A 60948-nucleotide genomic window follows, 5' to 3' on the forward strand; every position below is an offset into this window, starting at 1 on the left:
CAATAGGCCTAGTGCTGGATTAATCTAAACCCTGTCGGGAAACTTCCCTATAATATAGTTCTATGATATATTTTTTATTTTAGGTTGTTTACTGTATGTGCACTCTCAGAAGATAATTTACACAAGCTGTCACTGGGGTGGTACCCTTTCAAATAGTACACCTTTGTAGCTATACAGTGCATATAATGAGTACAAATGTACCCATATCTGTACCTAAATGGTAAATATTAGGACCCATTTAAAGGGTACCACCCCAGTGACAGCTTTTGTACTTTTTATTCTTAGAGTGTAGGGCCCAAAATGTACTCAAGCCCAGGGGACCACACCCCGGTAAGTCCTGCCCTGGTTACAGCAAACAATATCGTTGAAATCACGTTCTGAGCGAGATCCCCCCAACTGATAAACCATTGATGCACTGATGCAGTACTGTGAAATTGACCATGTAATGCTTTTTACTTTACTACATTAACTACACCAAAATGTAAGATATTAGATTTAACTACCGGTAAATTCACTGTTTAGACGAGGTACGTAAAACGCAGCGTTGAGGACATCTGCTGGTTACCTATGTGTAAATGCAACAAGAACAGTACACATTCAATGACATGTAAACAATTGCAAAAGTTTTTATTACAGGAAATATGCAATATGCCTTTGAAGGTTAGTGATTTGCATAAAGTTGTAGTTATCGTCCGGTGGTGTGGACGCTAATATATGTATTGTTATAATTAACGTCTGTTACAATGTGAATATAATTAACGTTATCGGGTCATAGTATGTGAACGGCCCTTAAGAATTTTCCCCGTAAGACTGAAGCTAACTTGAAAAATGTATAAATTCCTAGTTTTCTTTTTCATTTTAAAAATTCAATTTTTCGTTTTTAATTTGACAACGGATGTGGACGGAAGATAGGTCCGTGTACCTTCGGATAATTCGTTTATTCGTTTCTGTCTTCAAAACGGAAAAACAAATAAACAGTTCATTTATTACATATTCCACTCTACTCGTGAACATAAAACACCAGTTTTGGGTTTGTTTTTGTCAGAATGTGATCTAATGCATCAAATAAATTTACAATAAAACCAAAACGAAAAATCAAGCATTTTATGATCAAAGTTCGTTTTTGTCCACCGGAAGTTCTCTTGTACTGAGCGCTTGTGAACAGGAGCATTATAAATATTAACATTAAATAGCAACTTAAGGGGAACACTATGTCGCAGTACATCACTTTAGGAAGCGACGGACACATAAAGCTGCCTGCTGTACTGGAGCGTGAGAGTGTAGCATACACGCGTGTACCAGCGAACAACATTATTATATAATAAAAATATACTATATAATAGGCATATATTATAATATGAATTTAATAAATTTGCAGACATATGCCAATGAAATCATTTTAATAAGGTTGTGCATATGACAGAGCAATCATGCTCTCCTGTAAGTTTTATTCAGCCACAGTCCCACTTTTAAACTTTTTTCTGCTATTATTGTTTATTCGGATATGGCATGCACCGTGATAAAAAAAAATGTGAAGGCTATTGCCTAAAAAATAAATGCTGCACAAACCTCTTCCACTACATGAGAAAAGATGTGGCTGCGTTGCGATTTCACTGTTTGCAGCATACCGTGTCAAATGCCTATAAAGATTCTTGTGGTGTGGGATTAAATGCGTATAAATACGTCAGGGCAGACCCGGCGCCAGACACAAATTCACGGACGGGCATTTCATTTTTCAGGGGGGGCACAAATGAGAGCAACGTCACTGCAATGCATAATATCATTAATTATGGACATTAATTGTGGACAAAAAAGCGAGGAAGAACTAACATACCTCTCCATTAACGCAAAACAACGGAGAAGTCGTAAAGATTGGACCTAGCTTACTGAAGCAATCTAAATGCAAATAAACACCACATTCTCACCCCATGTCGTCAATATTTGACGCACTTGACCATGCGTCAATATGTGACGCGGAGGGTATACCTTTCGCGTCATTTTTTGACGAACTGGGGACTTCAATACTATTACGTCCGTTGCATTCTCTTTCCTATTTTCTTACCATTTTCGCGTCGGTTTAGGGTTGGATTACGCGAAATTAAACAGTTGTCACCTGGCGTTGGGGTTAGAGTTAGGTATGACAGTTGCCACCTGGCGTTGGGGTTAGAGTTAGGTTTGGGTAGGGATGTCATTATGTAAATCTAACCCTAAACCGACGCGAAAATGGTAAGAAAATAGGAAAGAGAATGCAACGGACGTAATAGTATTGAAGTCCCCAGTTCGTCAAAAAATGACGCGAAAGGTATACCCTCCGCGTCACATATTGACGCATGGTCAAGTGCGTCAAATATTGACGCCATGGGGTGAGAATGGGTTGAAATAAAACACGTCGCAGGGCTTGACATCAACGCTTGTCCGGTTAATATCAGAGACAAGTGGATTTTTTAAAAGGCCAAGTGAAAGAAATTTACTTGCTCGACCGAACAAGTAGCCTAGTCTGATTAAAAACGCCAATAAACAATAACCAAAACAGGATAATGATTCTGCATCCTTTAATCAATGGCGACCGAAAGTGCATAATGTAAAAACGCAAAGTTAAACAAATAAGCACAGCAAACACAAAGTGTGTTAACAAAGTGGGTTAAACATACTGCGGTAAAAATGTGGATTTTGTAATAACATGATACAGTTAAGCAGCATCACATCACGGTTGAAAATGTGACAGATTTAATGACAGTTCACTACAAGTAATTAATATTAAGCCACTTACATTTTAGATGCAATGTTGACTGTTTTTGTTGTTTCAGCAGCGAAAATAGTGAAAGATAACAGCAGAACCATAACGTGTCAGTCTCACTGCAAGCAGCACTCAATCGTGTCTTATTAAGCGGTGGCGCGCTTAGCAACCCAGCAAACATTGGTCCGACCGCAACGTCGTGTCCCTGGCCAAAAATAGTCGCGGTATGACGGCACAAATCGGTGAAAATATGTAACACAGAACATTTCATAAAAATGCATTCAGATACATTTGTACATGTCTATAGTTCTATGGGGTTGCATGTATAATTGTTACTTTGACTTTTACTACGCGTGCTTCAATATTTATACCCTGTTGTGAATCGGTTGTAAGAGGACGTCACTAGGTGACGTCTTTTACACGTGCATTTATAGTCCATCATTATGGAAGGCCAACGGGGCAAAAACGTGTTAAAAATACGTGTTAACACGCACTACGTGTTAACGCGTAAATCACGTGTTAACACGCACTACGTGTTAACGCGTAAGTGCGTGTTAACACGTAAATCACGTGTTAACGCGTACCTACACTGTTTTCTTTACCACCACCTACTGGTGTGGAGTTTGAAAACACAGAAACAAACAAGGCTTGGATATCACAGGATGTAATCTAAAATATATTTTGAGCATTTTATAAAAGCATTAGTAGGCTACAACTACATGTATTTAAACAGTTAACTATAATCGTTCAACCCTTGAAATTCATGACCACTTTCACACATTTCTCCAAAGTATATTTTTAAATACACTTTAACTTTAGTATGTTTCTAAAGCCTAACTGGTAACTGACAAATGAAAACAGGACATTATGTTTTCACAGGTCAACCCATATGCATTATATTTGTTTGTTAGTCCCTTTGATAACCACCTTAAATCTTATGAAGCTGCTATTGGTTTAGATAGCTTTGTAGTAAATATAGTAGTTTTGCTTTATCCTTCAAAGTATAATTGATCAATTATATTTTTTTTATTATCATTAGACACACACAGGAAAAAAACGATAAATAACACTGGTGAGGATCATATACGTCCTCCAGATGCTGTGTTGTCTGTGTAAAATGTGTCGCGGTTGTAAAAAGAGGACTACTATGTGAATGAGTCCTTTTTCTTGGGATGTTTTTATCTTTGCTGGAGATGGAGCAAGCAGTACTGTAGACTCCAAATACTCATCATTTTCAATATTGTAATGAAAACAGAGATGTATACCATAGTTTAATGTTGCATGTGCAAATAAATAGTTGTTTTGATATGATGCTTTCCTTGGCTTTTTTCATAAGGGTTAAAGTGCCTGACACACTACTAGTAGAATACATTAGGAATGAAAAAAGATACATGATGCTTTTAAAATAATATAATATTTAACTTTTATTTATGCCATAAAACAGTAATTACTAAATTTAAGACTCAAATTCCACAGGAAGAAATATCTTTGCTTTTACATAGCATTTCTTCATTTAATAATTGATTAGTTCGTAAATTGTTGAGGAGACAGGAGCTTTGCAGTATCCAGATGTGATAAGGAACATGGCCCTTCCATTGTATGGCACATCGCATGGAGTATGAACTACCCTCTTATGTGATTTTGTTAAATGGTTCATGAAGCCTTTAATGGACAGTGGTCCCCTGCTTCAAAAACAGCAGATCTCCAACATCAAGGTTACCAGAGCTGGGGTGGTTGGTGAGAATCATTTTGGTTGGCTGAAGAAAGATGGTGATGACCTCAGAAGTGCAATGCCTGCAACACATAAATGGTAAAGTTTATTGTGCTGCCCTGGGAAATGGGTGACCTAGGAATGTTAGTATATGTAGGCCTAATGCACATCACAGCCTGTAAACTGTTAAGTCTTATAACTTCATACAATCAGAATGTACTGTAGTAAAAACATACATGACAAAGAAAACAGAACTTTATTACATGTACTCTAGTAAGAATTAGGCAAATTATACTGGAATATAAACTCCAAAATGATTTATTTTTTTGCTCAGTTATAAATGAATCTCATTTAATATTTGATTATTAATAAAACCCATAAACAACAAACATTGGCAACAAAGGCATATAATTGTTTTCAACCAAAAACATTGTAATAGGAAGTATTGACATAGGAAACAGAAATACAGACTCTCTAAAAAATGCTAGGCCCATCATAAAGACAACTGTGTAACTAGAAATCAATATTAAAAGGTATAAAGTTGAGACCTTACTTACATCACTTGGTCAAAAAAAGTCACAGACTCAACTGTAGGCACAAAACAGTTTATTGAATGGGCAATGAAAATCTCAATTCCAGAATGCAGAGACTCACCAAGCAGCAGGGTGGCACTAAATTGAGTCACTGCTGAGAATGGCACCTTGCAGAAAGAGTCAGAGTGCAAGGCATCAGTCAGGAAATGTTATCAGGGAGAGCAGCGAGGCAGGCAGACGGGATGAAGAGAGCCAAAGAAGAGCCAACCGATGTGAAGCTAGGCATAGAGAGGGAAGATGAGGCTGGGAGAACGGGGCAGATGGCATCAGGGCACAATCTGGAGAGAACAGAGAAGAGTCAGAAAGAAAAAGCACTGACAGCGCATCTCATAATTAATGAGATGATGACTAGACGGAGGGGAGGATATAGACTGGGATACACTGCATGATTTTTGGCGGTCGCAAACGAAAGATTACCATCGTGAAACATTTGTGGCAATTTCTGTGATTGTGGCTCTTTGGTGGTCCTATGTCGACGAGCGTACCAGTATTTGTTTAACACTAGCACATGCTGGTGACATTGCACTTAACTGGAGTCACAGTCGTCACAACCTATGAGTCAATAGGTTTCATTGTCGTACCCAAGTTTAAATTATCCATGTCGCACAGCGTGATAAGGTAATGATATTATAGATGGGTTGCAAGTTTACAAACATTACAGGGTGCGCGCGCAGCCAGGAGGCAGAAAGCCCGATTGGTGAGCTGATCCGCTACTGCAACAACCTTAATTATTGAAGTGTTCTTTATTGTTTGTATATAAATAAAACTTAATTTTAGTTGGATCTGTTTTTCTGTCTTTATTTTTGCAGTGTTACTGTGATACATGTATGAATTATAATGTTAGGCTAGTAATGTAATAGTCAAATCTACTGGTATGTTAACATCAGGCACCCAGCACTGACTCTGTTGGTACTATTTTCCACGCAACAACTCCTTGGCATTTTGACTTACAGACACGGCTACTAGCATACAACACAATGCATGTCTCTTCTTTCTGCCTCTCGGTTGCGCGCGCAACCAGTTAATGTCGTCGCCGTGCAACCCGTCTATAGGAGAGCAAAAATCTTGCAGTGTATCCTGGGCTTAAGACAATGACTGGTACGTGCATGGCCACCTGTCAAAACAAACCAATGACAAAACACACAGCGTACAAAACACATAAACAGAAACAACCGATCAGAACAAAGCTGTGACACACTTTTAGCTATAGTATTCAATCAGATACTGGTTGCCCAAATTCATTGATTGTTTCTATCTAATGAAACAGGTTTTGGAATGTTTGGTGTGATGGTTGCTGTATCGGTCAGGTTAACAAGTGAAAACTCTTCTGTAATCAAGTGCTATTTGGGGCTGAATATTTCATTTAGTATGAAAAGGAAAATTTACACTCTGATTTTGACCTAAAATGCTTAAAAATGTCTAAATTAAGTGCAGATAGATATATTCATTTGTGACAGTTCTACTGTTTGCACTTGAAATAAACACAGACATGACATGTAGATAATAAAAATCTTTAACAAAAATATAATCTGAAAAAGGATAAAGATGTTTTAACAATTTTAAACAAAACTGTTTACTAATAATAAAACAGACAATAGCAGAAAGAATAAGCATGCATGTTTAAGTTAAGAAGAATAATGAGCTTTTTAAAAAGTACTTGTATGTCCAGTTGTGCGGTCTGGAGTACATTGCTTTGCATGTAGTCCTATAAGGATCGCTTGGTCTTCTTGAATATATTAAGTCCTATAACTGCTTCAAGTACGCATTCTCTCATCAGGCACACTCTTACAGCCTCAGGGTGGGTCACAATGTTCATAATTTGGTCATCTAAATAAGCTTCGGTCAATCTTGTGAATAAACACTGGGTGAATAATCTGTGAAAGACAAGCATATAGAAAACCATAAAAAGTTGCTTGTATTAGTAATAACTAGAATCAGATTTGTTTTTATGATTTTTGAAACAATGGTTATTCAAATGTAAAATCATAGTATTAATGTAAAATCAACAAGGAAATTATATAGACCAACGTACACTAAAAATGCTACACAGTAGGCCTACAAAGGAATATAGTTTCCCTCATATTTGGACAGATCTGTGTTATTAACTCTCTTGCCAGTTTGTCATGAGTCATAACTTTATGTTCATATTTTTAAATGAATAACAAACACAACGCATTCATTTAAACAGCACTAAAGTTTTACCTCACTATATTGTCTCCATCTGGGAAAGCCTGACACTGTTATAAAGACTTTTGCCCAAGGCCATTTATCTAACAAAACTGTTTTCTGTTGTTGTTACTGCTGCTGCTTTTGCGTTTGTATTCCTCAATAGTACTTTTCGGCTCTTCCGTGTGGCCTTCCGTCAGCGTACCTGGCTTATGATGGCTATGAGGTAAGCTTACGGCAAACTCGACGTAATGCTTGGATCACTATATCATTAATTATTCACACAATGACAGTGCCTGTCGTAACGCATTCGCTGCAATATAATTATTCATAAGCTTGTGAGCGAGCACATACCTAATGCTTACGATGAGCTGACGTTACAATCTTCATCTTCTTCTTTTGGTTTAATGGCGGGTTACGAACCAACTTTAAAGGTGCATACCGCCACCTGCTGTGATGGAGTGTGAAAATAATGATCTGCCTCTTCTATATCCTGTTATATAACACACTATTCTTAATAAATCTCAAACTGCATTTGACTTCCTGATTTTGGATCTTCATTTAATAAGTTGGCTATAGTAAAATCATTGCATGCTATTGCTTGTAAATCTTCATTTAAAATACGACTCAAAATGATAGTGGCGAAGAAGTCATCTGCCATCTTGTGCTCATTAGTGGTAACGACATGCAATGCACAAATGACTAAAACGAGTTATTGTTTTTAAAGCCAGTTTCATTGAAAGCATGGTTTACCGACAATGCATTAATGATCTTATCATTTTAATAATATATTAATAAATCTAAAAAGTGGTGTTTTTCCGGACAGGGGTTTTCTTAAACCAAGAGCCTAATTAGGAAAAAATAAACAAACACACCTTACTAAAAACATTACTTGTGTGCATTTTAAGGCAAAACAAAGAGCACTGATGTATTTTAAGATATGTCAATGCATTTTTTTTTTAGTTTGTACAGCTCTTACATTTATTTTAGTCTAGGACTAGTCTAATCCCTGTCCGGGAAACCGCCCCTAAATTGCTCCCAATACAATTTTGCTGTGTTCTCTACTGTACATTGATTGTACTGATTATAATCCAAAGGTCAGATGGGCCAAGTAATCCCCACGTCATCCATTATAAAGGGAGTTTTATTGTGCAGTGTAGCCAATTTCTATACAATTTAGTCCAAGTTTGAAAAACCTTTTGTTTCCATGTCACTCAGAAAGTCAGTGTGATGTCTTAAATTAGTAAGCAAGCAAAAACCATTCAAATGTTTTAGCCTATAAAATGAATTACCTATAAAAATGCAATTAAGCATTTTAATGTAGTTTATTAATCAACATTAATTATCATGATTATCGAGGGCATAATCAAAAATAAATATTTTTGTTTTATTCTTGCAGCCCCCTGTAGTGAGTAGCCTATCTGTCTCATATCTGCTTGGAGTTTGAAAGACTCTTCTGATGCTTTTCTATTAAGTTTATTTACATATTTGACATTGAAGTAGTCTAAAGGTAAGTCTTGATTACTTTCATTTTGTGATACTTGAATTAGGTTACTGCATCTCTTTAAGGTTATTTGTATCTGTATTGGAAATTATGTTGAAGTAGTTCTCCCAACCCTGTTCATACTCACACACAAATATAATAACAAAATTACAGAAATCAAAGTATAATCAGTTCAATGTAAGAAGTTATTATGATTACTAATAGAAGTGTACTCTTTGTCCTGTTATTTTCCTTACCTTGCCACTCAGTCCTTTAGGTTAGGGTAGTTGAAACTATTTCTAATTTCAGCAAAAGCTCCAGAGTTAAATCAACACTGCTTAGATCCACACCCAAGGTGTTAAAAATTACCACAGAATTGTTTGTATTCTTCCTACGAACTATCACAATGCATCAACACAAACAATACAATTTTTGGGGTCAAGTGCTCAGCTAAGTAAAGGTAAAACTAATCACTGTTAGGATGACTTCTTGTTTTTATCTTTCTTGTTAACAGGAAGTGTTCATCATAAATATTCATTTCATTATTTAACTTATCCTAGGGGCTTATCCTAAAATTATTAGACTAAAATATATGTTTGAGCTCGCTTAATTTAAAAACAATTGCACTTACGCTTTTACTTTGTATCAATATGTGAAACAATGAATTGTTGATAAAAGGCTGTTAACAGTTACCAAAAAAGCTTAACTTCTTAAATATAACATAATATTTACATCATAAGATAATAGGCAGTCATGTTCTAATAGTTAGAGTCGACCTTATAACCTGAGAGTTTTGCTGGTTCGAGTCTCACGGCTGACAGGTTGCGACTGAGGTGCCTTGAGCCAGCCACCTGTCTCCTAGTGTTTCCCGGGCACTGCAGTACTGTTCTGGGTGTGTATGTTCACGACGTGCAGTGCGTGTTCACCACTCACTTGATAGGTTAAATACAGACGTCACATTTCAAGTATGGGTTACCATACATTGGTCATTATGTCACTTTTACTTTTCCTTAAAAAGGATCAGATGGAAATAAACTAAAGGTGAAAACAAGAAAGCACTTTTTTAAAATTCCAATCAAAGCTATAGACATGTGTCTTATTGCCATTCTTCTTTTTTTCCAGTCATCACATATGCATTTATTCATTTAGCATATACATTCATCCAAAGTGTCTTATAGATCAGAAAATACACAGAAAAAAAGCATCAAAAGTTTATTACATTTGCATAATTGTTCTAGTATCTGCTGCAGAGTAGTTCTAGTTACTATGACAAAGAAACAGTCTGAGCGTGACTAATCCATTGGAAGCCTCAGATTGATCTATGACACATACTTTCTGATATGGAAACTTTGTCTGAGGCAACGCGTGCCAAAAAGTAAAAAAAAAAGCTTAAAAGGTTTGTAGTAGAGAGCCTCCTTCAGACAAAATAAGATTATTAATTAAATTCAAAAAGCATGTTTTAAAGCCTAACTGCTCTATACAATGACATTGATGTTCTCCCATTAGGCCATACATATAGAGTTCCATCTGTTGTTCATATGCTAAATTGGTTGTAATTATATAGTGTGGTATTGCTATACTGTATTATTAAGGATATGTGTATGACACTAGTGAAAAACAAATTTTATAAGGCATTTATAAACTAGCTGAACTAGCTTTAAGTGCAAACCGATCATGATGGCAGGTAGTCCAAAGACTTCATACGTAGAACATCATAATGTGTGTGTGTGTTCACAAATGATGCAGATGTACCATCTGCTTGAGCATACATTCCATTTACGTTCATAATCTTGCTATTAACCAATTGTTATTAACATAAACTTAATTAGATTACCTGTGGTTAAGTAGTGTTTAAATAAATTTTTCTTGCAATATTAATCATCCTCTACTGTTTATAAGAATTGTGTGACACTACTGTGTCATCATTTAACACCTCTATTTTTAAGAATATAATTCTTTCCATAGGCAGGTACTATTGCCTAATTCACAAAGCTAACAAAATTATTTATAACAAAATTAAATTATACTATAATTGTTATATATAGTCCAAGCTGTAAACTATTTATGATCATTATTCACTGTTAATTACTTTTAAAAATATATATTTAGGATAAAATACTTCAATTTACAATCCTATCTATTTGTCCGTTCTGTGTATTTAGGTCAGATTCGCCACACCACTAGATGGTGGTAAAACTCCATGTCCATGATTTCTAACGCGTTAACACGTGATTTACGTGTTAACACGCACTTACGCGTTAACACGTAGTGCGTGTTAACACGTGATTTACGCGTTAACACGTAGTGCGTGTTAACACGTATTTTTAACACGTTTTTGCCCCGTTGGCCTTCCATACATCATGACCCTCTATAAAAAATCATAAACCTTCTATAAAGTCATTGTGAAATATGCAAATGCTGTGCTTACACCTTGGTTAATACTGCAATAATTAATTTAAGTGCAAAAAGTAGGTTTTTAAGAGGTTGTGAATAGACGTCCACTGACGTCTTTTACACGTCTAGACTAGACTAGTAGGAAAAAAACAGGATAATCTTTATGAAATACACGATTTGTATACAAAGTAAATATATTAACTTTATCTTGTTTAAATAAATTATAATCACAAAGTGCCCAGTGTCATTATTCCAACCTGTTTTTATTATGGAATGTATGCATATAAATGTAAAACAGATACATATCCGGTCACCATTTAGGTCTGAGTTGGATGTAATTTCAAAAACTGTGCTATTAATTTGAGAAATATAGTGATAAATCTGGGGATATTACAAAATCACGCGATAGGACAGATTATCTCGCGAGATAGTGGTGACGTCACGCGTTCTTCCGGAAGTTCACATTCAAACACGAGGAGCGATTACGAGGGAGTTTTGTCTATATATCATTCAAAATCTACTGTTGGGTAAGTACATTGTGTATTATTTGATTAACGTGCTTAAGTTTTACTTGTTTGACACGAAGGCTCCGAAATAAACGTTGCCAGAATTGTCAACACTGAGTATTGCAATAATTAGCTAGAAGGCTAAAAGCTAACGTACTTTGAACTTATACATGGTATAAAGTATGTTTAAGGATACAGTCAAAGTAACTTATTAATGTAGCCTCTTGAAAGTCTCTTTCAGAAAGTAAATTATCTGAAAAATAAAAGTTATTTGGCATTAATGGAATTACAATGATTTGATTTCATTGCACATGCAAAATATTAAATACTGTTTTGCATTAAAAGTTTAGCAGAAGTGTTTGTTTGATTAACTTCCTTTGCTTTTGTTTTGTACAAAGGAAAAGCAGAACCTCATCCAAATAAAAATAAACAAGCTGTTAAAGGCACTGTGTCCTACACAGACCCTCCAAAATATAACCACCCAAAACCCAAGTCAGGTAAATGTCTCAGTTTGAAAATACATTAACAAATTTGAGTTGTTATTGTGGAGTTAATATCATTAATTACAATTTCGTTTTATTTACAGTTGAAGGTCAACACAAACCAAATAAAGATGTGCATTCTACAAACAATAAAAAAAGGTATGGAAAACTGTAGATATGAATTTTTGTAGATATGACTTAAACAGTCTACACATTTGTTAATGTTCTAATGTGTCATATGTCCTTGTTTGTGCTAAAGATCAAGTTTTGTGTCCACCACACTTAGATGAGGCGTGCCCGACCCCTGACTTTGTCTACCCTACATTAAGATGTAAGTTTTTGACTGCTTTTGCTTAATACTACGAAAAAACATGATTCTTTCAAAAATGACTTTTATATATTTCGATATGAAACTCAAAAATGTATATAAATTGTTTTGGTGTATTTTGTTTACACAGGCACACTTCATGACAGTAAACATCGGTATCACAATGGTGTGATTGATCTATACCCTAGAATAAGCTGTGACACTATGAGACGTACGTGCTACTGATGCTTTTTTTTTGGTGCATTCCCACACTATACAAACACATTGCTTGGCTCCTAAGTGTATACACTTTTGCCTTTATAATGTCATTCTCATTTTTAGGTAAAAATGTATTCCATGAGTCAGGGTTTTGCCTGAATGTCAACATAATATCCAAAAACTTTGATATAAAAAGTGATTTATTTTAATATTTTACACTACTATGTATTTTTTAAAATACATTGTGCATGTGTATGTTTATTGTACTTAATGAAATTACATGCAAGGTGTCATGCAAGATTTTACATTAGTGACAACAAAGCTAAGAGTATAAACATATTTACATTTCTCTGAATCTGAGTTAATAGTTACAAATACAGAGCTTATAATATCTGTCATTGCTCAACCACAAAGACCTAAAAGTACAGCCAGCTAATTTCATAACTAATGCAGTATTACACTGTGAAGTGATTTACTGTTAATATTTTACACTACCATATAATTAACTCTATTTGTACAGGTGAGGTAACACAACGAAAAAATTACCGGATGGAGACTACCTGATTCTTCACCTATGGCCTCAGCTTCAAATGCAACATGTAAGAAATGCTATATGACTGTGTATTGTGCATTATGAATACATCAAATATGTTGATAACAAGGTGATCTGCGTAAGTTGTGACATAAAGAATATGTATATATATTTCCATCTATCTTTCTATTACATTATTTCAATTGTTTTCACATTTAGGTCCAGCAACTGTCTGAGTTGGTGGATATTCTGTCAGAGACTGCGTGAACAACGTTATAAACAGGTATGTATTTCTCTTGATTTGTGTAATCCTGCATAATATTTAAGGAATATATATTGATTACCACCATAATTAACCCAGCTATTTATATTACTTCAATTCAGGATTTAATCCGTCACACATCACTTGTTGAGAAGTTTTAATGTTCGTAATGACTTAAACAGTCAGCCATACTGAAAACAAGAAATTTCAGTGTAAGCCATTACTTGTCACCCAAAGTTAGGGATGAGGATATAGTTCATAGCACTTGTTACATGGTAGATGAAACAAGTGAAGTTGTGAAGTGTTAACACATAGTGTATGTTTAAACATTGTATGCAATTGCTCATTACTGTTAATTGTGATTTATTGACCTTTTAGGTTATTTGTCTAAGGTGAAGTAATCTTACATTTCTTTCACAGAATGATGTCAAATTGTCTTATGGCAAAGTTCAATATGAGGGGTGGTGGACATCTGGAAAAGAAGTCTTTTAAAGGCACACCTTTGTATTATGTTATTCAAGGTAATTTGGGGAATGTTGATCTAAAAAAACTTGTTCTTGTATATTGATTGTAATTTTATTGTTATGCTTGATCTATTCAGGGGACATCACAGCTCACCTGTCTTTATCAGAAATATCCTGTTCATTTTTTGACACACCTAGTTAAGGGTCTTTCTCAAGGGCACCACAGTGGTACTTTAGAGGGAGGGGACAAATGCTGTATCCCCCACAACTGATCTAACACTTATTTAAAGCAGAGCATATTTTGTACAATAATATTAATATATCATTTTAGCTGTAGACCATAAAGATTTTGAAAGTAAGTGCATGTCATTTACCTCAAATTTTAATTGTATTTATTTTAAAAAGAAACATATTCTTCTCTTCCTTCAGATGCTGTGAAGAGGTGGAGCCCAAATGCCACAGACTCGGAAATAGATGCAGCTATGGCAGACCACCTCAAGCACGCTCCAGGAAGAGCTGGGGGTGGTGGATACAAAAAAGCCAAACAGCTGTGATGTGTTAAAGAGAGAGTTCACCAGAAAAGGAAAATTGTTATAATTTTCTTATCCACATGTTTCAAACCTGTATACCTTTATATTTTCTGCTGAACACAAAGATTGAAGAATGTTTGTAACTTCACAACCAATTAACTGTCAATATTTTTTTTACAATTGTAGTAATGGGTTGTGGGATCTGCTTTGTTGAAAACATTCTTTCACATATCTTTGTGTTCAGCAGAACATAGAAGGGTATACAGGTTTGAAACATGAGAGGGAATAAATGACTAAATATTAATTTTTGGGTGAACTATCCCTTTATAGAAAGTGTTTTGAAGTTGTTATTATAGTTAAATGGTTAAAAAAATAAAAAGTGCTAAATCAGAACATGCTTCTTTTTTGGTTATGGCCACAAATAATGTATTCTTTAATGTGTTTGTGAAGTACACGTGGTTAAAACGTTTTATGGACGTTCAGGTCTGACTGGACCAATTTTGAACTGATTTTGAACCTTTGTGAATATGTGTTAAACCTCAATACAATTGATTGCCTTTCACGATGTTACACAATGGGTGTATATTCATTTTATATGCATACATTTAAACTATGCAGCAACACATTTAAACATCCAGAAGACGGCACATTTAGACGTCCAGGGACGGGCAGAAAAGACGTGTAATTCACGGCCAAATGACGTCAAAGACGTCCGCTCAACTTTAATTTAGGGTATTTTTCAACCGCGATGGGACGTGACGAAGGGTCGTCTTTTCAACGGTCATAAAACGTCCGCATGTTTGCTATATGAGGGCTTAAAACATATATTTAAACTATGCAGGAACACATTTAAACATCCAAAATACGGCGCATTTAGACGTCCAGGGACGTGCAGAAAAGACGTGTAATTCACGGCCAGATGACGTCAAAGACGTCGGCTCAACTTTCATTTTGGATATATTTTTCAACGCGGACGGGACGTGACGAACGGACGTCTTTTCAACGGTCATCACACGTCCAAATGTTTGTTGGGAAACAACCAAACATTTCCGCGCTCACTACTGACAAACCAATCAAATTAGTTTAAAATATATATATTTTTAAATCAGACCAAACACATTTTTATTTTTAGTCATGAGTTATATATGTACAAAACAATAACTTTTAATTAATAACAGTGGCCTATTGATAAAAACATGGAGCTGGTGAACAGGTGAAAACCGTCGTAGGGAAAAAAAGTTTGGAAAAAAGCATTCTAAGCGGTGAAACACAGAGTGAATTTAAGTCGGTGCACGGTGCGGGACGAAAAAAAAATGCCGCGTAGACCTCTATTTTAAACCCTAGGTGTGTATGTGTGTGTCTCGAATAAATAATAATAAAAAAAGAAATAACATTCAAAACTCCGACTGTAAGCGAATGAGACATGGGAGCACAGTGCAATTCACGCCCTTATTATGGCTGTAATCTGTTACCACAATAGTACTTGTTCTGTTAAAATTATTTATTAGATATTAATATAGTAATGATAGCAATAATAAGTAATAATATAAACTTTAAAAGGCAATGCACAATGGTATGAGTCCAAACTGAATATGGAAAAGAGGATTTCACATAACATAAAATATTAAAACGTGCAATTAGTCATTGAACAATATTAAACAATATTATTAACAATATTATTACATGCACATTGTGTGAAGATCATTAGGCTAAACTTTTAACAAGCTTGTGCTACAATTAAGAGTCATTCTATAGGCGACATTTCAGCTCTTGACAAACGGATAGCCAGTCATTGTGCGATTAAGTGCATTTTTGGGAAATGCACGTAAAAAATAATAACTAACGTTCATTAAAGCTCGTAGAAAGCGCTCTTAAGTGCTAAGTTCAATTTTATCGGGAAACACAGGCCAGACCGCCCGTTCCCGTCAGGGAAGACCAGAGTTCCGACCCCTGACGTATTTATACGCATTTTAATCCCACACCACAAGAATCCTTATAGGCATTTGACACGGTATGCTGCAAACAGTGAAATCGCAACGCAGCCACATCTTTTCTCATGTAGTGGAAGAGGTTTGTGCAGCATTTATTTTTTAGGCAATAGCCTTTACATTTTTTTTATCACGGTGCATGCCATATCCGAATAAATAATAATAGCAGAAAAAAGTTTAAAAGTGGGACTGTGGCTGAATAAAACTTACAGGAGAGCATGATTGCTCTGTCATATGCACAACCTTATTAAAATGATTTCATTGGCATATGTCTGCAAATTTATTAAATTCATATTATAATATATGCCTATTATATAGTATATTTTTATTATATAATAATGTTGTTCGCTGGTACACGCGTGTATGCTACACTCTCACGCTCCAGTACAGCAGGCAGCTTTATGTGTCCGTCGCTTCCTAAAGTGATGTACTGCGACATAGTGTTCCCCTTAAGTTGCTATTTAATGTTAATATTTATAATCCTGTTCACAAGCGCTCAGAACAAGAGAACTTCCGGTGGACAAAAACGAACCTCGATCATAAAATGCTTGATTTTTCGTTTTGGTTTTATTGTAAATTTATTTGATGCATTAGATCACATTCTGACAAAAACAAACCCAAAACTGGTGTTTTATGTTCACGAGTAGAGTGGAATATGTAATAAATGAACTGTTTATTTGTTTTTCCGTTTTGAAGACAGAAACGAATAAACGAATTATCCGAAGGTACACGGACCAAGATACCATGATTTCGGATGAAAAACGGACCGCGCACTCTTGGATACGCAAATTATTAAAGTACGTTTTTACAAGTTGTTGTTGCTTTTAGATGTGTTCGGATTATCCAGAGATCCCCTCTGACCGGGTTCATTGCAAAAATATGTTTCTGTCTGACCAATCAAATGTTCGGAATGAGGGAACGTAGGACTGTTTGATTGAGTGGACCAAGATCCAATCACAAAACAAGATTTCTTGTTCTCAGGGAATCATTTACAAGAAAATAGCCAATCACAGTTTTGCATGGGCGGCTCTTAGATTTCTCGCAATATTTGAGGTCGGTTGTACCATGGGTTGTACGCGCTGGGTTAGACAAGCGGTATGGCGGAAGAAGATAGTGAGTTGGAGTTACACACGTTTATGAAAGAATTGGATAGTTTGTTAAATAGTAGCGCAAGGGATGAACGCGGACTCCAGAGCAAGACCTACTGTGAAAGATTTTGTAAGGTAAGGTGACTGCGCGGACTAAAACAATTGTGAGATGTTGCAGAAAACAAACTGAGATGCTAGGTAGAGATAGCAAATTCCCCTCCCCCAGTAAACAGTCAGCTAAACATCACATTCCTTTAAATCACTGTAATCATGAGCCTTTTCCAAATACTGTTAGAATAGATCTCCAAAAGACAAAACCGCATTTCTGGTCAAGGTTTTAAGTAACGTTAATAGTTAGACAAGCTCCCACTTGGAAATGGCTCCATTAGCCTGCTAATCGGCTAACAATTAGCATTCCCAAAAAAAAAAACATTCCAAAACGAGCAGTCTGCAAAAGTTTAGTTTCTGTATACTTACTAATATTTCACGTTAAGATTAAACAATAAACCTCAAATTAAGTCTGAGAGTTCGTTGGTATAATAAAGTGTGCTAAATAGTGTGTTAAGTAAGTCAATGCAGCATACTTACAGTGTTGTCAGTGTTTGATTTCTTATTGACCGGTTTCTTCAAATGAGTTGAATCTCTGTTTAAAGTCTCAGTGCGTGCTCATTTTTGTTCATAAAATAATACTGATAATGAATACATCCTTGCAAATTGGAAATGGCTCCTTTAGCCTGCTAATCGGCTAACAATTAGCATTCCCAAAAAAAACATTCCAAAACAAGCAGTCTGCAAAAGTTTAGTTTCTGTATACTTACTAATATTTCACGTTAAGATTAAACAATAAACCTCAAATTAAGTCTGAGAGTTCGTTGGTATAATAAAGTGTGCTAAATAGTGTGTTAAGTAAGTCAATGCAGCATACTTACAGTGTTGTCAGTGTTTGATTTCTTATTGACCGGTTTCTTCAAATGAGTTGAATCTCTGTTTAAAGTCTCAGTGCGTGCTCAATTTTGTTCTTAAAATAATACTGATAATGAATACATCCTTGCAAATAAATAAGCTTTGGGTCGTTTCACGAAAGTTAAGTTGATGATATGTAAATTGATTCCGTGTTAAAGTTACTGTCATTGAATGACAGCTATAATTAGGGGCTTAAATATTTTGACAGACTTGTCTCTTTTAGTGAAGTTCTGTATATTTTATCTCTCCTATCTGTCCCTAATTTTGCCTTTATCTCTCTTTTATTATTATCATTATTATTATTAGTTGGTTTTGGAGCAAACAGGACGATGGCAGGTACCTCTTCCCCAGCTTCAGTTGTTGCGGAGTGCACTGTGCTCTTTTGTTCAGGGTGCAGCATTTTTCCCACCAGAATGTGAGCATGTACGGTACACGCTGAGTAGCCTGGCCCTGTGAGTATGCACTTTTAAAGTAACCCTTATGTCTTGGAGGCTGAAATAATTTTTTGAAAGTCCATCAATTGGCAGGTATGCCTAAAACAAGGCTCCTGATAAATTACACCTTCCTCTGTCTGTGACAGCTCTGTAAATGGCAACAGCTTTAGAGGTTTGGTTTGGTTATGTCTTATGTCATATGAGAGCCCTCTCTGCCATTAATGTGGTTGGTTTTGAATACATTGGTTTGGTTGGGGTTTATTTCAAGGAAAGGGTTTTGGAGAGAAGGCATTGGGTTTTAGTGGGAACATTAAAATTCCAACCTTATGACAACAAAGAGCTCCTGCCAGCTGTATGTCAAGTCCAATGTATATGGCACAAAATTTTGCAGCTAATTTTGAATGGTCTGAAATAAAAACACTAACTTCATTTTTGTTTATTTGCAGGAGTGTCTTTGAACTACTGTTGTTCTTTGGAAGAGATGAATTTATTGAGCATCCTTTAAAAGACATTCTAGACTCATTTCAGGTAATTGTGTTTCTTGACTTCTAATATTCTTGAGTTACTCAGGGCTCCAGACTTAACATTTTTACTAGAATCACTGTAGCCCCTGACTGAAAATTTTTAGGAGTACAAGCCGAAAATGTAGTGGGAACTAGGGATAGGCACGGATATTCGAATATTCGATCGGCAATAATAATTCGAATTTAAAAAATGCTATTTGAGTGTTTGTTTCTTTTTAATGTTCCACCAAAGGGTTACGACTCATTTAATGCTTTTTCACTTCATCTATATACTGTCTTTTACAGACTTAAATGTCAAATATACATGAACATTAATTTGTATGTATTTCTGATTGTTTGGCAATGCAGATTGCAGACGAATTTAAGTTTTTCCTTATATGTCCGGGTTTGTCCACGGCGCGCCGTATTTGGCCACTGGCTCAGTGAGGGCTCACGTGTCATTAAACGTGCTTCTCCGCCGCCCGCATCAACACATCATGAGAAATTTGTAAGCTTTCTGTTACATAGTCTACTTTATTTTGTTAATAACGAGACAGACACGGAGAACGAAATGAAACTGAGAACATTTATTATATGCGGTGCTCTTTCGAAAATTAACCGGATAACTGCAAATGGCAGTTTAAAAGCAAAGCTCCGTCTTTGTGAAATGTTGTAAAATTAAGCTAACGTTAGTAACTTTGCAGTCAACAATAAGGTATCGAGCCAGCTTACGTTATTTGTAAAATAATGTTAACTACAGATATTCAATCTTGTTCAATCCGTCTGTTGTTTTTATCGGATAACCATCATCACGAGGAATAGTTTTCTCCGCAGCACTAGCATTATTGTATCTAGTCACCGAAGCAGGTAGGATAAATATGGGTTTCTTTATTCACAAATACATGTCAAACTAAACTGAGAAGATATTTATATGGCGACAGAGCAGTCGGTTATGTAGATGTGTTTTTCGTTTGCTCCGGGCTCTTATTTGGTGTTTTGAGTCTGTTTAAATGATGATAGCCTACTTTGTCAAGTCCTCAAACTTTAAACTTCGCTTAGATTTGGGGTTAGTGTATAATATTTGGTATAATATAATGTATGTAAGATCAAACAGTAATGAATTCATACTAACGACCGACTTGAAACTAAGGATTTGACTTAGACTTCGCTCCGCATGGGGTTTTAACGCCTTTTTTTCTGTAGGATATTTTTAAAGAAGAATTAAAAAAAAATATTTTTTACAATGTTTTCAACTTAAAAATACATATATTAGGGCTGTTCCGAATACCATTTTTTTTGAGCTTCGAAGCTCTAGTAGAATTCAAATCGAATATTCAAAGCTTCGGAAGGAGGGGCAGAACATATTTTTCTCTTTAATAAATGCAGGAATCTCTCTCTGTGTCTATGCGTCTGTGTCTGTCTGTCTACAGTTTTATTATGTGGCAGATGTGTTGCTGCGGACCCACGGGAGTGTAACGTTAGTGCCTTTTTTTCGTGCAATATGGACATGTGACACATTTAAAATTGATAAACTTTAAAAATACTACAGAATAGGGGTGTGCAAAAAAATCGATTCACATTTGAATCGTGATTCAAGCATTGCCGATTCAGAATCGATTCATAGAATTCCAAAAATCGATTCATATATTTTTTTTTGTAACGCCGTGTTACTATTGTCCTGAAATGAGTTTATCTCAGTATTCCCATAGATGGCGTGTCGAAGTCACACTGACGCCTGCACACTCTTGTCACAGTCTTTCCCACACATTGCTGCTGCAGCACTGGCCTGGAATATTAACAAGTGCCTAAGTATATCTGACATCAAATTTTGTCTTTTTTGTTTTTCCGTGATGATGACACTCTTTAATAATGACATTTTGTGTGCGACAAGATGAGTTCGGTGTGCGTTCACGTGCTCTCTGTTTCTCAATGAATTGGGATGCGATGCGAACAAGCTCATGTCACATTGTATCCTTTATGTTTCTGAACCATAGCAAAGTTTTACCATTAGAGGACTTCACGGAGCACCCGCGGCCCGTATGGTTCCGGGTTTGTATTTGAAATGGTCAGTCGGGTCCGGGTCAGTCATAGCTAAATTACTTCGGGTCCCAAGTTTGATTAATATTATGTGTAAAACAGGCCCGGTACTAGGCTTGCTGGACGGGGGGGGGGGGCAGTCAGGATTTTTGGGTGGGCAGCCATTTCTCAACTTAAAGGAACAGTATGTAGGATTGTGGCCAAAACTGGTATTGCAATCACAAAACTTGTGGCTAAAACTGGTACTGCAATCACACAACTGGTGGCCAATACACAAAATGACAACATAAACATCAGTTGAGGGCTGCAACACCACTTTTTAAATGACAATATCCTGGCCCGACCACTGTTGTCAGTGATATAAGTATTTGAAATAAAAATGATTTCTTAATGTCTAGTGACATATCAGGGCCATTTTATGATTATTTGATATAAATTTCTTACATACTGTTCCTTTAAATGATTCATATACTAAAATTATGGATGTTTCAATCCAATATTATTTTGCATATGTCTTATAATAAAAGGCCATTTATATGTCATTTTGCACGTTCAAAATTTAAAAGTAGATGCAATTAGATTAATGATTTATAATGTTATAATGATTACACTAGTTTGACACATTTAGTCACAGTTAATGAAATCAGGCAAGCAGGTGATATGAATACAAAGCTGTACATATTAGGGGTGTCACGATTCTCCAAATCCTCGATTCGATTACATTTTCGATTCTAAGGTCACGATTCGATCCGATTCTCGATTTTTACATATTTTTTATATGGCATATAATTTAGACAAAAATTATATGCCATTATTTATTATAATTATTATTATTATTCTTTAACATTAACATGCACATTGCACAACTCGCATGGGGGTTTGTGGGCTTCACTTAACGCGAGAGCTTGTAGAGAGAGGATTCCTTCTTGCACACACATGGACTATGCGCGGTTGGCAGTTACATGGATCGGGCGGATGACGTGACGAAAAATAATATTTTAATTAAATTCGGGCGGGTGCCAGATCGACTGCTTGTTATTAGCTGTGTCCTTCTAAGCATGCGACCTCTCTGTCTTTCATACTGGCAGCCTCAGAAGTTCAAGAAGAGAACTGAAATGAGACGGTCTAGCCTTCTGAGGACCCAAAATTTGCGTCACCTGCTGCACACGCCCCCAGTAGCACCCACCGCGCCTGTCAGCAGAAAACAGCGGAGACATTTCTGACTTACTAAAATAAATATGTAATCAGAAAAATATTAATTTATTTTAGAACATATGACACATTGATGTAGATTAATCTATTCAACAGCATATCAAATAATCAACCTAGAAATATACGCAACATAAACCGAATAATATTAACACAAAACATAACTTATAATACTAAAACAGTGACAAGAAAAAGTTTTCTAATAAATACACACTTTTATTTAATAAACTTTTAATTGTTTGGGATATCCTCAGCTTTTAAGGATCCATTCGTTCTATCATTAACAGCGCGGAGAAATGAGGACGCATTTTGACACAGCTCTTATCAACGCTGGCGAAGGAGGAACGTGGCAAACTCAAAAAATGAGAATTAAAAACAAAGGAAATAGAATGTCAGAAAAGGGTTGCCTGGAATAAGTTTTACAACGTGGTAAATCAGGATGGCACCAGTGCAGGCTATGTAATTTGTGCGTTTAATTTAGGCTATTTATTTTTGTCCCTGTGCGCCGATCGAAGACGGAGTTCACTGCTGATATTCTGAGAGCTTTCTAGTCTCGCGGCTGTCATCAGCACTTAATGCACATGGACTTAATGCGCGTGTCTTGGACTCATAGCATCTGAAATAAATCCAGCATCATAAGCAGCTGCGCTTCTCTCTGTCTCACGTGCACGGGCTCTCGCATCTGTCCGAAGTCTGAACATTAACTAAAGTAGTAATCCTTATGTATTTGTTCAGTTTTATGCGTTTCATGCGAGCTGAGGCAACTTTTGTTTAAAATATAACCCGCTGCATCTTTGCGCCTCCCTCACTATCGCGCACGTGCAGAGAGCTGCGCTCTGTCCAAAGTCAGATCACTGGTAGTCCTGTTTATGATATGCATTTCAAGGAGTTGTAGCAATACAACCCTCGTGTTTAAAATATGATCGCGTTCCACTGGACAGATGGTTTTAACAGGCATCTCTGAGAGTTTTTTTTCCTCGCTTGGCAAGCCGACCGGACGTGAAATGGGGGCGTGGCAGCATCGACGATCCCATTTTTTAATTCGAAGTTCGAAGCTGTGACTTAATTTCGATCGATTTCGATTTAAAATCGAAATCGTGACACCGTTAGTACATATAGCTATATTTTATTAATGCTTACACTGCATTTAATCTATTATTTCACTTATAGATAAATTAAAGCCATTCTTATACCTACCCTACCCAACATATGCCTTGATTCTAAATAAACACTTGTTAGGAACTTTATTTCCACTTCTCAAACATTTTCTTCATTTAAAATAATGTATTTTCATTGTGATATATGTGATAAGCTGTATTGTCATTAATTCCTGACCCTAACTATCATACATGCTGCTGCAGCAACCTCAAATATCACAACAAAGCACAACGATTTAAATAATCTATTTTGGAACATCATGAAAGCAGTTTGACATGCATGACAAATTCGTCAAAGGTTATCCTGTAACAGCACCAGACAAAAGCACAAGCCCTTAAATACTGTAAGTGTGATTTGCGACGATACCAAAGATAAATCACACTGCTTTGTTCATAACACAGCAACTTAGATATTATAATACAACGCAACACTATAAAATACAATGTTTTACCTTAGGATGACCTTGCGGAGTAACAGCTCCTCCTGAAATTAAAGTCTGTAGATTTTTGCGTGTGAAGTTTTTCTCAAACGCGAGCTGAATGAGCTGATGAATGACGATGACAAAACCGCTAAAATTTGATTTTAAAACTGCACGCGATGCTCAGCTGTTACAATACTGTATAACCATCTTATATAATTTATATCTACTATATAGTATGCCACAACCAAACTGCATATTCTAATTTTAATTAAAAGAACTACATCTAAAACAAACACATTAAATGCTGCTGGAGACTTGCCATTGGCTGTTGTATTTGAATGAATAAATAATGAGGTGAGTGTAAGAGGATAACGGGCTATTTTGAGCATGTTTTACTATAAAAAAAGTTTTAATTTAATATGCAGGCATGAAAATCCCTCACCTTTCGGGCGAAATTCGCCGTTTTGAAGCCAAAAAAGGTGACCCACGTGAATCATGTAGATTCTATGAGAAAAAAAAATGGGGGGGGTGCGCGCGTTGTTTGTAGACGCGCCCTTCGCTGTCATCCAACATGTATCCCACACATTAGATTTGTTTGAGTTCATGCTTCGTTGCAAAACCCGACAGGCAGGCAGGTGACATCAAAGTATCACGAGAGTGAATCAAGAAGCCATAAGGAAGTCTGCTTTCGAACGGCTCTCGCGCTACTGTGATGTCATCCGCATTTCTGTGTTCTTCGTCATACAAGCTTGTTGAAGACGCGTAGAGCGACTGCCTTCGGGACGTAAAGTCAACACAAAACGCTGTAAAACTATCATTGTGGAATTGTAAGCCATCAACCAATTAAAACAACATATCTACACAGACTGACACTGCAAAGTGACCTAAAATATTTTTGTTGGAATGGATTGGAACGAATTATGGGCGTACTCCTCGCTTGTAAGTCATTGGTCTAGGGCTGTAAGTACTTAAATGTAAATATGGTGAAACTGCAAAATATTGCATGAAATGCTGTAATAAGAACATACTATTATTAATACTGCTAATAAGAAAGTTTACAGTAACATTTAAGCGATTTCAGACTATTGGAGCGACAAAGCTGCTAAAGTGAACTGTTTTCAGTGCGCATACGCGCACAAACTCAAAAGCCCACGCCCAACGCGCGTTTCAAAAATCACGCAAAGCAAACGCATATTTTGGGGGGTTTGACAGGAGATATACGCACAAACTATATTGTAATACCACAGTCTCTGCAAGTATTCTCATAAAAACAGTCGTGTTTTATAAGTGAGCAGTTTATAATGTGTAAGTGATAGCTTCTCCGTTGTTAAAGGGACAGTTCGTCTCATAAGAAATGCAAATTTTTGTGTCATTGTTAATATACAAAAGACAAAATGAAAATCACTTTTATAGCTTTAAAAAGATCAATTATATTTAATTTATAGAATAAAAACAGTTATGTTAATTTGATACTGTTTTTTCAACCTAATCAATACTGTTAGATCTTACTTTATTTGTAACTTTGTTCTTTTCTATTTTATATGCTTGTAATGTCTCTCTTGATTTGTTCTTATTTTATTTTCCCACATCACTTTTTTGCTTATCTGAAAATTATTCAACCCATGACTCAAAAACCATAATTTAATTCATTTAACCAGTACTATATTGTAAAATTAATTCATTTTAAATTAGATGTAGGCCTTCAGGTCCACCCTATTGCAAGGCCAACTTAAAATTGTATGGCCTTGCGACTGATGGTCAGATTATGGCAAAATAAAATTATTGCAGATTTAAAATAGTAAGGGAATGCTACTTGTTACAGCTTTCCACATTTATCAACCCATTTAATTAAACATGGTTTCTGTCACTAGTTAAATGTTTACATTTTAAATTTGAAAGAATTAAATAATAATAATAATAATAATGAAATAATGGTCATATTTTGCGTATGTTATGGTGTGCATTTTGTTTCTGCGCACATGGAGGGATGTTGCATTCCTTCCTTCTTTTTTGTCCTTGGCCAATCACATGCCTGAAGAATAAATAAGTTAAGTTACAGCATGTTCCCTAATGAGGCCATAATATTTATTCTGGGGTCCTCCCACCTCGCGGCCCCATCAGAGGCCACATCGCCCCTCGAGCGCCCTTCTCACCTTTTTCACCCCTGACCCGTTTTCATGCCTGAATATGTGTTGGGTTATTACGTTTATGTAATACTAAATTGCATTGTTTCTGATATATATTTTAAAGATGAATTTTTTTTTTTAGTTACCGTCATAGAGAACAGTAGTACTTTTCCTGTGACTTAAATACTGCTGAAAAGACCTCCATAGCTTGAATAAGCTAATCAGATAGTGGGCGGGACCTGTACAAGCTAGCGCTTGCCTAAAGAAGACGTTTTTTGTTTAAAGAGACTCCGTTATTTTAAGGTTGCCTGGACATTTTTGGGGGGCAGAAGGAAAATCTGTAGACCCGGCCCTGGTGTAAAACCCGAGTCGATCAGAGAATGGCCGTGAGCGCTACCGCGCTAAAGCTCTATATGGGCGGGACCTGTACAAGCTAGCGCTTGCCTAAAGAAGACGTTTTTTGTTTAAAGAGACTCCGTTATTTTAAGGTTGGCTGGACATTTTTGGGGGGCAGAAGGAAAATCTGTAGACCCGGCCCTGGTGTAAAACCCGAGTCGATCAGAGAATGGCCGTGAGCGCTACCGCGCTAAAGCTCTATATGGGCGGGACCTGTACAAGCTAGCGCTTGCCTAAAGAAGACGTTTTTTGTTTAAAGAGACTCTGTTATTTTAAGGTTGGCTGGACATTTTTGGGGGGCAGAAGGAAAATCCGTAGACCCGGCCCTGGTGTAAAACCCGAGTCGATCAGAGAATGGCAGTGAGCGCTACCGCGCTAAAGCTCGCGTGCAGTTTCAGAGTGCCGACAGTTTCTATGGGGATAACAACTGGCTCTTTTCTATTATTATTATTATTATTATTATTATTATTATTATTATTATTATTATTATTATTATTATTATTATTAATAAACCATATATTTTCTAAAATCTAAAAAGTTTGCACAGAGATAGTAGCAAAAAGACAATGCTTATGTTAAGCCTATTGCACTGAACGAGCAAAGCTCAAGCTGACTCAAGATTTACAAAACGCAAAGCTGTAATGTAAAGTCCCCTGTCACTGGGACAGCAAATAGACTTTTGAATCTGAAATAATGAGTGGATTTAGCTTTTTTTAATCGGCAAGAGAGAAATAGAAAGAGAGGCACTTTTCTTGCTTTTGCTCTATATAATGGAAATAATAACCATTATTACACCAGTCACATTTATAATAGACCTGCACTGTCTATAATTAATATACTATATTATTGTATTTAATAGAGTTTGATAAAAGGGGTCATCTAATTGCTTCATATCAGTTTTTTTTGCATATGAAGAGTTTGGTTCCAAAACGCGATAAACGCCATTTTTGAAAAAAAATGAGTTACTGCCAAAATCAGCATTATATCAGGTCAGTAGTTAAAAGTAAATTCTTAATTTTACGCAAAATCCAATATCCGCCGTGTTATTCTGTCATCTTTTCTCCCTTTTTTCCCAAAATGCGATAAACGCCACTCCCCCTTTTTTACAGAACGCAATAAATCCCACAGCGCACCATTCACGCAATGTAAACAAACATGGCGGCGCGCTGAGTACATGGAGTCCTAGTTTTCCTCATCTACTTTGTACTTTGTGATCAACTAACAAAACAAAATAATACTTTAATTGCATTGATAAACCTGTGATGGTTTTCTGTGACGGGAAAGAAACGTAAGCCATCAGCATCTAACAATTTCCCTGAGAGGCACTCGGGAGACGGGTGCTTATCTCCCGACAGCATCAAGCTTCTCATGCTAACACATTGACCCCAGAGGATCTTATGAAAAACGTTCCATAATTTTACTCAAAGTCAACGAAAATCGAGCAGGACCAAAATCATTTTACAACTGATCGCTGTGAAAGACGTTAAGCGAAGACGTCAAGTATAACCGCAATGACAGGGTTCTTAATATGACAAAGTAAGTGTTTTGATTAATAACATTAATGTTTATATTTTTAATTAGTGTGTACAACTAGTCAACTAAATGAATATAACATGGCAAAGATGAATGCACATTTATATAGGCTATTGATTCAATAGATTTATAGCATTTTGAATAAAAACTTGTCATGGATTTATTGCATTTTGTGGAAAAAAATAATCCGTTTTTATAATAAATCTTTGAAATTCAAGTTATGGATTTTAATTTTTTATGTTTTTATAATCTAAAGATGCTGTGTGAAAGTTTGTAACAGAAAATAGTTGTTTTCATCTTGTCACTTTCTTGGTATAGAAAACACGTTTTTACCAAAATTTGTCAAAATGGATTTATTGCGTTTTGGAACCAAACTCTTCATATGTACTACAATCAGTAACATAGGAAAAAGTAAACTACATTTACATACTGTGAATCGTTTTTTAAAACCGAGAATCGTTTTTGAATCGAAAATCGATTTTGAATCGAATCTTGAGCCTAAAAATTGGAATCGAATCGTGAAATTTTCTGAATCGTGCACCCCTACTACAGAACAGCGCAAGCCGGAAGCGGTGTGCCTGTCACGCGTCCTGCGAGAACAGCATTAGAGAAACAAAACACAAGAGCAATACTTTTAATAAGGTAGCCTAACATTTTTCTAACAAACACTCCCGTATCAGAAATTAGCAGCACAGTAATTACTGACAACGTAAAGGGTAGGCCATTTAAATAAAACGACGAAAATAAATGAACTAATTCAACAAACTAATAAAACTGTAGCATACTTTCAAAATCAAGTTTATTTATAACCCTTACACCATCCAATATGTTTTTTTCATCAGTAGAACAATATAGAAGATATTTTGCAGAAACCCCAGTGCTCCGTCAACCGATCCGCACACTTTAAGAGCTAAAGCATATATATCCAACACAAAAGTAATCCATCATAACTCCTTGTGACATATTGACGTCTTGTGAAGCAAATCAATCAGTTTTTGCAGGAAACTGAACGTTATTTACAACACTATTGGCGTGAATGCCAAAGAAGCAGGAAGCGCACTTTACGTTCGAGCCTTCGAGGCGATCTCTTCTTCTACTGGTGGGGTTTGGTGGCTGTTGGCTATGGATGTTGGTCTCTCTGCGCCACCTATAGAGCGGGAGTGTGAAGCGCACTTCCTGCTTGGCAAAAGCTCTGCATTAATGCTGTAAAAATATTTATTTATATATTTATACAATAGTTCTTTCTGGTTCTCGAATCTGATTGGCTAAGAGGCGTGCAATATTCTACTGATAACGGCACAGTAACCGCTTCACCTTTGGTATCATTCCGCCACCTAGTGAATGGAGGTCCTCTAAACAGGCTCATCTCTGAATGGAAAAAACTGCACGCACACACGGACAAACACGCTGTTTTGAATCACTCTCCGTGTGTCTCATTAGTTCACTAGCTCGTAAATAAGTCTGTGAATCCCAAGTTATTATTCCGCCAAAGATCAGCGCTCTTGGATGTTACGTTAAACTTAATGGGAGTAATGTCACATCGTGTGGACGATTAACACTTGGAAAGAGGAATGTCAACAATTTTTTTTCTGGAGCAATAGCACCGCAGCTTTAAATGTGGACATTGATAATTTATTTTATTGTGACGTGACTATTAAAACATGTTATGAGATAACGCCACTGATATATTTATAAGCAGCATGCAAAAACATCTCTCTGACACTTATAAAAAACAGTTTTATATTAGTACTGATAAGAACAAAGTCTAATAACAAGTGAGTGCTCGTATCGCATTAAGATTAAATGGGAAAGCAATAGTAACATTATACAAGTATAGTTTTATTAACTTTTACCTCGCGCCAAAACAATAACACAAAAGACACTAAATATGAATAAGAAACCAAGTAATAGTTTCATCATGACACCAAATACTGGTGATTTGATCTCATTTTTGACCATCAAAAACAAACAAGGCCAACATGAGAGCTAGGGAATCCCTGTCAGAGATGTAGCCAGGGGTGGTCAGGGGGGCGAGTGAACACTGACGTCCGCTCATGCTCTGGTTCTCATACGTACCGAATCTCACTAAGCAAACGTTCAAACAGGCGCTATCTTTACTAATCGACTGCAGATTTAAATATAATACATATACATTCTCGACTGAACTAATCTTAAAACTACACTTTGTGACCAAGAAACGGTAATATAAAGAAACGTCTTTTCCGTCCATTGAGTTATTATGAGATTCTGGCCGCCCTCAAATCCGTGGCGGAAGAAAGTAGTTCCCAAACAAAGAGGCTTTTAAAATAACTCCGTTGTTGTATATATATGTATATATGTGTGTATGTATATGTGTGTGTGTATATGTGTGTGTGTGTGTGTGTGTGTGTGTGTATGTTTAGCTTGTTGTGGATATTTCCTAATTATAAGCCTTCTGTGAAATTATGACAAAATGAAAAAAAACACGCATGTCTTAATAAACATAATTTAAATAAACTAATTCGTTTTTTATGAGCTTAAATATTGGAATAGTAAATTACTGGAAAATGCCCATCCCTAGTGGGAACACTTTAAAGGAATACTCTACTTTTATTTAAAAAAAAAATCCAGATAATTACTCACCCCCATGTCATCCAAGATTCAATTCAATTTTATTTATATAGCGTTTTCACTATTGTTTAATTGTTTCAAATTAGCGTTACTTTCATTTAAAGTGGAAAAACAGGGGACAACAAAAGCAGAATAGTACAGCAGCTAAAATTAAATCGTACTACCAGGCGAAGTATAGAAGAGAGTTCTAAGAAGTTAAGCCAATGTCAGCCGACTCCTTAGGGGTTCAAAAAAACCCAAATTTTATCAGGAGGAAAAAGTCATATGGAGAAAAAAACCATTGTGAGAGAGCCAGACATATCTGATTCTATAGAGCAGTGGGTCTCCAACATGGTGCCCGCACTGGGCCTGTGAGTTGCCTGCCAAAGGACATTCTATTAATAACATTAATTTTTTTTATACTAGCTTGGCTTCTTTAATTTGTTAACATTTTAAACAATGATAAAACATAAGTAAAAAAAATCAACAAGTAAAAGAAAAAAGTAGACTATATCAAAAAAGTAGCCCCCCAGAATGTTTTATCTATTGTGGTATATATTAGTGTATTATACAATTTTATGGGAATTAAAACATTTAAAATATATTTAGTATTTAGGGAATTAGTCGGTGGTCACTGGCAGACATTGGCTGAGAATCATGTGAAGGACAGGGAAAGAGAAACAAAATCCTATTAGAATGGTTAAAAATCTGCTCTCTTCCGGACAGCTTTTTTTTTGTGAGCATATCAGTGAACACCTCGGACCACTCTGTGAATTTCACGTATTTGTAAACGAAAGTTTAATGCATTTTAGGAAGAACTGTCCCAGTGCACCTATGCACCCATTGTAGAGGTGGGAGGTGATATAACAAACACCCGAAAATTCTCGGGCAAGCATCATATGTCCAAATTTCAGTCAAAACCATTCTATTTCATTATAAACAATCTGAAAACAGGGCTTTGAGTGTAAAATACCAAACTTGTCCTTTAAGTGACTGTGGAGGATGAAACAACAGTGCAGCCGTCTATGGTAAATGGACTGCATTATATAGCGCTTTCAACAGACCCATGGTCATCCACAGCACCTTACAGCTTTTTCACATTCACCCATTTATACACTGACAGCAGTGTCAGCCATGCAAGGCGCCATCCAGCTCGTCGGGAGCAGCTGGGGTTAGGTGTCTTGCTCAAAGACACCTCGACACTTGGTCAGGTGGAGCCAGGGATTGAACCACCAACCTTCCTGTTTTTGGACAACCTACATGAACCACTGAGCCAGTGCCGTCTATGGGCAACTTGTAATCTGATACATTTTGTTTGGAGCGATTTGGTTCAATAATAAAGGTCTCTGTCTTATTGGAGTTTAGCATAAGGAAGTTACTTGCCTCCCAGCCACCGATATCGCTAATACAGTCTGTTAGCTTAGAAAACTGGTGGGTTTCACCAAGATGGGTATTATCTGCATAGAAGTGAAGGCTTATGTTATGTTTGCTGATAATGTCTCCTAGAGGTAACATATAATGAGAAAAAGATAGGGTCTAGATCTGATCCCTGCGGTACGCTGTTTTTAACCTGAGTGTGACATGGCTTTTCCTAATTTACATATAGTAGTTTTTAGTTTAATACAATCTAAACCAGCCTGAACACTGATGCCAACGTAGTTTTCTAGTCTATGTAGATTGTGATCTATTGTGTCATATTACTAGACCTTAGTGCAGACTTTAAGAATTGAGATGGCACCATGATCGGATGTTAAAGGAGGTAATTTGTAACTCTAAGCAGTGTTGTCTCTGTGCTATGGTGGGGCCTGAATCCTGATTGGAACTTTTCATACATACTATTTTTCACAAAGAATGTGGATAATTGACTTGCCACTACTTTTTTATATTTTAGAAAGAAAAGGAAGATTTGTCTAATATTATTATATACTCCCTTTTTCAAAAGTGTGGCTTTTTAATGAAGGATCTAATAACTACAAATTTGAAAGCTGTTTGAACGTATTCTAGTTCTAGTGATGAGTTAATGATGTTTAGTACCGGGTCTGACACTACAGGGAATACCTCTTTTAGTAATTTTGTGGGAACGGGATCTAATACATGATGATTTGGATGGTTTTATTAATTTTAGGAGCTCCTCTGTAGTAGCTTTAAATTATTTTAAAGTTTTTCATGTGGTAATCAAGTATTCAGTGTACTATTGGGTGAAATGGTATCTGCTTGCATAGCTTTGATATTTTCCCCAGTTACCACAATTTTGTTAGTGAAGAAGTTAATGAAGTTGTTACTACTGTGTTGGAGTTTAATTCAATTCAATTTCAATTCTTATTTTTTATACAGCGCGTTTCACAATTGGTGATTGTTTCAAAGCAGCTTTACATTAATAGAAGCAGTGGAAAGCACAGAAAATTGACAGATAGCACAACATAATACACGATAGCACAAGCAGCTAAATTTGCTGTGGCTATGAATCAACATTATAAGCTTGCGTATTACTAATGTAACGTAATGAAGAGGGTGCTAAGTTAAGCCCAAGAAGGCTGCCTCCCCGGGTTGAAAAACCACCTAGGAGAAAAAAACCAGACTTTTTAGCCGGGGAATTAAAAAAAGTCCTAGGAGGGAAAAACCCTTGGGAGATATATATATATATATATATATATATATTACACATAGAAACGGATAAGGAGATTAAGGGGAGGTTACGTTTTTACTGTATAAATTAATTGTAGCCTAGATCCTTATACTACTATAAAGGTGCACGGATTCAATATTACACACGCTTTTAATTTCTCAACTGCTTAGGAGCCCTACTAGGATTATCTTCAGTCAGTTCAATCAGCTGGCCCGAGCATCGGGCTATGCTTATTTTGGAGTAGTCTTGGGTGGTATCCAAATTTTGATACCATGAAACTGTCTCCCTCTTTCACCCCAGTATACGCTATTACCGTGAATAATTATAAAATTATGACGGAATCTCAGACAGCGTCACCAAACTGTTGGCTTATGCCTAAACCCTTCAGAAACTGAATACCAAACACTAATACTGAAACAATAACAAAAGTATAACTGCAAGCAGCAATTACCGGGGTCAAGCTAAAAGGGCACAGAAGAAAGTAAAGTTGAGTTCGGATGAGCGGTTTAAAGAACCTACGAAAATCTCTTGATTTCAGACTAAATAATATAACAGTTATCAGCAAAAAAGCTGTGTTTTCATTCAGTGTAATCTCTCCCTCTCTTCTCAAGGAGCATTGACAACTAGAACACTGAACAAAAAATGTGAGTGGTGCTTGCAGTGGCAATTCTCAGCTCACAAAATGTTACAGTGGTGTTAATGAGTCAAAAGAGACCACCCCCATGTCTCTACGATGTTCTGATGCAGAGATATAGCTCTTGTAAAAAGATATAGCTGTTGTAAAAAGGGTGGATAAGGTATTCTAATTGGTTGCTAGGGAGTTAATTGGCAACCAACAATGATTATAGTCCAAGACATAAAAGGAATAATCCATGATGACTCATGGTTTTAGATGCGTTGTTGCAGTAGTTTTAGGCAAAAATACCATATTCTATCTCAACACCAGTATGTGGCGCAATGACAAAATTGTGCATGCAACATCAGGTCATGATTGTGTTACATCTAGCTAGTTTTATGACTATACACTTTAGTTTAGTGAAGAAAGAGTTGTATGACCATAGGGCTGGCTTGTTATCAAAGGTTTTGTTCAATTATAAGGCCATCTAGTGGTGAAAGCATAAATTTTTTGTGTGTGGCCTCAGAATGTGGTCATACATCAGCGTATCAAATCTGGTGAAAAAATCTCTTTTCGTAAAGAAGTTACAACCATTTATGTGTAAAAAAAAAATTTTGAAGGTAATTTTTCGTTTTTTGCAATTTTCGGCCATTTCTGATGAAAATTTTAATAAAACGCCAATAGAACTTTTTGTTCAGAAGGTAATGTAATGTAATGTTCTTCCTATGGTGTTTTCGAGTCGATCGGAATAACGCTCGCGGAGATATTCGCGCGTGTTTAAGTGCTGTTTTGCTGTGCAGGGCTAACCGTAAGGCCAAATCTGGCATGTTTGGTATCGTTGGACTCTGCGACTACTCAGGACTCCTAAAAATCAAGTCCCGTCAAAATACGTTGATCGCAGCCAAAGTTATAGGTGTATAAATCATGTGTCTGGCAACTGGGTGGCGCTGCAATGAAACTGCGCATGCACCCTCAGTTCCTGACTGGCATCACAAGTACCAAGTGTCGTGTCAATAGGCCTAAGTTTGACGAAGATACAGCCTAAAATCTGTTTTTTTGCACTCTACGTAAAATTCGTTAATGTTGTATACGACAACGGATTGCTGTATCAAAATTCTTTTGATAACTTTTTGCCATGAGTCTCTCAAGATGATACACACCAATTTTCGTGGCAATCGGACAAAAGCTCTAGGACGAGTTCGAAAAAGTAGGTTTTTTGAATAACTCAAAATGGCTGAAAAATTATGACGGAAAATGACATCGAATTGTGTTTCTAGGGCTTACAGATCAGAAGTTATAAGCAAAAACATAAGTGCAACTTTGGACTGTTGGTGGCGCTAGCGGGTTAGACATAGAGACTCCAAATTTGCTGTGGGGACACTGTCCTTTATCAGTGTGCCAAATTTCATAACTTTCCTACGTATGGTTCTATGGGCTGCCATAGACCACAATGGCGAAAGAAGAAGAATAACTAATAATAATAATAAGAAAACTAACAAATACAATAGGGGTCTTCACCCCTTCGGGGCTTGACCCCTAATAACATGCACAACTTTTAACATATTAACAACTTTTATTAGCAACAATTAGCAGTTTATAAAAAGTTAATTACAACAGTCAAACAGAATTAACCGGTTGTCGGTTAAAAAAATGATCTCTAAATTACACTGTAAAAAGTTCAGAGTACTCTCAATTTTTGAGGTAATAAGTTTCCACACAATTTTTAAGTAAACAACATCACAAATTTTAGGTAAAGATAACTTAAAAATTTTCAGTTAACCCAAATTTAAATGTTTACGCTTCATTTTATTTACCATTTAAGTAGACTATAGATAAATCTACTGTTTATTATAAGAACTGTTTACCATATATTTTGTTGTATATTGTACTTAAAACTTTTTACTATTTCATTTTTGTTCACAAATCACAGAAACAGATCATGTTACTCATGAAAATGTAAGACCAGTGAAAGTGTGTTGAGACTGAACTCAGTGCAGACTTTCACACAGTCATAGATTATATGATAAAGCAACACATATCCGACCTACAGCCTAAGCACAGGCACTACGCTTCTGAATGGTGGTAAGCACAAAACTTAATAAAATGGCAAACTCTTCAAAATCTCCAAGATAAATAAATGTTTAACACTATTGAGTCTTTCTCTTTACTGAAAACCACATAAAATATCACTTAATTTAAAAAAATGCTCTCGTTTTGTGGGCTGATGCAAAGCATGCTGGGAACGGAACCTTCTCAACCAATGGTGTTGATTTAACTTTAAAATGAAGTAAATTTGCAGTGACAGACTCTTTCTTAACTTATCTGGCAAATTGAACTCATCACAACCAGCAAAAGTTTGTAATTATTTGCATCCAAGAGCAAATTCATCCGTTTAAAACACGTCTGAGTGCCCTTTCAATGATGACGTCACTTTTTGGTAAAGAACGCCACTAGAGGGCTTTTGACTTAAAATATTTAATTATGGTTGAATCTACTTTTCAAGTTCCCTAAACTCTTTACCTTTGGTGTAGTTGTAAAAACTCAAAGTATTTACTGTTAACTTAAATCTATGATAGATGTTGAATGAATTCAAAAATAATAGTTAGCTAAACTTTTTGGCACATTTTGAGTACCAGGTACTTTCTATTATAAGTTAGTTTTACTGTTTGGTTTTACAGTGTAACTAATATTAAAAAACAGCCCGTTCTGGTCCATCTGTTGAGTCATCTCGTCAATAAAGAGAAAACGTTTATAAGGAGTTTCTACCTAAAATTGATATTTCCGCTATTATCCACTGGGTGGCGATCTTAGCCAACTTAAACACTGACGCATTCACTCAACACTAAAAGCACAGTGTAAGTTTTGATCAGGCTGTGAATCTGATCTCTTAGAAAAGTTCTTCACAAAAATGGAATTATCTTTATAATGGAAAATTTGAGAGGTGATGAGAGAACAAATTAAGGTAGGATGAAACTGTTTTTTTTTTTTTTAAAGCAGAGGGTCTGTTCTTTCATTTGATATTTTATGTTTATTTAAAGAAGATCATTCTTTGCTGCCTACTTGGGAACTGTGGTCTGTTGCAGCCACACTTGATTCTGAGGAACTACTTCGTTTGGCAGAAGAGTAATATTTGTACTAATAATTATAACTTATTTGTGTATTAAATCCTGCTATGCATATGTATTTGCAAAGTAATTGTTTTATAAAAGCAATAAGCCCTGCAGAGCATTGGTGTTGCGGTGCATTTTATAACTGCTAAGGGGGTGACAATGCCCTTTAGCTGTTATAAAATGCACTGGTGGCCCACTGCTTCTTGGGGCTTATTGCTTTAATGAATAGACTTAACTCTATATGCATATTCCTTTAAATGCAATGCAATTATTCACATTTCCCTTCAAATAACTGTATTACTGACAAATACTTAATAAATTGACTTGATAATAAATGGACTCTATATCCATTTGTTGCACTTGTCATTATGCACAATTGATCAAATTTGCAGAATAAGAAGTTATGAATCAAAGAATCATAGAACCTCCTTGACTAATTCTAGGCATAAGATATTCTAAAAGACTTCTAATTTACAACAAAAGGTACAACATATTAGCAAATGATGTCTATAGATGTCTTTTAAATTAGTCCTAGAGATCTTATGCTGATCTTTGATAAGCAGCTAAATATAGTACATTTTTATTAAACTATATATACAAGAAGTTATATTCAGTTATTCAGTTATAATGTTATCCAGTAAAAATATTTTAATGAGATGAGTGGGATGGCTATATTTTGTTTTAATTTACAAGTTTTCCCACTCTCTCCATTTCTCATCTCTGTCTAATGACTTAGTGGTTCAGATGTGTTAAGCTGTGTTCAACCTCACATGGGGCTGTATAGACCCATCTGTACATTAATTGAGCTCATGAAACGTTTGATGCGTCGTGCAAATGAGCGGTAAAAAACCCCATGCCGCCACCCTGGGCAGCTGCCTATGTGGCCTGCGCCTAAATCATCTTTCAACATAAAAAAATAACAACAAGAAGGGTGCATCCCAATTCAGGGACTGCAGCCTTCCAGGGACGTACTTGAAGGCAAATGACATCACCCGGCCGTGACAAAGGCTGTCCCAATTCGAAGGCTCCTTCACATACAAGCCTCTAAATGGCCTTTTTCCCCCTGAAACCAACAATCCATATATGTATCCCTCACAGCAGGTGCATCCCAATTCAGGGTCTGGATCCTTTTAAGGCCGCTGACTTTGAAGACAACGAAGCGAACTGAACTGAAATTAAATGAGACGGTCTAGTCTAAATTGGGATGCACCTGAAGAGATGCCAAATTTGCAGGTCACACATGCGCAAGTAGTTGTAAAAAATTCTCACACTATCACACAAAAATGGTCACAAAATACGACCATTTGGCCGAAGTCTGCAGCCCTGTTACTTTCATTTAGGGGCGGTTTCCCGGACAGTGATCAGCTTTATCCAGGACTAGGCCTTAGTTTATTTAGGAAATATAACTAGTTTTAACAAACATGCCTTACTAAAAATATTACATGTGTGCATTTTGAGGCAAAACAAAGAGCACTGATGTATTTTAAGATATGTCAGTTCAAGTTGTTTTCAGTTTGGACAGCTCTTTAAAATGTTTAAGTCTAGGACTAGTCTAATCCCTGTCCGGGAAACCGCCCCGTAAAGTTTAATATATTGTTTCAATACATGCTGTTAATTTTTTTTTTCATTAAACTAGGACTGTTACGCAAGCCTGGTAAGGCACCAGAATGTTTACCTTCTGCAGGTTAGACATATTGTTAAAGATGGAGGTCCTTGGGCAAACCCTGTACTTCAGGCTATTCTTAAGAATTCAGAACTACCACAAGAGGACGGTCAGTCAAACCAGGGTTCTTGTTGCATAAAAGCTTATTGTATTTGTATTTCTCTGACCTTTAAATATTTGATTATAAACTGTGTTCTTTGTAATGGTTGCATTTATGCAAATTAGAGATGCACCGATCGACTGGAATTGGCCAATTTTACACATGATCGGACCGATACCGGCCGGTCAGTCTTACAACATTAAGATTCCCAGGCGGTCCTTTTGTTGCCAGTGGGGAAGCAATAATTTCACAGCCACACGCACTCTTGCAGTGGAAGCAGCCCCCGACCGTTATCCAACAACAGCATTAATTTAATTCCATACCCGGAAACCAGGGCCTGGTTCCCCGATAATGCTCACTCTAAGCACGCTAAGAAGACTCAAAACGATATCTTGCCAAAGTTGTTTGTTACTAAGTGTGTCCCTTAGGAAGCTTCTTAACATGCTGCCTCTTAGTTTGACGTAACAAAGGCGTTATTATTTGGGATCGATTGCCTAGAGATCGATTTTTCCACTTCACACGAAGGTGCATTACGGCATTAAGAAAGACAACACGTTCTATGCAAATGGAACATTCCTCAAATTATTTCAGTAACATTTATTTTAACATAGTTTAAGTTATCCCTAAAATATAGACTATTAATTAAATTATGAAATTGTCAGTAATATGGGTACACTGTAAAAAATAAATTGTTGGCTCAATGAATTATTTTTTAGTAACTAGTTCCACAGAAATTTTACGTTCACTCAATTTCTGTCTCCAAAGTGTTACCTGGATTGATGTTTTTTAGTTGGCCCAAACTTGACTCAAATATAAAAAAGTAGGTTTGCTCAATTACCTTTATAGTTCATTCAACTAAAATGTTTTAATCAGTTGAATCTTTAAAAACTTACAGCAAAGACTCTGTCAATTAAAATTTAAGTATTTACTCAATGTTTTATGTGTTACTTCAATTAATATTTATTATTTGGGATTTTTTTAATAACATTTTTTAATTATTTATCAAATAATTTATGCTGGTGTTGTTAACAAAATAATTAACTTCAGTCACATAAAAACAAAAGCTTTTAATTCACTTATTCACTTATCATACAGACTGAACATACAGAATTAAGCCTTCGCTAAATAGAGGGCATACAAAAAGCACTCCAAAGTCAGTCAGAACATCTGCAGGGCCATTTAGGAGACTTTCTTCAGCCCTCTGGTCTGCCTCTCACATCATCTCCGCTCTGGTTTGATAAACAGAGGAATATAAACACACACACATACATAAATAACATGTTTAATATAATAAAGCTTGACGGTGAAAGACTTTATTCCCTAAATAACCTTAACGTTAGGCCAAATTTCCCTTAGACATCACACATAATTAAACACTGTTGGGCGGTTTTCTCAGACAGGGCTTTTCACTGACTAAAATAACTTACTGACATCTCTTAACATGAGTGCTATTGTTTTGTCTCAAAATGCACGCCAGTATTGTATTTTATAAGGTTTGTTTGTAAAAATGTCCCAATTATAATAAAGACCGAGTTCTAAACTCTGTCCGGTAAACCAACCCTATGTCCAGGCTTTTTATCTTAACTAAAATAGCTCCACTTTACTTCGGACACATAACATAACACACTTCTAATATATCTTTACAAAAATATCTTTACAAAAACGTCGAGTATTTGCGTCTTTGCCAATTAATATATTCTAAAATTAACATTTAATTACAAACACTTACCTGACGTGAACTTGAGGAAACGGCTGATGACTTGTGTCCTGTGAATCAGTAAGTGATTCTGGCTGTTGTGCGCAGATTGATCTCAGATGAAATGACCTGTGATCCAGATCCTTCCGAGTTAAACATTTTAAATTCAAAATACACAGATGCACGCACATACATACATGCATGCACACACGCGAGCACACGGGTATATTTAGAAGTTTTATTTAAGATTATGATATTGAGACTATTTCTCCACTCGCTCTTTCAGCTCTGAAGTTCAAATTCGCAGGCAGTACGCAGCCCAGTTATAACAAATGTGAAAGATATGAAATATCATTCAACAGCGATTATCATTTAAGTGCAATCCTAAAATATGATTTAAAACATACCGGTAAACCTTTTATTATTAAGTATAAGAAATTAAAATGAATTAAATCGCATGTTTAAACGCCACAGAGATATCAGAGCCAGCAGTCGATTTCTGATGGGCTTGGCGAGGCTGCGCTGGGCAGGGTGTGAGCGCTTAAGTGTCTGTGATTTTCTGGAGCTCATCTGGAGCTCTTCTCCGTCCGAAAGTGTCCGAGCACATTTTTAAATAGACGCTATCTATATTAACCAACCGCATATTTAAACTTAAAGCACATACATTCACGCCTGAACAACTCTTAAAATTACATTTTGTTAATAAAAAACAGTAATATTATGAGAATTTTGTTGTCAGGAAACAAAGCTGTCCACATATTGACCAGATTTGTCTTAATTAGTTCAGTCAACATAGCCATTCTGAATGTTGACTGAATTTGAAAATAACCATTCATTTAATGTTTTAAACACAGATATATCTAGACTTAAAATAATATGTCTACTCAACTAAGCCCAAACAAGAAAATTGGTTTAACTTGTATATTTTTGCCCTTCCAACATTTTTTACAGTGTAGACCAACTGGGTATCCCTCGCTAATCATCCACCTTCCTTATCCTGTTGTGCAACTTGTGCTGCTTCTTGGCATGGGTTTAACGACTTTTAAAAATTATGTAATACACTTTTATATTAATTGTAAGGTACTTTAGAATCAGAATTGATTGGCAAGCAGTTGCAGTTACTTCTGTTTAATGCGTTATTGAATGCCATTGGTTAATGTTTTCAAAAAAAGGCAACCTATCTACAATGAACAGAGAGAGATAGTTACAGTAGATACAGAATATGGTCTGAGAAGGTCCAGCAGCTCCATAGTGAGTTGTCTTGGGAGGCTAAATTTTTCTAATATAGCCACGTCAGGCAAAATGTCAAAAGGGCTTAAGTTCTGCTGAATAAAAAAATTGACATTGACTGAACGGGTCAGCGGCCGGTGTTGTGTTGAAGTCTGTTCCCCCTAATTTCCCTTTAGTGTAGTGTTTTTATAGCATTTTTATCACATACGTTTATTCTTTATAAACATTAAAAGTTTTAATGGCTACTGAGATGTGTATGTTTGAATTTATGTAATGTATCTTTATTGTTATTAATGGTAAGTCGATTATTTTTACAGTATGAATCATATTATATGTATAATATATATTTATTATGTATGCAAACATTTTTAAAACAAACAGTAGAGAAAAAAGAAAACAAAAAACAGGCTATATGTTAAAACACATACCCTAATATAAAACTCAATTCAATTCAATTTTATTTATATAGCGCTTTTCACAATACTCAATTGTTTCAAAGCAGCTTTACATTAATAGAAGCAGTAAAAGCACAGAAAAACGACAGAAAGCATAACATAATACACAATAGCATAAGCAGTCAAATTTGCTGCGGCTATGACGCAACATTATGAGCGAGCATATTACTAATGTAACGTCTAGAAGAAGAAGCTAAGTTAAGCCAAAGCAGGCTACCTCCCCGGGCGTAAAAAACCCCCTAGGAGAAAAAAACAAAAACCCCGGGTTGTTTAGCGAGGAAATAAAAATAAAAGTCCTAGGAGGGAAAAACCCTTGGGAGATATACATGTATATACACACATATAAACGGATAAGGAGCTTAAGCGGAGATTAAGCAGAGATTAAGCGGATATTAAGCGGGTCCTGCCAGTGGTCGTTGGTCAGGCATCAGCTGGGCATCACATTGAAGGACGACCAGTAGATCAGAGGTGTGCCGACTTTCACATCTACCGGAACTGGGTCTGTTTGTCCCATTGTCCTCAGGGTCAATGGGACCCAGGGACGAGACAGGGAGAGAAAAACAAAATCATATTAGCGTAGGGGCCGTTCACATGTAATGCAAGTGTCACACAGTGATGTGGTTTAATCAGCTTAGTTTCAGACAGACTAACTATTGAGGCATAATTGTTTTATCCACAGTTGAGGATTTTGCAAAACGGTCAAATGTATGAAATATTTACTAAATTGTATTATAGAATACATGATATTATTGCTTTTTAGTATAAAAAATTCAAATATTTAATCTTTCTAAATAAATTATAAATGTTGCGTGATGAAAACGCTTTAAGAAACATAGAGGAACATACTTCGATGGGGAACTGAACAAACTTCGACACAACACCAGCACCGTCTTTGATATTAGGTCTGATACCAAATAAAGTCAAATGCAAAAATAGTCCTGTATCTATTGCAAACATATTTTATAAGTCTTAAAATGACCATAACATAAAATCATTGTTGAGCTGTGGCGTCTTGCGCTCAAACAACGCTAAGAGAGAGCTTACGAATGGTCCAGACCAACCTTACGAAAGTGTGACTTACAGAAGACGACTTGGCGTACAAACATGTCGGGAATCGTGCCATAGAGTTAAGAGAGAGATTAAGGAATAGGTTAAGAACTACTTGACAATAAGAACGTTTTGGGGAACCCAGGCCCTGATCCTTTTGACATAAAGACAGTTTAATAATTTATTCTTTGATGAAAAGATTTTGTAGCCTATGCTGTCAATTATAGCCTAGTTCTTAGAAAGATAATCAGAATCTGCAAATAAAAACGGTCACACCTACAGAAAAATCGGAATCGACCAAGAAAATTGCAATCGGTGCATCTCTTATTCAAATAAGTCTAATTTGCATTTTTGCTGTTTTTGACAACAGTGGACCAATATCTGAACTCAGAAGTGGCCATTTTCTTTGAGCTACGTGTACGTTACCTTGTAGCCTGTGAGAGACTTTCAGAGGCCATTGCACTGGCGAAGAGATGCAGCCAACACCCTGTAGTAGGGAGGCATCTCTATTTCACACAAGCCTACCTTATATGTCTTTCGAGAGCTTCTTTTTATGAATGCTTATACAAGGAGGTAAGTAAACGACTATTTTTGTATAGATAATGTGGATGCTTTATTGTAGATGTATAATGTACATGCACTTTGTAGTGCAAAGTGATAAACACTAGTCCTTGATTGAAATCAGTTTTTTCTACCACAAACAGTTTACACACAGCCTAAGTGATTTTTTTTATTTCAGCTCATTCATCAAAATGTTTGTAAAACCATTGCAGAAAGAAAAATATCTTTACAGTTAGGATTGTGCCGATAGTATCGTTTATTAACGATTGTCAGACATATCGCCAATAGCAGGCTTTCATGAGGATAGTTGGCAAGTGATTATTATTATCATCATAGTTTCACATTAACATGCGCATTGCATGCTTTTCTTTGCATGAGAGGGTTTGTGGGCTTCAATTTGCATGAGAGAGCTGTAACGTGCGTGGATTCCTTCTCGCATGCACCTGGACTTAATGCGTGCGTCTTAGAATCTTGCTCGGACCTGAATGCCCGTGATGTGGACTTCATCTAGCACCTGAACTTGTAATGCACATGATTCGAACTCTTCCTTGGACATGAGCTTGTAATACGTGCGACTCTGACATTTCCTTGCTCTAGAGAGGTTGTTAGGGGCGCAGGGGTTTAAAACCAGCGAGTGTGTTGTTCCTGCTCCCTGGCATGCAGGAAATTTTAGAGGGCCTGGAAATTAATCACGCGCTCAAATTAATGGCATTAGTTTTAAGAAGGTTGTGAACATGATAGTGTTGCCTTTGCTTCTTTTTTGTCCACCAATTAAACGACTTTTCATGAGTAAAAATGAATTAATAAATGAGTAAACTACTCCCCCGCCTTCTGATACTATCATGTATTGGCGATCTCACAGGCTGAGGATAGGACGATCTCAAAATGGGGCATATAGCCTAACACTATTTACAGTAATGCACTGATAATAAGCTGTTTTTAAAGCATCGCTAATAAGCTTGCACATGTTGGCATGAGACTGTAATCAGAATTATCAAATTTGCACAGCAGTAAAAGTTTTGGTTAATTTTGATTTAATTATCAAGAACATTATTAAGTGTATGAAATGTGATTCTTGCTGATTGCTTAACTTACTCAGATTACAAAAGACTACAAAATTGATACATTTTGGATAAACATGACCATTAATTAAACTGTTCTATTGTCCTTTCTCTCTCTAAAGATGGCAAATATCGATGGGAAAGGTGTGGTAGAGATACTCTGCATAATGGAGGGGGAGGAGAGGGATGAGATGGTTTTGATGCTGAGTAAAGGTTTTCTCTATCAGCAGCTCCAGAATGGAGACATGTACTGCCTTTGGTAGGTGTCACATTCATTGCAATAAACATGAGCTCCTTTGAAGATTCAGAATCACAGAAATCACAGAATCAATGTATCTTCCAAATGTATCATCAATGCATGTTTTTACATTTTAGGGATTTGGTCTTCATGTGGAGCAGACTGTACCTGCGAGTGAACCACTTTAAGCAGGGCTTTCTGGATGAATGCAAACAAATGATTCTGTCAGCCACCAACATAAAAGCAATTTTTCCATTTATAAAGGTGATTTTAGAAGAGGTAAGACAATTTAATATTTTATCATCCATTGTCTAAACTTTACGCTACGTTATTTTTTAAATAAAATATTTACGTCAGTTGTTATTTATTGTTATTGTTGTTATTATTATTATTATTATTATTATTATTATTATTATTATTATTATTATTATTATTATTATTACTATTATTATTATATTTTTATTATTACTATTATTATTGCAAGAATAAGAATAGTGTTGTCACAATACTGGAATTTCTAACTTCGTTACTACACCTGGAAAAAAATAACAGTCCATTTGTTAAAATGATTAACAATGAAATGTACTTCTAAAGCATTTTTAATGTAATGTTAAATTCAAAATTTTCTAATACTTTTTCTAATTAAAATCAAAAATTGTATTTTGATATTATCTAACATAACAGTTAGGTATAGCAGTAAATAAGATAAATGAGTACTTTATCTTAAAGTGAAACTAAACCAATACATAACTAACATTAACAAACAAAAAATACATTTTTAATAGATTACCATCTATATAATACAGGTTTTTTCCACAAGTGCCAATATGGCAATGCAGGCTCCACCAACTATTGGCTTCAAAAAGCTCTTTAGAAACCTATGGGTGACGTCACGGACACTACGTCCATTTTTTTTTTTTCAGTTTATGGGTCATGTATGTGTGTGTTGTTTAATAGAGGAAAGAGAGCGAGAACAAGGTATTTGTTCCAGAGTTCAGTGTACTGGTCTGGTCTTGGAATATCGATTCCGTGGGACACAAGTATTTTAATAGTTTTAGATTTTCAGTATCGCTATGTATTTATATGACAACACTAAGTAATGAAAATTACCAAGTGATCAAATTTGTGGTTTTGTGTTTTCAGCTGGGACAAGATGGCCTGGGGTTTTGTGTGGAGCTTTGTGCTTTAGCTCTGCAGACTGACCTAAAGAATGATCCAGTCACCAAATCCATCCTCTACAAAACTATTGCATATCTTCTACCTAATGACCTCGAGATCTGTAGGGCTTGTGCACTGCTGGTGTTTTTTCTGGAGCGAACAGTTGAGTCATACAAGACTGTATTCCTCCTCTACAAACACCCTGATCAAGAGTACCATGCAGATACCAGTCCTGTGGGAAACAATGTACGTTTTGAAGTTCTCCAAATCCTTAAGAAAGGGTTGTTCTTTGATCCTGAGTTCTGGAGCCTTCTCAACATTGAAACACACTGTCTGAAGTTATTGAGAGATAAAGCAGCATTGTGTGAAATTATGCAAAAGGACAAATGGGCGCAAAACTACTGTATGAAAGGCCATTGTCACTGTCACACTGATGACACAACAAGGACTATCAGCCATGTGGAAAAGCATACCAACAGAAATGACCAGAAAGTTGAGTCTGTGAAAACTTTGGATAATACTGCGTTTTGTGAAACATCCTCCAAGACTCCCGGTAAGAAGCGAGGAAGGAAACCAGGGACAAGGCTTGTGAAGGATCCAGATGCCTCTCCAGTCCGACGTTCATTTAGGCAAATTGATATGGCAAAGGATCATGCCAGGCAACATAAGAACAGGCATCAGAGATTCCTGGCCCGTCAGGCAAAAAACCCAAATCTGAAACGCAGGGGTAGGAAACCCTGGTGGCTTTTGGATGAATTGGCTGCTCGGGCAGAAAACGGTGTGACCCAACAAGGCACAAAACCAGGAAGGAAACCAAAGCAGTCAGATGTTTTAAAAGAGATTTCAGTTGATGCACCAGTCAGTGAAATCACATTGACATTATCTTACCCTGATAATGAAGTTATTCTCTCTTCTGATATTCAGACCTCACTGTTTGCCACAGAAACCCCTCATGTCACTGAACAAAGTACTAACAAAACCAAGAGTGCATCTCGGGAGATTTTGAAACGTTCATCTGTTAATAGTAATTCTGTTATTAAGTTACGGTCGGTAGAAACTTTGCCATGCAGAAAGAAAGACTTCATAGTCACGGAGGAAGTTTTTTTTCAGGACCAAGGCCTTTCTATGGTTAGACAATTTCATACATATTCAAAAGTGACTGAATTTGAAGAAACAACAGTTGATAGTTTACCCAGAGATGAAGAGGTCAAGCCAGACTATATGGAAACCAAGAAAAAAAGACACCTGCAGACTGCTGAGCAACCAAGTGAAACTGAGATCCCTGAAGGTGCCACACAGATAAGTGTGTACAGTAGTGTGAAGATTCATGTCACACCAATCCCAACTATAAATTCAGTGACCTCCATGCCTGTTTTAGCTTCCATTGAGCCAACTGAAGAATTTACTGTAGAGGCAAAATCCAATCCTGATGTATTAAAGCCCCAAACTGCAGAAACCAAATGTCCAGACATTACTGTTAGTCCTCCAGGAATAAGTAATGTTCGTACACCAGAAGTGTCAACTTCCATCTCTGCTGATTCCATTCGTGTATCTTACAGTATGCCAGAAAACATGACAGGTTTTCATGAGAATGCCCCCGCAGTTCTTCCTGAATTGACAAGGGTCCCCTATGATGTAGTGGCTGCTCTGAGTGAAACTGATGTTTTCTCTGAAGTTGTGTCAAAAGATACCACAATGTTTGAGGTGCCAGCGGGGCCACATTTACCTGAGATGTTGGAAAATGTATGTACAGATAGTCTAGTCCCTGACCTCATTTCAACAAATGTTGACAGTCAACGGGTCTTACTTAAATGCAGCCTGTGCGACAAAGAAACCAAATACCAATACATTCTGCGGCATGCAATGTGGCATTATCGCATTGACAGAAAATGTATGTTCTGTCATAAATGCTACACTCATGGGCGCAGCCCATCTGTCCACTTTAAACTGCACATTCAGGAGTTGAAAGAATCCAATGTTCGGTTCAAAGAAAATATTGAAGTCCCTGAGGCACCCAAGCAAACCGTGCTTAAACGTGTCAATTGTTCTGTGCAGAATAAGTTTAGACACATTAAAATGAGGTTAAACAGTAGTTTAAACATTGCAGATTTGCACGAGAAAGGCCACAGTTCAAAGTCTAAAGTAAGATTGCGAACAAGGGTAGCTAAGAATTCAGAACTCACAAGTACATTGGAGGAAAGAGAGGGTAAGGTCTGCAGGAAGAAAAGGCATTTAAGGAAAGTTTTAGCAAGATCTCAATCCACAGATGAGAACAAGAAGATGAGACTAGCAAGGAAGAGGGCAAAGACTATGCAAGCTTCAGAGGAAAACCGTTCTGATACCAAGGGCAACTTGCAGGCTAAATCAACAACTCGCCGATTAAACGGAGTGATCCGGAAAAGAAAAGTTAAAAGTGCACAGGAGGAAAAGAACATGGAGAAAAAGGCTCAGAAGTCAATAACAAAGGATAACAGACAGGAGAAAATGGAGTTTGTTAAAAAAGCAGAAACAAATGCAACTTCTGATGATGTGACTGTGAGTGCTGAATCCGTCAATGTAGAGCTTGATCGCAAAGACATAATTGGGTCAGAACTGCAAGGAAATTATGAAACAATGCTAAACTCTGGGCTGGCAAAGATTACACACAGGTACCAAAAAGAGGATGTAGTAGCTGTAAAACAGAAGTTGGTTCAGATAGGTCCAAAAGAGGTTTCTGAGAATCAAGAACACAAAGAGAAAACCTCATCAGCTAAGGAAATAAATAAAATAGTAGGGCACAAAAATGGGACTCAGACAAAGCCTAAACTACATTCCACAATATTCCAAGGAAAAAGAACTGGAGCATCTACACAGGTCAAGTGCCCTGTGGAGATTTGTACCTTTAGTGCAAAGTCAGTGCTTGTCCTTTCTCATGTGCTATTACACCACCACGGTGACAAGAAAGCACTTGTATTCTTTTATCATTTCGGAAAAGAAAAATGTCTTTTCTGTGGCAGAAAGGTTTGTAACCCCCAACATTTTTTTGACCATGTGATATGCCACAAAGGTGAGCTGAAGCATCCGTGTTACCATCAGGGCTGCAAGCAGAGGTTTCAAACACGTGTGGAGCTTGGTGAACACATGTTAGGCCATCATCAACTCAGAGCAATGTGCTGTTTTCCTGGCTGTTCTCTGCATCTTGATAGTATTCTACATCTGTATAAACATGAAAAAACTCACTATAAATTTGATGAAAATTTGGAACAAACTTCACTCTCCAAGAAAGTGGAGCAAATGGTGCTCAAAGCTCCGCCAAGTCGGAAGGATGTTTTAGAATCGGCAACAAATTCTTCGACAGGTCATCTGGTTTATGACACGCCAAAGCACAAGGATCTGGGGAATCGAGATGATGATAGTAAACCTTGGATTTTAAATAAGGGTTCTTTAAGCTACAGTAGCAAGAACCATAGCCTTATTAACGGGCATAGAGAGGGTGACAAAGACGCTCCATCCAAAACTTCGGATACAGCCGTTAAGGAGCAGGAACGACTAGTGTCAGTTAAACCAACTACGAAACGATTCATTCGGCCTCCTCCCTCAGCTTATCTGGATGAGTCTTACATTAGCATGCCAAAGCGCTGGAAAGAACCTCAGGTGGGCTCAAAACTACTGGGTGCTGTCTCTAGTGAAGTCTCAAACGCTAACAGACAGCGTTGCCCTCGATGCTTTCAGTCTTTCAACAGCGAGGAAGAGTTCCAAACACACAAGGACAAATGTACATCCCTTTTTGGCTTCGATTCGGATGATGAAAGTAAGCAACTATTTTGTTAGACTTAAGACAGTTGGTAATGTGTGTTTTTAAACAAGGCTTGTATTCTACACAGGAATGCTGTAATTTTCTGAAATCTGTTATTGTTTTCCTAGGTGCTTCCTGAAATTAAAGCAGGCCTTTCGATGAGGAGACACTAAAAGAAGTTAAATGCTGCTGTTGGCAGTCAGGAGTGTCCTTAAATGTCTGTCATATGAAACTATATGGCAAACTACTTGGGAAAGAAAATGCTATTAGCTGTTATTCTATATGACTGCTCGGCTACTTGATTTCAGAGAGAAGGTTGTTGAAGTCTGTTGAAGATCTAATGTTTAAAATTTGGCTCCTTAAAATCTTACATGACCCTTGGGAGTGCAGGATGTTTTATTTGGACCTCTACAATGGTCATGTTATAATAACACAACAATAATTTTGTCTTTCTATAAAATATTTTACCTGTCATCAATTGACATTATTTGGTTCTCTTATTTTTGTTAGTATTTTTTGTTTGAAAAGGCCATGACATAAGAGAATTTGTTATTTTGGTTTGGTTGTTTTCTTTTCTGACATTGGATCAATTGCATTACAAGTCTTACATGGTGCTTTTAGAGCAGAAATACTGGATGGAAATGCATAAGGCCATTTCACGGCTGGCGAGTATTGCAAGCACACTTGGTATCATTTTTTATTTTTAATACTTAATCTTTAAGCACATTTGTAAATTTGTTTCAATTTCATTTATTACAATGTCATGAACTTCCTTGTGCAAGTAGACACGTGGGATCACTTGGACAGTGATTCTTAAAATGAAGGACTTTTAACACCAATTGAAAATGCCTGACAAAACACTGGCCTAGTACTGGTCTCTTTGCTTTCAAGATTGCAGATTCTCCTGTTCACAAAGGACTATGTGCCTCACAGCTTGTTTGAACATTGTCATTACATACTCTAAATGACTTCAAACTTTAGAAAAATGTAAGGGTTCACTTGTCTCACAAAGAGGCATGTTTGAAGCTGTTCTGTTCATGAACAGTCTAATCTATTTCTTTCTTTGTATCTTTAATGAAAAGTAAAAATAATGATTCGATTGGGTGGTTTGGTTTATTTTATTTATATATATATATATATATATATAACCTTTTGTGGTGCTCATTAATAAACAACATAATTAAAGGGAAGTTCAGTTTTTGCTCTGCTGTAAACTGATGTGGTTGTTTATTATATATTGAAAGTTGTCGTTGTATACATGGCCAGAAAAAAAATGAAACGCACATTCTTTCACATAGAAGTGTGCTACCATGACGTTTGATTTTGTGTTGTGACAGTCGGGGCCTGTATTCTTAAAGCTTCTTAGAATCCTCTCAGAAAGCTCCTAATTTATCCTATAAAACTTCTAGGAGGCTTAGATTGGGAGCAGTTCAGAGCAACTCTGAGCAAGGAAAATACAAAAAAAACTTTTATCTTAGTGAGGAGGCGGTGCTGACCCCGTTGCTATGTATGTATGATACGTCTTTTGAAGACTGTGATTGGTTGGTTGTCCGAGAAAGAAGCGTACTTTTAAGTATAGTCTAGTATAAGCCATCAATTTGATAACACATCAGTTATACTTTATTCCTGTTTCACCATACTCTCGCTATATATATATATATATATATATATATATATATATATATATATATATATATATATATTATATATATATATATATATATATATAGCGTATTTTATGTGCCATGCTGTTAATGTCATACGTAATGTATTTAATAGGAAATAAACGGCCACACAAGGTTCTGTACGTTTTTGTGATCCATTTGCTTATAGACGTCTGTAACAGACCCTAGCTCTACTGCGCAGTTGCACTTTTTCCCAGTTGCTGAAAATGTTATTGTTAAATGAATATATTAAGGCAGAGCACATCTAGTTTTGAGTAATAGTATGCCGGCAAGCTGTCTGAGTTTAGGCATAGAATGACTTGTAAAATGAATGTGGCCTTTTTTTTCCCTAAAACCTAGCATCCATAGATGGATCCTTCACAGCCTTGGCTATCCCAAGATTCAATGTGCACCTGTGACATATGGGTATTTTAAAAATAAACATTTAGAACTGTAATTAGATAAGTGTATATTTCGCAAATTAAAAGGTCCTTCTCATCATTTTACTATAATTATGTTGTAGTGATTTTTTTTGTAGTGATATTATTTCTGCAATATTGTGCATGTTGCATTTTACTTTTGTATATTTCTAAGGGTTGGTAAATTTTACATACTGTTAGGTAGTTAATCTGCATCAATGTGTCATATTTTCTAAAATAAATATCTGGCTCCATATTTATTTTTAAAAGTTTAATAGGTCTTAGTTATTGTGTCTTACTGACAAGTGTAGTGGGCAGGAACAGCAAGTGATCCAACTCCCCCCGTAGGGTAGACCGTTTTATTTAAGTTCGCTTTGTGGATTTAAGAGGCTGCAGCCTTCAAATTTCGAGTCTTGCCTTTAAAGTCTGTGGCCTTAAAAGGATCCAGATCCAGATGCACCCTTTGTCATATGTAGCAGTGGGGTCAGCCCCCGCCCTTCCTTACAAGGAAGAGGTTTTTGTATTTCCTTGCTCAGAGTTGCTTTCAGATTGGTCCTAAATCACACTTAGGATTCTAAGAAGCTTTAAGAGTGCAGACCCGGAATGCTGTTTCATAAAACAAGATTACGAAATAAGCCAGACTTATTGTCAGTAGATTCTGTTCTATTAAGCTAACTTGAAAAAATTGGAACTCAGTCACTGAGAAAAAATGATTCATTGGAGTTGATAATTTTTTATGGTAAGTGGTTGTGTCACAGGTCGGAGAAGCGGACCGCCCCTGTCGCGGGTCACGCTCCTAGTTCCACCTCGAGGAGGTCCCAAAGCACCCCAATGACCAGACAAACCAGAGATAAGTAAAATATAAAAATAGAGACTTTATTTAATTTAGTTAAAATTAGAAAAGGGGAATGGGAAGGGAGTCTAAAAGCTTTCTTCTCTCTCCCTCAAGGGGGACTACGGGCCCAGGGACGTTAGAGGGGGGAGAAGCCTGGTTCCGGTGGATCGGGGAATAGCAAGGCAAGGACTGGGCGGAGCTCCTTCGACCTCGGCCCACTTCCTGCAGGGAAGGACTTCTCGGGGCTCCTAGGTTCCTCCTGAGGGCAAAGTAAACACACGTATTTCGTCGGTTTCCGTCAACTTGGTGTCTCCTCACTGACTTCTACCACAGGCACTCGGGCCAAGGGATGGCTTCCGCGCATAACACGGTGAGTATCTAACTTTACAGGTTTTCTCGGGCTGTGGGTCGTTGCTGGGTAAGTTAGCTTTAGCTTGTGAGAAGGTAAATATCTTCCTTTCTATGCAGGTTTTCTAAGGCTGTGGGTTGTTGCTGGGTAAGTTAGCTTTAGCTCGTGTGAAGGTAGGTATCTCTTCTCGACTAGGCCCGGGAGTAAGATCAAAACTAAAATCCATACATCACCGCAAACATCCAATGCAGCAAGAGGCAAGGGGTTTTGTCAGGCTCACGGCCGGGGCTGACACAATGACGTCCCGCTGAATGCACTCCAAACGGCTAATGACCGCACGTCCACTTCCCTAGACAGGCGAAGATCTAGACGAAAAAACAGGAGTTGTCACACATTAGTTTTCTCACACCGCGTACGTATGGACGCCCAGGTCTCCTTGGTCCCCCTCAACTACCCCTCCGCTGCTCGGCGGCTGATGTAGCTACAAACTCCTCACAGTACCTCACTCGATGTTTCGTTTAGCTCCTGCTGGACACAGTTACGGAGCTTAAATTGTTTGGTTGGACACGCACCGTTGTAGCGGCTCCCGATGGCATCCACAGGGGTTCAATCCCTCCTGAGGTGAGTACAAACAACAAGGACACAGCACTTCAGAAGCTTTATATACTCATGTCAAATAAATCACTCACTCGCTGCACAGCACACACTCTAGTGGATAGGTTAAGGTCTGTACTCCTCTCCTGGTTGGACTGTGCCTGAATAGCAGCGTAGAATTGTACTGGCCACGTAGCACGATGTCTCAACGGATAGCGAAGCTCTCGCTGTCCAGTATTAACTCAATATACGTCCCTCGGCTCGCCCACTTCCTACACACATCTAGTGGGGCTGCTTAGAAATGGATTACACTCTCCACTCTCCAACATTTGCTGTTACTCACGGCTGGCGAGTCTCTAATCGATCTCTCTCTTCTTATTTCCTCCTTCCTCAGGACGTCCCCAATATAAACGACAAAAGGTGCCGATGGGTACGTTTCAATACAAGACACTCTTACTTGACTTTGAACGGCGTTGCCTCTCTCTTCACAGATCCCAGACGTATCACAGCAACGTATTCCAGCACCCTAACGACTCACAACCCAGCCGGTATCCACAGCGTACATCCAACGCGATCAAACTTCTATACATACCGGAAACATCTCCTCACTATCTGCTTGCTGCCTGTCCGCTGATCAAACTGTAAAAAAAGCGATCTCTGTAGACAGCCCAGGCTTCACAAACGGCAATATCAACAAGTGGCCAAACCTAGCATCACATAACAAAACAAAGTATTCCAGCCAATAAACGACAAAAAGGATTTGGGGGTGGGGGTTGGGCGCGTTCATGAAAGCACGGAAGGGAGGGGGAGGGGGAGGAGTTAGCTACGCTCCGTCTGTTTGAAAACACTTTCAAACGTCAACAATAACTAACGTCTCGCAGATTCGCTTAGAGAGCCTTTAATCATATGACCCGCCCAGTCAATAATCGCTGCCTCGTTTCCACGAATTTGGCCTAATTCTGTTGCCATGGAGAACCAGGAAGTAAAACAAGCGTTTTGGGATTTCGGTCCGGGCGGAACCTCTCTTCTCCACTTATGGTTCCGCCCTAAAAAGTCACTCCGTGACAGTGGCAATCAATTTATTTAAGCTAAATTTAAACAAAAAAGATTAGTAAAGTAAAATAAAATATAAAACTTTTGTTTAAATGTAGCTTAAATTAATTGATTGCAACCACTTACCATAAAAAATGGATTAAGTTCAATGAATCATTTTTTTTTCAGTGTATGGCAACTTATGCTTGGAAACTAGCCTAGTCCAGGCCAGGTTAACTGTCAGATTAAGCCCAGTTGTTGCTTAACTAGACTTCCACTAACACTGAACTGTAAATGGCATGGTATTACCGCTGTGACATTTTATTTGACTTTATAAACCACTATCAGTGTAAAAATTAATGTATATACTGAATTGAATACCATTTGTTACAATAATTATTAATACAATATATAGACATGCGTTTAATCATATGGTAAGGGAGAGGCCTCTCAAAGACTTGTGCTAAAAAAACACAATCTTAACTACCCTAATTTATGATAGCCACAGCAGTACAATTTTAACAATTATATTGTTAAAGAAGTGACAAAAATTGTGTATCTAAATCCATATAATTGCAGTGTATTGGCCAATTTCTACATTTAAAAAGAATTTCTGATTGTCATTTAATTTAAATAGACAACACACACAAGTCAAGTAAAGTAATATAATTGTTTTATTTTTCATGCTTGTGGTGCAGTTGAGTGTTGTCCTTTCAGTCATAGCAAGTTATTTTAAATATACAGTAGCCTACTTGTATCTTTCTCCAGTTGTTACATTTCCAGTTCCAACTTTTCCATATGTTAAAGGCAGCACTTGTTCAACGTCATTATGTTGTCTGCATTCTGTAAGAACAGAAAGTGTACTTATTTACTGTATGATCTTGGCATTTTGTTTTATGTATTAATGTTCTGCAAACAACAATTGTTGGTAAATTCACACTATGAGCACCTCACCACACAAGTAGGGCTTCAGACTTGTAATGTGCTTATACCTCAGGCCTCTCTTCAACTAATCCTTACCCTAAAACCATTAATGAAACTTTATCTATCAACTAACTAACACAGAGAATAAACTAGTGGTTTAAAATATCTCATAGTCCCAGGGTTTAACGTGATGAGTTGTGGCTCTATAATGCTTTGCCATCACTATGAAATAGAAAGGTTTCGTGTAACATGTCATGTAGTAGTGATTAGTCAAGAATATGTTTAACATATCAACCTTTTACACAGTCATTCCTTGTACTACTAGATGACGTGAATTCAGATGCTGTCCTCCCACCATTCTATCAGCGACCTCTTGATTTTTTTTTAATGCAAACAGTTGATCTCTTCTCAGTGCCAGTCAACTTCAGCCTTCTTTGGCAACTAACATCATGAAATTAGACATTTCATTTGATTATGCTTAAATGCTTATGTAGACTACGAACTATTATGAACAATATCTTTTTATTTTGTTTATTTGGTTTTATTTTCACCTCTTACTTTTTGCCCACTCAAGTTGCTGCTTTTATAATGTGCCCCCAGATAAAAAAAACTGTTAAATTGTAATTCCACAGCTAAATATGTATTATAGGTTACACAGTATATTATAAATAATAAAAACAAGTAAAGGCAGTAAGTCTTGTATAGGTTTAAAATGTATGCATGGTATTCTAATAACTTAAGATTGTCTTTTTTAAAGCTGTGTTATTTTTAAAATAGTACAGTTTATGGAGAATAATGGAAAGTAGCAAAAAGGAGCGACAAAAACGTCATGAGACAGGAACAAACTCGGGTCCCTGCGCTGAGCACTATAGGCCGGGGCTGTTTAGGTCTTGCCCTGGAGGGCCAGAGCACTGCATAGTTTGGCTCCAACCCTGATCAAACACACCTGAGCAAGCTTCATGATCACTAGAAAATCACAGGTGGTTAAGTTTGGAGCTAAACTATGCAGTGCTCTGGCCCTCCGGGGTGGGATTTGAATAGCCCTGCTATAGACCTTTCTCACAGTAACCGGAAATACGTAATCGTCGTGAAAGCGAAGTTCCTGTCAAGCGTCAACACATTAGAAAAACACAAACCCGGGCAAGTTTAAAATGGATCAAAGAGTCTACACAACTTCGTTAACGAATTTGCCAAATATTACATTTGCTAATGTGACACGACTAATAGAGGAAATCTTTTTCCATGAAGAATTTGTCTATAAATATCAAGTAGAGAGCGAGTCTAACTGTTACTGAACTGTCAACTAAAATAACACATTATTAGAGTGTCCACTTAAACATAATGTATGTATAGTAGATGATATAGACTACCTTACTAATACATTATAGTCTGCTTTGAATGAAGCATTATGGTACCAATTACCTTCAATTACTGCCTATGGTTGTCCAAGTGAACGTCTTGTGTGTAGCAACAATAACGTTAGCCGGATGCTTTCATTATCAGTTAACATTTTTGTCTGATAATGTCTGTGATCGTATGTTTGTGTGTCGGGGTGAACTCGTTCCAAGAAAAATGGGTAGAGACAGCATTTGGTTGCAAGCGGCGACCAGTGAGCCCTAAAATGTAATCGTCTTTAGTGAAGTGTCTGCTGCATACATAAGTGCTCCACTTTCTTATGGTGAAGTTAGGTCCTTAATCTCGCCGGATAGCCTGAATCCACTTCTGTCTAACTTCACCATCAACAGGGAATTAATGGAACAGATACGGCTTTTTACATTGCATTGACTGCGGAGGAAGTAGATTTCCGCGACGATTGCGTATTTCCGGTCATAAATACGGAAGTTGTGAGAAAGGTCTATAGGCTATCATTTCTGACGATGTCCAAAACCATAACAAGCTGTGGTTTGATCAGAAATCATAGTTTTTAATTTAGTTGCTGCATGAAAGTATTTAGTCAGTAAGGACTTCCCAGCTTTTTGGTTTTGTTTATTGCAGCAGTATTATCATTTTTAGTCAGTAGTAAATTATTCATATTTCTATTACAAATCAGCGCGTTCTTTCTCTCTCTTTAAATTTTATCGATTTGATCCACGCATGACCTTTAGAGCTGTTCAAGAATAGCATGCAGTGCACGCGTTATTATCTTGACCTCTTAAACCTCGTTCAAATTAGTAGGACTGCGTAAACCTCAACTAAACGTTATTGAACTGATTTAAGCAGGACTGATACATTTGGTTAATTCAAGTCAGGTTTTTAATTTTACAAGCGAGTTTTATGGAACAGTCCTTAGGAGTCTTTATTGTAGGTACTGATAGCACAAGTCTTCCGATAAGAGTGCACTCAGCCATCACAATTACACTTTATTCAGTCCCATCAAATAGGTAAACAAAGAAAGAAAGTGACGTAAATAAAGCATGTAAAGGAAGAAGCACATGGGGCCTGATGTATAAAATGTGTGTACACAATTTTCCATGCACATATCTGAATTTATTAAAAATAAACTTGCCATAAATAAGTGCGCACCATACAGATGCCCTAGTCTAGACTGTGAGTATCATCTCTATAGACGAAAATCAATAAAATATCTTTACGTTCTCACATATTTAAGTTACTAAATCTAGAAAAAGAAATAAGAAATTGATAGTATAATGTTAGACTCTGAGGTTAAACTAAATGACAAGTAAATAAATGTTTCATTCACTTTAGGTTAACATCTTACCACTGCAGATTAGTCACATATCTGTTTTTAAAACAGTCATACTAAATAAGGAAATAAGAGTAGCTAAGCTAGTCTGTAAAGCTAAAAAACAGTTTTCAGCTAACGACCCTGCATCAATAGTCCCTTTCACACATACAGTCTTTACTGGTAATTTACTGGTAAATTGCAGTTAACATGTTATGTGTGAACAGAACCTTTCCGGTAAATCAGTGCTCCCAATTTACCAGTAAGGTTGTAAGATTAACGGTAATTTACCGGTAAGCGCTGTGTGTGAACGAAAAATAAAGCATTACCGGCATTTAGATGACGTCAGACCGCGCTGACAGATCGGGCGGGCCAATCAGAAAGTTTTTTATACAGGTGACGCGGTTTCCCCCAGACTGTTTACGGACGTTTCCACACACATGTTGCTTAAAAGTCGAGCACACCTGAAGTTAACATCCACATTTCTTCACCAAAGTTGTTTAAAACAGCTTACCATCTAATTGCCAAATTGCAGACGTCCTTAGCACACCATCTGTGAACCCTAATGTGCAAAGCGCAGGTTCCGTTTGACGCCGCCTAAAGGGTTATACTCGCGCTTTGGTCCGCAACGCAAGCCTCCGCGGATCGCGCGCGCGTCTCACCAAACGGACGAGGCGTTTATGGTTAACGCGCTCGCCGTTGCACTATTTTTTTAACCACCAGGCGGCGACGCGAGCAATAAAGTCAAAAACAAACACAAAGAAGAGGATAGAAGTCGTCGTCCGCTGGAACAACCCTACTGCTTTTAACATTAGAGTTTGATATATATAAATATGAGAACATGAATAAAACAACAATCTTTTAAATATGTCTTTATTAAACATTATCATTTCATTAACGTTTTTACTAAACAAACAGTACAGACATCTTCAGGTTTATATTTTATTCCTCATCCAGTGGTTCATTCAATACAAATATAAGCAAACATTCTGAATCATGTAAAATAATTCGTGTTTTAAACTGCAAAGTTTCCATACTTTACTTCCAGAGTGTCAGATAAATATATACAATGTTTTGCTTGGATTGATCAAAGAGATACGTCACAGGCTTGCCTTCTCGGACAGAATCGCCTCGAGTTCGGTCATTTTCGGATGCGAAGCCGCGCGAAAAGTTACAAAAAATGCCGTGCACAGCGCCACGCGGACTGGGGTCTCGCGCACTCAACGCGCGCGACCGCCCACTCCGCGTTGACGTCATTTTTGCCGCGCGCACCAACGCGCTCTTGCGGACGCGGCGACCATAAACTAGGCTTAACGCAATGTTGTTTGGTCACGAGCAACTTCGCGACCGTTTGCCACAGATGTGAAAACAACAAAATACGGACCGTGGATATTAAGTCATAACCCGCCGTTTACAAATACGACACGGACGGAGCTCGCCGGCCGCGCGCCACAGGTAACTTCCGCTTTCTCTCCGAGATGGGTCCTGTCCCAAATGGCACACTCCGGACTTGTGGTCCTCCTCAGAGTCCACACTTTGATGACATCACGTAGTCCAGACTTTAGGGACCCTTAATACGAGTCCACGTGGGTGCAACGGAGTCGTATTTTGGGACAGACTCGAGCGTCACACCGGAAATAGGTAGAGAAGTTGCCCGTCAGTGTGAGCTCCTCCCTTCCGTCGTCTGATTGGTCTGATTGCTCTTTCGCAAGGACTTCTGGGTTGGTAAAGTGCGCGAAGCCTGCTGCAGTGCGGGCTTCGCTGAAGACCGCATCAAGGGGGCAAAGGAGGCGCTGATGAGCACACTTCAAAGCGTAAAAATGACAGATGGGACTCGTGGACTAAGCGAGCACGCGCAATTTAAGGCCACGAGACCGAAAGTCCACATGAAGTGCGCCATTTGGGACAGGGCCTTTACCGGTATTTTGATACTGATGTGTGAATGATGTCTAAAGCCCGGAATACACTGCACGATTTTTGTCATCTTATAAGATCATTACCTTATCACACTGTGCGACATGTATCATTTAAACTCTGGTACGACAGGCATGTAGACTGTACGATGATGACACGGAAGCTTCGGCGGCTGCGTCACACGTTGCGCAACGTCACCAGCATGCGCTCTTGGTAAACAAATACCGGCGCGAAGATCGTAGCAGCAAACACACTGTGCGGTGATCATGCCGAATTTCTGACACTTCCTGAAAACTATCGTAGGCTATCTTTGGACGCAAGACTGGGAAAACGGCCGTCTTTGAACCTCTCTCACTGTACGACATAG

General features: G+C 37.1%; 1 protein-coding gene and 1 long non-coding RNA gene across 6 annotated transcripts; one reads left to right on the top strand and one right to left on the bottom strand.

Annotated features, from left to right (window-relative positions):
* Positions 1 to 4143: 4143 nt before the first annotated feature.
* On the bottom strand, positions 4144 to 10587 carry LOC129426585 (uncharacterized). 2 transcript variants are annotated; one of them, XR_012367853.1, is made up of 5 exons: positions 7562 to 10587; positions 6699 to 6915; positions 5993 to 6155; positions 5103 to 5319; positions 4144 to 4531 (listed from the first exon to the last, which is right to left on the bottom strand). It is a non-coding gene; the product is annotated as an uncharacterized lncRNA (long non-coding RNA). The 2 variants fall into 2 exon arrangements; XR_012367852.1 differs by lacking the exon at positions 5993 to 6155 and having other exon boundaries at positions 7562 to 8011.
* A 6817-nt stretch (positions 10588 to 17404) lies between these two features.
* Positions 17405 to 51266, top strand: znf654 (zinc finger protein 654). 4 transcript variants are annotated; one of them, XM_055205205.2, is made up of 9 exons: positions 17405 to 17597; positions 18732 to 18877; positions 19306 to 19387; positions 38820 to 38955; positions 43745 to 43947; positions 45119 to 45255; positions 45372 to 45513; positions 46378 to 50182; positions 50296 to 51266. In XM_055205205.2, exons 1-9 carry the CDS (start codon positions 17472 to 17474, stop codon positions 50304 to 50306), a joined length of 4788 nt encoding a protein of 1595 aa, XP_055061180.1. In that variant the 5' UTR covers positions 17405 to 17471; the 3' UTR covers positions 50307 to 51266. The 4 variants fall into 4 exon arrangements, with proteins under 4 accessions (XP_055061180.1, XP_055061182.1, XP_055061184.1 ...); XM_055205206.2 differs by lacking the exon at positions 18732 to 18877 and having other exon boundaries at positions 17410 to 17597; XM_055205207.2 differs by lacking the exons at positions 38820 to 38955; positions 43745 to 43947.
* Positions 51267 to 60948: the final 9682 nt, after the last annotated feature.

This window comes from Misgurnus anguillicaudatus, chromosome 3 (assembly GCF_027580225.2).
Source record: "Misgurnus anguillicaudatus chromosome 3, ASM2758022v2, whole genome shotgun sequence".
Taxonomy (NCBI): domain Eukaryota; kingdom Metazoa; phylum Chordata; class Actinopteri; order Cypriniformes; family Cobitidae; genus Misgurnus; species Misgurnus anguillicaudatus.

Excerpts from the sequence above, each read along its gene's own strand:
- znf654 (XM_055205205.2), top strand. The coding sequence starts at position 17,472 with ATGGCGGAAGAAGATAGTGAGTTGGAGTTACACACGTTTATGAAAGAA. Across the intron at positions 17,598-18,731 it reads ACTGTGAAAGATTTTGTAAG|TTGGTTTTGGAGCAAACAGG; the intron begins GTAAGGTGACTG and ends TATTATTATTAG. Across the intron at positions 18,878-19,305 it reads ACGCTGAGTAGCCTGGCCCT|GAGTGTCTTTGAACTACTGT; the intron begins GTGAGTATGCAC and ends GTTTATTTGCAG.